General features: G+C 44.2%; 1 protein-coding gene and 1 long non-coding RNA gene across 2 annotated transcripts; one reads left to right on the forward strand and one right to left on the reverse strand.

The window, feature by feature from the left end:
- Positions 1–15,561: 15,561 nt before the first annotated feature.
- Positions 15,562–22,068, reverse strand: LOC147242048 (uncharacterized). Its single transcript, XR_015110925.1, has 3 exons — positions 21,980–22,068; positions 16,880–17,064; positions 15,562–16,663 (listed from the first exon to the last, which is right to left on the reverse strand). It is a non-coding gene; the product is annotated as an uncharacterized LOC147242048 (long non-coding RNA).
- A 7,004-nt stretch (positions 22,069–29,072) lies between these two features.
- Positions 29,073–52,431, forward strand: LOC147242049 (uncharacterized). Its single transcript, XM_086191392.1, is given in 15 exon segments — positions 29,073–29,203; positions 29,300–29,327; positions 29,420–29,532; positions 29,616–29,758; positions 29,842–29,903; positions 30,001–30,109; positions 30,207–30,648; positions 30,815–31,142; positions 31,248–31,475; positions 31,600–32,150; positions 32,236–32,454; positions 32,561–32,943; positions 49,294–50,132; positions 50,135–51,891; positions 51,893–52,431. Coding segments are annotated over 15 exon segments (5,394 nt in total). The 3' UTR covers positions 51,954–52,431.
- Positions 52,432–72,089: the final 19,658 nt, after the last annotated feature.

The following is a 72,089-nucleotide window of genomic DNA, read 5'->3' on the forward strand; positions in this document are numbered from 1 at the left end:
GATCTGATGAGTGCAGGCGCAGCCTTCTATGAGCTGTTGTGGTCATCCCTCATGAAGGTTTCCTTGACACCTGCGCTCTATTTGCTCCAGAGGGAAGTTTCTTCCTCTAATCAGCATCACGCTGTGTGATCAGGGCTTGGCTCAGACGGAAGAAGACTACATGACTCACACGATGAGCTGTTGTCATGGTCTTGCAACCAGAAATTTAAGATGATGATTTCACGGTGTGGCGACTGCTACAGCCTGTTAACTAACCAACGAGTACAAATCAGCACGAAATGACGCACTGCTCATCTCGACCACACTGGTGTGCTAACGTCACTTGCCTCAAACTGTCTCAGTAAAATCAGCAACCTGGATAGCGTCTTTTCTCTCACAACTGTGCCCAAGTGGTTTTATTCTTCCTTTTTTTGTGTTGCATGCCCACGCCTATCATCACTGTGGCAGCCGGACAAATGCTGGCGATGCGAATGATGATGCTGCTGCTTGATGACTCGCCTCGTACCCTCCAAGGTGCGTGAGCACACGGTACATGCATCAGAAGGTCCTATCCAAGATTAGAAGATCTGTGCGTCAGTGTGGGTAGCAATAAGAGACTGCAGCAATGACATTGTGTAATTACAGGGCTACACCCAGACTCATGGATTGATTAGGAGGGAAGTTTTTCTAATTGGCTGAACAACACCAGAGGTCAGTCCCACAGGCTGCCTGAGCCAGGCTGGCGTCTGTTGTGAGACCAGTGGCTGCAGCCTGGGCGACAGACAGAGCCAAATCATTACCCATCAGTGCCTGGAGACCAGAAGAGGACATGACATGTGATCCACGCCTCTGTTTACACACCAACACTGATAAAACTGAGGAAAACTGCTCCATCTGTTGAGGAAATGAGATGAGAGAAGTCAAGCAGTCACAGAAAAGATGCATTTACTGCTTATTTGAATATCAACAATATTTTGTTTTGTAGGAATGTCCTCAGCACACAAAAACCTAAAAGGCTCTTAAACCTTGGTATCTCAAAACAAAGCACACCATTTAACACTGACAGACACCGTATTGGAGTTCAATGAAGGTGTACTTCTCTCCTCCCTCCATGTTTGGCAGGTTCATGCTAGCAGCCGTAACAGTGACACACACTTGTGCCCTCATCTGTCAGGGACTTCAAGGATAAGAAAACTTCTCTTTTTACTGTGTAAATTGGATTGGATTGGATTAGCAACTATGATTTAATTACTGTTTGGATATTACAATGCCTTAAAGTACTCTGTGCTCATTACAGTGGTGCACGACTCTGTACTGCAGTAAAAAAAAAAAAGAAGACGTTTTTATAGGGAGTAGAAAGAAAAAAAGAAAGTGAGCTAAAGGAACTGCTTGGGGTTTGGAGGGGAAAAACTGAAGTCACTGAAATATAGCAAATGACTTTCTCAGTCATAACACGTGAAGATGTCGTGGGCGTCTTCAGGCTGCTGGTGCTGCGCCACTGTGTGGGATAAAGAGAAGTGACCGTTCTGTTTACCTCCGAGTTCAAGTCATGACCACAGTTACAAAACCAAGCATCACTTCCTACTTGAGGTCCCAACAAAAGAACTGCACCAGTTCTTCATCAATAGGAGTGCGGAGTGTATTTCTCTACAGGTAAACAAAACAATGACGAGTCAGGAGGGTTAATGATACTTGTGGATGACGCTCCGTGTTTGCCACTCAGGTTGAGTTGGACAAAGCATGAAAGAGTGGCAGGCAGAAAGTACCAGAGGGGAGATGCTCAGTGACAGTGATCCATTTTGAATATAATCAAGCACTGGTGCTTTAGCGATTAAAAACGAATTAAGCAAAAGCACAATTAGAAGGCATTATCATGCAAATGCTGAGAGATCTATTGTTCTCCAGCAGAACACATGTTAAATCTAATTAAAGTGAACTCTGGGTTGTCTGCTTCATTGTTTTTAGAGGGAAAGATGACAACACAGGGGATGCACAAGATATTACCAAGCCAGGATGAACGAAATCAAATAAAACCCTTGTGTCACTCTTCTTTAACAATTTAAGTAAATGATATTAATTATGCAGATAAGACAAATCATTATTTGTGAGTGAGGGTCAGAGTCAACAAATGTTTTGACTCTAAGGAGATAAATATACCGCCTTAGCTTAGCTGCAGCGAACAGATACGTCCAGGCAAAATAGTGGTTTTTAACTCCTGGTTTGCATAACTATGAAACCTTGAGTTTTGATCTTTGTGTTATTCAATGTTTTCTTTAATTGAACATTTAACTAATATTTTGATCTCCAGGCGGCACGGTGGTGCAGTGGTTAGCACTGTTGCCTTACAGCAAGAAGGTTCTGGGTTTGAGTCCCGGCTCGGGCACGGGGTCTTTCTGTGTGGAGTCTGTATGTTCTTCCTGTGCCTGTGTGGGTTCTCTCCTGTACTCCGGCTTCCTCCCACCGTCCAAAGACATGCAATTGGGGACGAGGCTGATAAGAAACTATGAATGTGAGAGCCAATGGTTGTCTGTCTCTATGTGTTGGCCCTGCCATGGACTGGTGACCTGTCCAGGGTGAACGCTGCCTCTTGCCCAAAAGCCGCTGGGATCCAGGCTGGATCATCCAGCCCCCCCGTGACCCTTAACAGGAATAAGTGGAAGAAAATGGATGGATGGATGGATTTTGATCTCCTCCAAGTTTATGAAAAAGAATCTGCTTGAACTGTTAATATTTTACCAAAAGAAATGAGTCACTGTGAACACAACAGATTTATGTGTGTGTGTGTGTGTGTGTGTGTGTTCATATGATGAATATGATTGAGTTAATGGAACAGGAGACACATCAGAGGTAGGGTACAGATGTACAGTAGTGGGGTTGTCTGAGGTAGCCGCAGTGCCTGATCACTGTCACTACACTTCTCCCCTCTCGTAGCGCCGCACCGCCGTGAATGTGGTCAGCATGGACACGTGTAATTTGGTCATTTTAATGAATCCCCACCTCAGATGTTACACCACAGATAAGCAGCATAGCAGAATTCCTGTTTTATTCCATCCAGAATAAATTAATTGGTATATGACATGGGACTGCCTAGTTACTCAGCACTGACGAGTTCAAATGCTTTTCCTTTTATTATGCTTTGTTTTCTGGTTGACCGCAGTTCTGTCCCCAGTGGACATATTTGCAGCAGGTCCTCTGACACGCAGACAGACAGTTCAGGTACCTGGACCTTAATCTAACACCTTCTCCCTAAAGTAGGGCAGTAAACAGCAGAAACAGGAGCAGGAGCCTGAACAATGGCTGCAGGTTAGGCTACAGAAATAGAGTGTGTGATAAGATATTTATAGATGGAAGTGGAACATTTATCTAATTCAACATTAGCTATAAAACTTAAAGTTGCATTTCTAAGTTTAAGTTTAATGAAGCATGCAAACAAATAATGCCTTTAATTGAAGTGCTGTGTGTAGCAAATGATTTATGGTGATTTCAGGAAAACAACAGTAGCATGACCTTCACGAATATCTTCTGGACTTTGATCATCCAGACATTTCTGACAACAAATCTTGTTTCAGATGAACTCAGTCAGAAATACAAGAAGCGCATCCAAAGGACCGATGTCCCCCCAAAAAATCTGTTTCTGTTTATGAGTAAACAACGATTGCCAAATAACTCACCCTTCACTCCCTCCCTCCTCTCTCTCTCTCTCCCCCTCTCTTGACACAGAAGCTTTGCACACAGGCAGCAGCAGAGACATCAAAGTGAAGTCAGCCCGTGTGACTTGTGCCGGGGCAGGGAGCGCTTGTCTGACACTGCTCTTTTTAGCATCCTCCGTGTGGAGCAGATATTATTCGCACAGTTTGGACTTGCCAGACTGCAGCACAGACAGCATGCTACTGTGAACTAATGCAATGTGTTTGCTTGAGCTAATTGGATTCCGAAGTTAGTATTGTTTACTCAAGTGCAAGTAATGAATTCTCTACCAGTGCTGTTACAGTGTAATCCCAACATACAACCTAATTTGAAAATGACAAGCAAGCGGCAGGTTTTCCAGACTCTACACAAACTTCAAATTAGTTATTACTTGTATTTTAATGACACAGCGTTTTACATATATTTATATATAGGTTCAAATGTGATGTCAACATGTAGAACTCCTCTGGAACAGAGCCTTGCTGGTTAAACCCACTGAAATAAGTTGTGACAGGCTGATTCATGCTCACCTGTCCTGGGGAAGAGAGATGATCCGTTTTTGTTGGTTTTATGAGGAAGGAGGTGAAGTAGTTCATTATACCCGCTTCTTTTTACAGAGTGTTTTGGATTCACGCTTTAATTATATTCTGTTGTGGATTCTAATTCATTCAGACAAGCACTGTATAATTGTGAAAATAAAAAGACAGTTGTTGGAAATGAATTTCTGTCTGTTTCTCGCTTTTGAGAGTGTGTGTGTGTGTGTGTGTGTGTGTGTGTGTGTGTGTGTGTGCCTATGTGTGTGGGTGCAGGCAAGTGCTGCAGGTGGGGGGTTGAATAGTTCCCAGTAAATATTGAATAGAATTTCTGCTTGAAATATCTGTTCCTATTTTTTCCACCACTGCATCACTTCTGTATGACTTCAGAATGCGGAGAGAGCCAGCCGCGTCCATCTACTCACCCTCATGTCAATGAAAGGTCAAATGATGTTTTTTTTAGTCCACAAAATCCTGCTGGAGTTTGACAGGGAAAGGTATTTCAGTCATATCCCAGACAACTGAAGTGAATGGCGGCCAACATTCTAACCTCAACCTAAAAATTAAATCATGCAAAGCTGACTAAAACACTCTCATCAACCTGCGATGGCTGAATTTTATTTTTGGGTAACCAAACAAAATCATCCATTTTACTTGAAGCTAAAGGCTTCAAGCGACATTTAAAGCTTTAAAAAAAAAACATGAGCTTGATCATCTTTCCTTTTTTTTCTTTTTTTTAGCCTTTCGATTTGTGGCTTTCTCCCTGTTCCTGCGTGGGTTCTCTCTGGTACTCCAGCTTCTTCCACAGTCCAAAGACATCAAGAGGGGACCAGGTTAATCCAGACTCTAAATTGACCGTAGGCGTGGCTGGGAGAGCCAATGGTTGTCTGTCTCTATGTGTTGGCCCTGCCATGGACTGGTGACCCGTCCAGGGTGAACCCCGCCTCTCAACTGAAGGCTGCTGGGATAGGTTCCACCCCCCACCACCCTTAACAGGATAAGAGGTAGAGAGTGGATGGATGGATGGTTTGTTGCTCTTTCATTGTAGCGCCACGTGTGACCAGCTAGCGCATTCAGTTGAATCATCTTGCTAAGACTCATCTGCGGTTGTTCATAGAAGCAAACAAGACTCCAAACGTCATCACGCAGAAAGCAAAAGCACGGAGATATTCTTTGTGATATTAAGTCACTTGTACTCGGCGTGGTTTGTTTTTAGCATAACTTTAGCTTTGTTCTTCTAACGATGTCATTTATACTGCCCAAATCATCAAACTGGTGTTCATTTGTGGAGATTATCTTGCAAAATTACACTCGAAGGTGGCGTGTCGCTCACGAAATTGGTGAGTAGACAGGAATTATCTATCGCCTCTCTTTTGAAACTGTCAGTTGTTGATGGACATGATAAATGAATTTTGGCATTTGGGCTTTTTTTTTAGGAGTATAAATAGCAAACTGAAGTGTGTAGTAGTGAGTTTTACGGGCCCACAAATCACACATGTAGATTACTGATGTGTTTATGTTTAGATAGCCGTCTTTTTATCTCAACACGGTTCTCACTTCTCTGTAACCGGTTGAGACAAATTAATCTTGTATGACACTGTGTGTGTGAGTGAGTGTGTGTGTGTGTGTGTGTGTGTGTGTGTGTGTGTGTGTGTGTGTGTGTGTGTGTGTGTGTGCCTAAGGCCAGACTGAGGATGAAGAGACAGCATCAGAGAGAGAAGGAGACAGGAATTAAAAGTGAATGATGGTACTGAGTTTGAATGATTGATGAGTTGTGTCGGAATTAATCTTATGATTTGTAATGAGCATTAATGAATGCAGAGCGACTAGTTGGCTACATTCCCCAGCGGCAATCACTGCACATAATACACTTGCTAATGTTTGTTTGTTTGTTTTTTCTCGTACTTTTAGGTTCCTACAATGTGTCCAGCTGAAGGCAGAAAGTGAAAAAATGAAAGCACTTTAAAGAAGTCATTGGAGAAAAAGAAAAGACTGATGGGACAGCCACACAGTGGAATGAGCAGGAATGAAGAGGTCAGAAAAGAGCCCCTGATGATGAGACCAAAATGCTACTGCGCTGCATGAGTGAAGTCCTCCAAGCAAAGGTACGGTAAAACTGGAGCAGCACACAGGGAGACCCCCATGTTCCTGGGATGTACTATATGTACAAGGTACAGCATCCAGTCAATACATCTAGACTTCATCAGCCTGAGGTCAGTGAGCGAGCAGGTGAGGGAAATTTTTTCAGGAGCTGGAACTTGTAGCTTCTTGCTACTGACTTTGTGATGATTTGGACGTCGTCTCTTGGTTTACGTGTAGCGGGGTGTCGCGCTGCACCTGGGACGCGCTGCAGCACCTCTGGTGGACACTCAAACACTGTGAGAATAGCTGTAGTTAGCTTCAGCTGTTGCAGTGCAGCCAGATGCGGGGTCTGAGTAGTAGAGCCACTGACAGCGTCCTGCTTGAGAAACCTTTTAACAGAGACGCTGCAAGACCGTGCCTCTGTTAGCACTCCTCCCAGTGTTTTAGACTCATTCTGCCTAGAGTACAAACAATCTGCTGTTTTTCATTTCATGGTTGTTTGCTATATGTGTCTGTGAGGGTGAACATCCAGAAGTGGGCGTATGTTCAGGTCCAGTCAGCCCCTGTGCATCCCTGCTCATGTCTGCCAGAGGAGAAACAACAAAGATCCTGTGCAGTTCAGCCACACAGTTGTTTACCCAGTAGTTGTTGCATATCGTAGTAGCAGTACCCTGTCTCTGCCATATACTGGGTGATGATTCAGGCATTCTATCTTGGGCAGGAATTGACTTCAGTTGAATATCAGGAGACGTTATTATACTTACAGGTAGATTTGGCGTGCAGCTAAACAGAGAGGAGCATGTATTTTGACAAACATGAATGAAACACTGACAGAAAACAGAAGCAACAAAAACATGACAAAAAGCACAGCGTCTTTAGAGGATCGGTGCCGTTTCAAATATATAAAAAAAATCTGTGAAATGTTTTTTGTTGCATCGTTCAAATACAATTGATATGCAGAAAAGCAGAAAAAAGCGACATCTTTTATAAGTTTGTCAAAGTAACCAAGGCACTCCTGATGTGAGAACCCTTTTTTGAAAGCCTGTTTTAGTTTGGTGAATGCATGGCAAAGATAAATAAATAAATAAAAAGGCACCTGCAGCTGTCTTATTGTCCCCCAGAGGCATTCCATTCTACTGTTGGAAATACAGACAGAAGTTCCACATGGAGCAGTCAGAATAGCTGCAAGAGCAGTGAAGTAATTAGGAGTAAATCACACCAGAAGAAAGCAAAACATGTCACCGTCACTGATTGTGCATGACATTTCCACATACAAGCTTCTACCTCCAGCAGCTCTCACGGTGAACATCATCAGGCCAGTGTTGACATTTTCAACATCCTGGTTTATTGTCTCGACGACTCAGCAGTAAATACCCAGTTTGGTGTAATTAGCATGTATGCATCGGTGTAATGCCACCTACTGGCCACAATAGAAGTGGATTTATTGATGCAGGAGCTGGAACACGCTCAACTTTTTCAAATATTCAAAAAAATAATCATTTGCTCTGTTGAATTGAACATGTTTTTATGTGTGTATGTTCATGAGTACATGTGTTTGTGTATCACAGCGAATACGGGCCAACATTCCCACATACATTGGTTGTGCATGTCCAGTGCGCATGGCCAACATGCACTGAAGTCAAAAGTCTCTCTGCAAGATGTTGACTTCCATTCTTAAACTACCACACAACCCTCCACAGATGCTACTGTTAGCACTTGAGCTGACAGGATATGGCTTGTTAGTGTTGTGGCCCATCAGAGAACATAAGTAGTTTTTATCACAGTATGTCAAAGTCTGCTCTTCTCCTTCCTCGCTGCCTGTCAGCCACGCCCACCTCATCCACTCATCTCTCTCACCTGGACTTTCAACCTCAACTCACCTGCAATCAAGCCGGTATCTCTTACAGATAGAGACAACTATAAAGATAAGTCAACTATATCATTGGTGGGGCAACATCAATAAACTGGTCATAGTTTTTTCCTCCTTGAGCTGCCACCTCATCATGGTGGAGGAGTTTGTGTGTCCCAATGATCCTAAGGGCTAAATTGTCAAGGGCTTTTATGCCCCTGGTAGGGTCACCCAAAACAAACAGATCCTAGGGAAGGGACCAGACAAAGAGTAGCTCCAAAGACCCCAATGAAGACACACAACTTGGGTCCAAGTTTTCCCAACCCCGGATACGGGTCACCAGGGCCCCAAGGCCTTGGGGGCGGTGCTCAGTGGTGAGCACTTGCTAGCTGAGTCTGCACCCATGGAGCCCAGCTGGGCACAGCCTGAAGAGGCAACGTGGGTCCACCCTCCAATTAGCGTACCACCGATATAGGGGTCAGGTGCTATGTGAGGTGGGTGGCAGCCCAGAGCGGAGACCTTGGCGGTCTGATCCTCGGCTGCAGAAGCTCTGGGTACGTGGAATGAAAACAACTCATCGCAGGCTAAAAGAATCAGTGTAGCATTGCTTTGTGAGGAAACTTTTGATTTACTCTCCAAATCCTGAGGTTTAATTTCTTGTAGAGTAACAGCAAGTCTGAGTTTGTTGCCTGGATGCTCTCTCGGCAGGATGCCCATCAAAAGCCTGGACACCGACAGGGTTGACCAGCACGCGGTGGTCATATCAGGCAGATTCACCACTACTGGTATCGCCAACTGATCCTCAGCCTCAAAACCACACCGACTCACACTTACATGCCCTTTGGCTAGGTGTGAGACCTCAAAAACACTGGCTTAATGGAGGCTACAGCTTCAAAATCCACAGATAGACTGACATTGAATTTATTGTTAGTAAAACTAACAATAATGTCACAATAGCGGACAATTTCTGTGGCTGTTCAAAACACAAACTAACTGTTCAAGCCGAGAAACTACTTTCACCCAATGGTTACTTTACCACAGACCCGGATATCCCAGACTTTACAAACCTGGCTCACAGTTTGCAACTAAAGAGTCAACACAAACTTTCCAGGGTAACAAGATCATCTATTTATCTCACAATCATCCAAAATGTAAAGATTCAGTGTTCACATCCGTAGTGAGGAGCAGGAATGTTTATGAACTAAAAGAGAGCTGAAGTCAAACTTCACCCATTTGTGTGCCATGTGCTCATCAGCTGTTCAGTCACCAGAGAGAAAGAGGGCAGGTGATAAAGTGTGACCACACCCTCAGGTGTTTCCAGGCATCTCAAACGTCCCGCCTCTCCAGACACAGGGAAGGGAGAGAGCTGCAAGTAGACAACCGTGAATTAGCAGGGCCGTCACAATGTGTAAAGACTACAATTAATTCCAACTCAATTTTCACACTTCGGAGACACGTTCTGCTCTGGTGAGACAAAACCTGACACATTCAAAAACTGAAGCAGATCAGGGACAATAGCTGCATATGAGATGATTCACTCATGGAGCTGGTAAATACTTGGCTCACAAGGCCATGGATTGTCTCCAGCAGAGACAAATGCTGCTGGAATTTTCTCTAATTGATTGGCTGTAAGTCTGTAAGAAGCCAGAGATATTATAATACTCAAAAAGAACAAAACCATGACTACAACTCTATTATTCCTCAGTTCCCTTGAAGAAAAAACACAATATCAGGATTAAGATGCTGTTTGATAACACTACAACTTTAAAGTTAACATATTTTTTGTCATTTGACATGAACAGTATCGTTCATCTCGCTTCAGTGTGCTTATGATAGCGCTGGAGTCCCTGAGTGCTGACATTCTGCAACTGGAACGTGATCCTTGGCGATCACGTTCTGCTGTGGTGCTGTGAGAGCTGTTAGGTGCGTCAGCAAAGAGATGAGAGATCTGCTACAGTAGACACTTCCTGATGGATTTTGTTGAACCATTTTCTGTGAACAAGTATAAAATAATATAAAACTCCATTTGTATAGTTGGCCAAGATAATACTTTACCAGGAAGCATTCCAAATTGCATGAGATTTTCACACAAGACAGTCTGAGTGAATGCAAAGTCCTCTGATGCATATTCAGTGTTTGAATACTGTGACAGATGTGGCCATGCATTATGGGAACAAAACTCTATCTGATCCTACAGAGGCAGCATTTTTTTATCATCAGAAACAGTGAAGCGAGAAAATTTGGGCAACATCAGACTGAATTATGTTTATAGATGTGTCTTTGGTGGCACGCAACACGCATTCTGAAGTCCTAATTCTTCTTCCAGTGAAAACTTGTGGCTCACCAGAGACTGCCTCCTTGGAAACGATTCAATTTTTAACAGGCTAGAAAGCCTCAAACCCAACAGAATAACCCCACCGAGGCAGAGAGACGGGAAATTAAGGCACGGAGCTGAAAGAGAGTCAGTCTGAGAGAAAACTGAATAGAGTAAACTCCAATATTAAATATCAGACCTCTTTGAACCTGGCAGCATTATACATTTAAAATACATCTCAGACCATACGCAGGAAGTGTCTTTGAATAAAAGCTGCTCAGACACAGCTGGAGCCCCTTGGGTTGCTATGAGGAGGGGCAGGATTGATAGAACACACACATTTAGTCATAGATCTTCATATAGACAGAAATATGCATGTACATTATTGGGTGATCAGACTAAAAAAGACATGCATACACATGCATATTTTTTTGCTTCTATTTTTACAAGACATTTACAAAAAGCCACAAATGGAGCTTTTTTGTTCAAGTTTTTCAAACCGAACTGAACTGAATTAATTCGCGCTTGAGAGGTAAACAAAACCCTCGGTGTGACAAGTTATACTCACGCATCTAACCAAAACTACAAGGAATCTCTGTGTAGCAGGATACGTGTGTCTGCCTGGGGCTCGATTAAGTCAACAACTTTTCATTTCAAACTTGGCGTGTGCATTACTGGTGCCTGGAGGAAGTGCAGTGCCAGGTTTGACGTTGGGGATCTGAGGGTCTAGCGTCTGAGGTGTCAGACAGACGGCTTAAGGGGTGAGCTGCTGTGTGTAGGAGACACGGCATGATCTTAAGGGAGTGCGTTTTTGTCTGGTTTTCATCAGTCTGTGAGGTCCCAGAAACATCCCTTTCCTACCTCTTGATCATGTGTTTCACCTTCTGTAGAGTTTATACAGAAGCAGCCACCTGAGATGTCCAGGGAAACCATGACAACGCCTTGGCTGATCCTTGCAATGATCCCACCTGAGATGTGCTGAATACGGGGCGGCGGTGCCGTATGTGTGAACTCAGTTGCAGTCAGCTGAGGTGAATGTGGACCGACTGGATGAGGGAGAGTGATTCCGATTGAGCAGATTATTATTACATCACCAGATTATTTCGACAGAAATATTCTTTGTGTTTGGTTCATGAGAAGTAGAGCAGTGTGACTGGAGATGGAATGGTGTCTCACACTCTCTCTAGTGGTGCAGTACAAACATCCATCCATTGTCTTCCACTTATTCCTGTTAAGGCTCGCGGGGGGGCTGGAGCCTATCCCTGCATCTACGGGCGAGAGGCGGGGTTCACCCTGTACAGGTCACCAGTCCATCACAGGGCCAACACACAGAGACAGACAACCATTCACACCTACAGTCAATTTAGAGTATCAATCAGCCCAGTCCCCAATTGCATGTCTTTGGAAGGTGGGAAGAAGCCGGAGTACACGGAGAGAACCCACGCAGGCACGGGGAGAACATGCAAACTCCACACAGAAAGATCCCGTGCCCGAGCCGGGACTTGAACCCTGAACCTTCTTGCTGTAAGGCGACAGCGCTAACCACTGCACCACCGTGCAGCCGCAGTCCAAACAATCAGAGCCAAAATAGTTTATTGTTGATGTTACTAATTGTTTCATCAGATATGGAGCCGGTAGACTGCTGCTCGACCACCTGCCAAGTGTCCTCCTCTGTTTGCATTTATGGAGAGGACAGGAAGCTTTTTTTGAACCACAGGGAAAAGGTCTTTTCAAAGCCACTGTTAAACATCAGCACATATGAACTGAAGAAGAATATTTTGTTACATTGAGAAATGTAACATTTTGGAAAATATTGCATTTATGATATAAAAATATATTTGATAAAAAAATAAAGAAAATGTGACACAACATTAGTGATGCACAGATTGCAACTGTATACACACAGATCCTGTATACTGTATCCACGCCATGGGCGGGGATCATAAAATATTTAATCAGACGATATAATCATTGATTTTATTTGTTTATTTATAGTTATTTTAATATGTAGCTTTATAATGGCAAATGTTGGCACCATCACCAAAATAGTTACCCAGTAATGAACTCAGAATATAAAAACAATCTTAGTATGCAGACTGCAACTAAGGTCACACTCTCAAAAATAGATGAATGTAAACACTTTGGCAGAATTACTAACGAGTAAAATCCAGTATCTTGTTGATTAAGTGACTCTGCATGACCCCAGTGGTGCTGCTGTGGTTCACACAGCTGAGTGTGACGCTCCACCCTGCTGGTTGGAGTCATTGACCATCGGCACCACTCATTAATGTTAGAAAGTAGGAGTTGTTTGAAACAAAAAAATCTACTCATTATCCCCTTCTGTGAGGGTGTCCCAGCCAAAATATTATATATATATATATATATATATATATATATATATATATATATATAGAATATATATATATAGAATATATAGATATATAGAATATATAGATATATAGAATATAGATATATAGAATATATATATATAGAATATATAGATATATAGAATATATATATATAGATATATATAGAATATATATATAGATATAGATATATAGAATATAGATATATAGATATATAGAATATATATAAATATATATATATATAGATATATAGAATATAGATATATAGATATATAGAATATATATATAAATATATAGATATATAGATATATAGAATATATATCTATATAGATATATAGAATATATATATATAGATATATAGAATATATATATATATAGAATATATATATAGATATATAGAATATATATAGATATATAGAATAGATATATAGAATATATATAGATATATAGATATATAGAATATATATATAGATATATAGATATATAGAATATATATATAGATATATAGATATATAGAATATATATATAGATATATAGATATATAGAATATATATATAGATATATAGATATATAGAATATATATATAGATATATAGATATATAGAATATATATAGATATATAGAATATATATAGATATATAGAATATATATAGATATATAGAATATATATAGATATATAGAATATATATAGATTTATAGAATATATATCTATATATTCTATATATCTATATCTATATATATATATAGAATATATATATATATAGAAAATATATATTCTATATATATATAGAAAATATATATATATATATATATATATATAGAAAATATATATATATATATATAGAAAATATATATATATAGAATATATAAATCTATATATAGAATCTATATAGAATATATAGAATATATATATCTATATATATATTCTCTATATATAGAATATATATATATATAGAATATATATAGAATATATATAGAATATATATAGAATATATAGAATATATATAGATTATATATATATAGAATATATATAGATTATATATATAGAATATATATAGAATATATATAGAGAATATATATATAGAATATATATAGATTATATATATAGAATATATATATATAGAATATATATATATAGAATATATATATATATATATTCTCTATATATAGAATATATATATATATAGAATATATATATATATATAGAATATATATATATATATAGAATATATATATATAGAATATATATATATATATATAGAATATATATATATATATAGAATATATATATATAGAATATATATATATAGAATATATATATATAGAATATATATATATAGAATATATATATAGAATATATAGATATATATAGAATATATATATAGAATATATAGATATATATAGAATATATATATAGAATATATATATAGAATATATATATAGAATATATATATATAGAATATATATAGAATATATATATATAGAATATATATATATATATAGAATATATATATATAGAGAATATATATATATATATATAGAATATATATATATATATAGAATATATATATATATTCTATATATATATATATAGAATATATATATAGAATATATAGAATATATATATAGAATATATAGAGAATATATATATATAGAGAGAGAGAATATATATATAGATATATATAGAGAATATATATAGAGAATATATAGAATATATATATAGAATATATAGAGAATATATATATATATATTCTATATATATATAGATTATATATATAGAGAATATATATATATATAGAATATATATATATATATATATATATATAGAATATATATATAGAATATATATATATAGAATATATATATATATATAGAATATATATATATATAGAATATATATATATATATATAGAATATATATATATATATATAGAATATATATATATATATATAGAATATATATATATATATATAGAATATATATATATATATATATAGAATATATATATATATAGAATATATATATATATAGAATATATATATATATAGAATATATATATATATATAGAATATATATATATAGAATATATATATATATTCTATATATATATATAGAATATATATATATATATATATTCTATATATATATATAGAATATATATATATATATTCTATATATATATATAGAATATATATATATATATAGAATATATATAGAATATATATAGAAAATATATAGAATATATATAGAATATATATATAGAATATATAGAATATATATATAGAATATATACAGAATATATAGATATATAGATATATATAGAGATATAGAGATATATAGATATATACACACATATATAACATATTATAGAAAAGAAATAATTTTTTGAAGTATACATTGAAAACGGGTCCGACAGACCTGAACCTCTTTCGAGGGTTAATACTAAAGAAATTGTACTTTTGATAATGTCTGGTGTTTGAGTGGAGAGAGAGAGAGAGAGGGACTGAGAGTGGGAGAGTAAGAGAGAGAAAGAGAGAGAGATCACCTGATGGTCGAGAGACATTCTATTTCAGTGAGAGTCAGAGCAGCACTGCAGTGCACCCTGGTATGGTGGCCTGACAAGATCCAGGCTGGTTCGTTCAATGACGCTCTTAATTAAAAGGGGCAAAGACACTTTTTGGATGGTTTGCAAGTTTCCTAATTATCCTTTGAAGCAGGCAAAGCACAAAAGCCCAGCCACCAGAAGCATTTTAATGGAGTCTCACATGGGTTCAGAAGAGATAAGCAATGCAGGAATACTGATCATCCACGTTCCTCACAGTATAAATGTGAGATAATTACACAATATGTCTTTGTGTCAGGGAGATATATAATAAAAATATAATAGCATCATTTCTGATGGGAAGATGACGGTTCATTAAACAGGAGTCAATGGCATCAGGCTCTCTAGAGGTCACTTCTCTGTCGTCAAACAAGAAGAGAGGATGAAGATGATGGCACTTAAGATGGCAAAAAATAGGCAAATTGATTGAGTTGTATAAAAAGAGAGGGAGCCTAATTACGTCTCCCTTGTTCTCTGAGTTCACAAGGAAGCTCATTAGTCTCAACACACATGAAGTTTACACCTCACTCACTGCCGATGGAAACACCCACTGAAGCCCACTTTCATCCAACTTTTGTCTTGACTGGAAAAGACAAATGACATTCATGCCTGAGTCAAATGATTCTGCAGCAGTCACGAGTATTTGTAATGGAGTGCCTTGAACACTTGAAGATTATATGTCAAATGCTGAATGTTTATTTCAAATGTTGTCTTTTTATTCTTTTTTAGACTATTCCTGCCTGTTTTTGCACTCTGCCTTTTGTGCACCGTGGGTCTGAGAGGACTGAATCTTCATCTATGATGTATGTCATACACGTATAATATTCTTGACAATAAAGTTAACTTTGACTTAAATGGAAACATGACACCAACACGCAATCTTTTGCTATGTGATGGCACGTTTTGCATACACAAAACACACTAAACACTGGCAACGTTCCTCAGCAATGTTCAGCTGCTGCACACAAAAGTTTTTGGTTCACCGCGACAGCGTTCGGTAAACGGTGCTCTTTCACTGTACAATGATGAACAAATAGGGAGGAATTCAAAAGGAAGTTGAGTGAGGATCCAGCTTGAGGCTGCACCTGTTGGAGGACGCCATGCTTCTGTCCATCATAAATCCAGACACCCTTGCTCAGAGTGGGCCCCACTCAGGAGGGCAGGCATGTGTGAAAGTCTGAACACACACAGACGCTGTGCCACTGACGGGAGGGCCATCAGACGGGGAGGGATGAGGGACACAGTGGATGACTGTAAGCAGGTGATGTGACAGTTAGCTAGGCACCTGACAGCTATTCTGGTGTGTTCTCGACACTGAACATGACACGAGCTTGTTTACTGCCAATGAAAAATAGTCTAATCACCAGTTTTAACTGGTTTAAAAATAATTCTGCAGTTTAGGTGTAAAAGTCTATTAAAAATCAACTCATCCTCTTCACTGAAGTAGAATTATTTCATCATTTTTACCTTTTCTCGACTTCTGGATATACGTCACCAGTCCTGGAGGTGTTTGCAGTTTGGATGTCCTCCCACAGATGTTGGTGTGTGCGAGAATTGACTGTGACTGGAGTGTGACTTGGGGCCTAGTTACCGAAGCCGAGGAAGGCCTACTGACAGAGCGTTCAGTTGGTGGGGTGAGGCTCTGCGACAGCCTGAACAGAGACATGAAACAGAGTCGATCGAATTAAGACACAAAGATTTTTATGGATGAATAAAATGTGGAAAGGGAAGACAATCCCTGATTGAGGTGTTAATGCTTCTCCTGCGTGTATTCTTCTCTTCATGTCTGCATGATTGTAGACGGCTGCAGTGGTAGATGAAGTCAAGGTGGTCCTGCCTGACTGGTGTGTTGGTGCTGTTGAATAACTGACTGACTGGAGAAGGCGAGGCAGGAATGGAGGAGCAGCTACGTCATCCTGCTCTTTTTCAAACGGGACATATTTATTTCAGTGGCTATAAGAAACATAATGAGTGAGGGTGCTTCCATAAACAATAGAAGGATCAGTTAAGTTTTTTTTTTTTTTTAATGAGTATGAAAATGATCATGTCATGGCCGTCAAACTTCAACCCAATTAAACACCTGGGGGGGATTCTCCACCACCATCATCAAAGGGGGGAATTCCACAGATGTGGAACATCTATTTCAAGGCCCAGAGAAGCTGCTCTCCCCAGAGACGCTATCATGACCGCTTTGTATTAATGGGCCTCTTTGAGGAGGAGCTCCAGTAAAATATGTCCAATTAAAATGCATCACATTGAAACATCGGTCCTGTTATATTGATGCTATTTCTTTATGTTTCAGGGTAATGTTGATCATTTAAAGAATTTCCTTCCACCTTTGATTTGAAACTATTTTCATACTTCATGATGGATTATCTCATAAAAGACAGACTCTTTACCTGCGTGGTTTCGCAAGAAGCAAACGAAACCCCCCAAAAAACTTTTTTTTTCAGATTAAGAAGACCTCTGCTACAGTTTTTATGTAAACAACCAGTGAACTGAAACCAAATTCGACGAGGATATCCTGACACTTACAGAGCGCAGTACTCAAAGAAGTGCCAGCACCAGAGATGAGAAATTCTGTGTCACATGCACCATCAGAAATTCTCACTAGCCATCCACTTTTAAGTGAAATTTAAAAAGCATGTGTTTGCATTCAAAAAGGTAGAGCATCAGCATTCCTCAACTGCTGTTAAGACACAACTGCCACTGGTGAAACGACATGTACACTGTTTCTCATACAACAGTGGACCTGCGCAACCCATTCAGAGTCTTCTCAAGCACCACCACAGGGAAGCAATGCTGTGACCTTCCCCGGGGATGTGCACCATGTTGCCAACCCTCAGAAATTAGACATTTTTATCATCCAGTCACAAAATCACTGTTTAACGAACCAAAATCACCTTGAAACAGTTCCAGTTTTTACCTACTTTAAAACCGTTTGCTCAGTCTCATAAATTTGAATTATATGTCTAAATATTGGGGATTATTTTATAAAATATGTTTACATTTCATACATGTTTAGATCAAAATAAACAGAGGATGCTCAAAATTCTTTCCTTTTCTTTTCATACTGTGTTCGAAGGTTTTATACAGTGGAGTTCGGATTGAATTGGATTTTATTCCTCCACAATGCAGAAAATGACAGACATTAATGAAGTCTTTTTTTCAATATAAAATATTTCATAAATATTGTTATGAACAAACCCACTGTAAAACCTTCAGAATACAGATATGAAGCAAACAGAAGTGGAGATATTTGCCCTGCAGATGAATAATTAAATTACACAGTATGTATGACCTTAACATAAATATCTGGTTTCTGCTTCTCCCATTATTTGATTTAAGGTAAATTGTGGGGGTCTATAGCTCATCTAGACATTGATTTTGAGAAGAATAAGGCATTGAACTTTGACGTCCTGAGATCATTTACAGGTCTGAGGTTTGGGCTTTTACCGTTTTTTAAAATTTTATTTCCACCTCTGGGCAACTCATGTACAAACACTTTTCAAAAAGGGAAATAGAATAGCTGTGTTTCCATTATAGTTTCTCAAAATAAAAGCGATATTTCTAAAATGTTGACAAAGTACAGTTGCAATTTGCAGCTGTTTCCGTTGAATGGTGTTAAGCGCATAAGCCATACTTCTCGTAAAATCTCATCCCGCAAGACTCCACTTTGAGGATGGAGGTATAAAACATTTTGCATTTTGAAGCACCTATTTCGGTTGCCCCTACTGCTGTTGCCACTGTTCTCATCACAAGACCAAGGCAAGCGAGTCATAGTTCAAGGGCGAAATCCGTATGTATGGGAGCAGATACAAATAAGGGATTAAAAAGTGTTAACGGAACTCCCTATGTCACGTCCAGTGAAAAAGTGATTCCATTGCACATTAGCTATATTCTTCTATATCAACATGTCTGAAAAGCCACCTCATGAGTGTAAAACGTTTTAGCAATATTTAAGAGGTTTTTTTTAAATTTATGTTTCCATTACCAGTTTTTTTATTGTGATATTTAGGTTCTAATGGAAACGCAGCAAATGAGAACGACCGTACACTATTTGCCTCAGTGATAAATGGATTTGATTTTAGGTACTTCCTGCTCATACGCCATTGGCATTATACACTATCATAACCAGGGAGCACATAAAGTCTTCCCTAAACAGACCTCTTCAAGCAGGTAGAAGCAGATCCAAGGTGGAAGCTCGAGTGGAGGAGGCTGAGAGACAGTTAGCACAGGAGGGCAGAGGAAAAGTAAAAGAAGCCACTGCAGTTTTTTAAAGCCAGATGGAGCACAATTATGTGTGTATATTTAGATGATTGCTACTGTAAGTGCCCCAATGGGCTGCTACCACTGATGCAGCCATGTCTTACACACTAAGACAGCACATAATCGGTGAAAAACATGGCTAGTTGGCAGCAGAGGAGCTGCTTCAGACTCAGCTGCCACTGTGTTTTCAAACTGACCAGTGCAAGAAGAGAGTGGGAGCTACTTTGGAAGGCTGTTGCCTGCCTCCCAATCGGCTAGAAACTGTACTGGGTATATTCTATTCTAATTTTACTCAGGCTCCTGATGCCATCACCTGTTCAAAGCTTTCAGGTGGAAACATGGCTGTTGCCAAAACTTTGCCGATCAGTTTGAATTCCTGAGTCCCAAATTGCCATACAATTGACATGCAGCTTCATTTGTAATCATATTTTCATCCATATGTCAGTGGTCATCACAATCGTATCCACCTCATTAAAAATGTAATTCAGCTGCTGGTGACTCCGTTTAGCTACAGATGTGGGGTCAGGCGGCGTGTCCCGGGCCAACACAGGCCCACATGCACCAGTGTTAATGAGATCATGTCAACAGCCTCTCCTGCAATGGCAGTGCTCCATTCATGGTTTGGTGTTTGAGTGTGAGTTGGTGCAACTGCTATCAATGAGGTCACAGTAGTCCATCCAGCTGCTATGTAATAGGTTAAATACGTACAGCACGGCCTCACTTGGGGACGTGATGATATTTCTCTATGTTGCATTTTCTCTTGCCTCTTAGGAGAAAAATCTGCCTCTATTTAAGTAATTACCCAATATGGTGATAATTCGCTCATGTTTCAGTTTGATTGTGCACTTGAGATGTGAGTCTTGAAGTTGTTACCTTCAGTGATATTGAACATAAATGAAGAAAGACAAATATGTAGTGTGGCGCAACTGAACATCAACTGTAGTATTCATCAGTCAGAGGAGGAAGTGAGAAGCATGCAGTCTGCTGTAGATGTTTCAAAGAGGTTGTGAGACACGCACGCGCACACACACACACAGAATCTGCGAGAAACAGCTGCAAACAAACAATATTCACTACCCTGTGATTAAATATCCTGAATATGTTTTGCCCGTAGCTTGTTTCATAAACTGCCAGCTAGTCATATTGTTGGAATCCACGGTTATGAGTGTGCGCAATTCCTTTTCACTTCTCAGTTCTCAAAGTTCTCCATTAGAGGGCCTCCTAGAGGGTGGGCAGTGCAAACCTGTAGCTCATCAAGTCTCATCAGACTGAGGTCAAGAGGAGCCTGTTGCCAACCCTTCAGCGTCAGAGTGTTAACCTACAGTGGTTACCTCTACCAGTGTTCTGGGCCTAATCGTGCACCCTCCCGGCTTCTTGTGATCAACTGCGGACTCTCTGTGAGGATTGGGGTTCCTCTACCCACGGCTGGCTCCACTAGGCTCTTCCTTCCTCACCCTCAGCCACAGCATAACCTATCCGCCCTCCAACAAACTCCATGTGCCAACTCTTCTTGAGTTAAGGATTCAACTGTCTCCTTTCACTCAACACTCCTCTGAGCTACCTCCACATGGACTCATTCTCCCAGATTCCATTCATCCCTTCCTGGCAGATCTTCATCAACTCCACAGAAAGACCTATTATCTCCTTATCATCTCCATGTCCATAAATCTACGTCTCACACTGTATCCAGATTTCCTGAGACTCCAGCTATTCCAGAAATAACCTGGACCAAGCACAATCATCCATTCATTTCTTTGTAATAAACTCCATAAACACCTTAGCTCCTCAGAGTGTTTTGCATGTGGGTCAGGTACTTGTATTCTGTCCTCGCGGTCATGTAGCTGGACAACAGCTTGACAGATTGCCAACAACAAACTCTAGCAAACAGTTTTCTTCCAAAGAGTATGGCTTTACTGACAGTTCTGTAAAACTGAAAAATACAGCACAATATAAAGTGTGTGTCAATACACTACATACATGAACAAATGAAATCACAACATTGTAAATAGTTACATCTTAAAACAACATGAAATAAACTACAGCCAGGAGCTACTGAATATGACATAAATGTCCACGAATTATAATCATCTTTTTTTACAGGTGATAAAACAGGCAAACCTTAACATAGGCAATGCACAGGTTGCATTCTAGCTTAGCACATGCCTTCATGTTAGAGGTGTAACCAAATCACATGTGTCGACTGCATTCATCAAACAAATTGCAATAACGTTTTTCTTCTACAAAGCAATCTTTACATATAAACTCTCAAAATCAACAATAGTTTGCATATCTACTTACTGACATATCAACTTCAAGGCTTATGCAGGAGAAAACGTCTTGACATGTACACTGCTTGGTGCCCACTGCACTAATGAGCACAAGGTGTGTAGAACTAATTGAACACTACTGAAAGAAATGAGTGGAAAAGTACTGGCAGAAAAGAAACAACACTAGAAACGTCCACTAGGGGTCAGTAAGAATTAAACTGAACAGGTAACAACTGAACAGGTGACAGGACAGCTTGCAAAAAAAAACCATGACAGAACACTCCAGCCGTTCTGACCCAGCAGTCACTCTCAAGAGAACCCTACCCTATCTGAACAGAACTGAGTTCTCTAATCCACTCATGATACAGTTCTTAGGTGTCTCAGGAAACAACAAAATATCACAAACCAGTGTTTGAATCAGCTCATTCAGCTTCTACTGAGTCTTCAATCTAATCCATCTCCTCCTCCAGCAGAGGTCTACACTGCTCCACCAGTCTCCCAGGCCCTTTCACCTCCCGAGATGTTAGCTCACCCATTACGGAGAAATTCACAGGAGATGTAGGCCGTTGTGGGGGTTTTCTTTTACAGTGCACCCTGGTCTTCGATCGTTCACCACATTGCTTCCCCCATGATGACACCAAGATTTCATTCATCCTTGTACTCCTCTCCGACAAAGCCCTAAGATGGTCGGAGGCCCGGTTCCAGGATCATTCCAACTTTGGTTGCACCTCGAAGAAATTCATTCAAGAATTCAAACAAACCTTCAGTGAGGATTCCGATCACACTGCGGAACCAGAGCCTATGCAGGTCAGTCGGACCCACCTGTCCCAAGAGGAATGTCAGAGGCAAGTAGAATCTAACCAATGTATCTACTGCGGATCCCCTGGTCACTTCATAGCCTCCTGTCCTGTTTAGCCAAAAGAGAGGGTCTGTCAGTAGATGCGGGGAGACTGGCGGACCGTCTCAGAACCAATACCTCACCCCTATTCATGCTCCCTGCCACACTTATTTTCAACAATGACTCTCAGCCTCACTACACTCATAGATTCTAGTTGCGAGCAAAACTTGATCGACCACTCTGTAGTCCAACAATCCAACATTAAAACCATACCTCTGTCCACTCCATTAAATGTCTCTGTAGGGGCTTGGTTTTGTGGGTGATCTGGGGAATGCTCTACTGTCCAGTGCAGTTAATAATTTATGGAAACCACCACGAACAAATCTCTTTCTATGTCTTTCCCACATCTCACTTATCCATTGTCCTTGGTTTTGACTGGCTCTAACAGCACAATCCGCATCTTAACTGGTCAGAACTCAGAATCGAATCCTGATCGTTTTAACTGCCTTTCTCGCTGCTTAAAAGAGTTCCGTCCCTCTAGGCCCGTCTCCAGCAAACCCCAAAGATGCTGACCCCACTGATCTGTCTCTCATTCCTGAAGAATATCATGATTTCAGCCAAGTCTTGAGAAGGCACAAAGCTCTTTCTCTACCACCTCATCGTCCCTATGATTGTGCAATAGATCTTCTCCCTGGTGCACCACTACCCTCCAGTAGGCTCTTTAATATTTCCCATCCGAAAAGGGAAGCCATGGAGAAATACATTCACGAATCACTCTCTGCGGGTATAATTCACCATTTATCATCTCCCCTAGGGGCGGGCTTCTTCTTTGTCAGCAAGAAAGATGGCTCTCTCCAACCTTGCATCGACTACAGAGGACAAAACCAAATCACTATCAAAAATAAATATCCCTTACCTCTCATTACTTCAGCCTTCAAATCTGTTCAAGGAGCCACCATTTTTTCCAAACTCAACCTCAACAACGCCTACTATCTTGTCCGGATCCACCAAGGACATGAGTGGAAAACAGCCTTAAAAACCCTCATTGGACATTTTGAATTCTTAGTCATGCCTTTCGGTTTCTGCAATGCCCCAGCTGTGTTTCAAGCCCTGGTTAACAATGTACTCCGTGACTTCCTGAGCATCTTTGTATTTGTTTATGTGGATGACATTTACTCCAAGACCCTGGATGACCATCAGAAACATGTCCACCTGGTCCTCCAACTACTCTTGGAAAATCGTCTCAACATCAAAGCTGAGAAATGTGAGTTCTGCAAGATATATGTCTCATTCCTCGATACATCCTAGAGGGCAGACAACTTCGTACAGATCCAGAGAAAATGAAAGTAGTCCTGGATTGGCCAGTTCCACAAGCATGCAGACAGTTCCAAAGGTTCTTAGGTTTTGCAAACCTCTACTGCTGTTTCATAAGAAATTACAGTCAGACTGCTTCCCCACTGACCACTCTCACCTCCACCAAAACCACTTTCTCATGGACCCCTTAAGCCAACTCAGCCTTCCTAGACCTAAAGAAAAGGTTCCCCCAAGCACTTGTCCTCATCCAGCCCAACCCCCACAAACAGTTTGTTTTTGAGTTTGACGCCTCTGAAACAGGGGTCATGCAGTCCTATCACAATGCTCAGACTCTGATGGACCTTCACCCTTCTGCCTTTTCTCCCATAGATTGTCCTCTGCCAAGAGAAACTATGATGTAGGGAATTGGGCGGTGGCATTGGTTGGAGGGCGCTGAACATCCTATGCTGGTTTGGACAAATCATAAAAACCTGTCTTACTTACTGTCAGCCAAACATTTTAACTCATGCCAATCCCGTTGGTCTCTTTTCTTTTCCCGATTTAATCTCTCCATCTTGTATCACCCAGGTGCCAAAAACACTAAGCCAGATGCCCTTTCCCACCAGTTGTCCTTGGACGACACCAACACTGCACCGTTGGGACTCTTTCCTGGGACATTGAAGATGTCATCAACCAAGCTCTCCAGACTGAACCAGACCCCAGCACTGGTCCACCAGACAGAATATACATCCCATCCTCGGTTCTCTGCCCATCCTGGTATCAGCCGAACCATTGCCCTCATTAACCGCTGCTTCTGGTGGCCATCCATCCACAAAGATGTTAAAGACTACATCCTTGCTTCTCCTGTTTGTACATGCAACAAATCCTCCCATCGACCACCCACTGGAGTCCTTCAACCCTTGACCACTCCAAAGAGACCCTGGACAAATATTGCATAATTTGTCACTGGACTTCCCCCTCTAAAGGTATGACCACCATTCTCACCATCATAGACTGTTTTTCTAAAGCATGTCATTTTACCCCCCTCCGCTTTTCAAACCGCTAAACTGCTTGTCTAACATATCTTCCATCTCCAAGGCATCCCCCTGGAGATTCTGTCTGACTGTGGACCTCAATTCACCTCCCAGGTGTGGAAACAGTTCTGTCTCACAGTCAACACCAAAGTCTCTCTCACCTAAGGTTATCATCCCCAGTCCAATGGTCAGGCGGAATGGATGAATCCGGAACTTGAGGCCACCCTCAGATGCCTTACGTCCACCAACCCTTCTCAGTGAAGCCAGTTCCTCCCCTGGGTTGAATATGCTCACAATTCACACATTTCCACTGCCACTGGCCTGTCTCCCTTTGACATCTCCCTGGGTTACCAACCACCACTGTTCTCCGCAGATGAGAAGGATATTGCAGTCACTTCAGTCCGCCATCACATCTGTCGGATTGGCCGGTGGTGGCTTGAAGTTTTTTTTAAGAATGAGGCCTGAGATGGAAGTAAAATTGCAGACACCAAGGTGCCATTTATTTTCCTCTGCATGAGACACCAACACTCAACGCCCATTAAAAAGCCCTGGCTGCCTTTTATACCCTCCCGGCTGCAGGAAATTAGACAAACCAGCCCACCATGTGTAGGTGAGACCACAACCATATTCCTCCATAAATATTTACATAAAACCCACCATCTCAACAGAATAACTTGAATAAATATTTACATTAATATAAATTACTATGTTGACTCAATAATACATCCACATGCATAACCTTCTACATGAACATTGCCCGTGCTTGTACCCCCCCCCCCCCCATCTAGGAGTAATAGTTTGCTCCTAGGGCTCTTAAGGAGCTTCCTTGAGCCAGTCTCACCCTTTTGCCTCCGCCCCCTGCTGATGAGACAACCAGGAAAAGGTGAGTATTGCCATTGCTTACTGAAATTGCTACACACAAATTAAATGACTTGATACACACAGATGAAACAAACACAAAATACTGTACCATGCCTTGCACAGTGACTACCACTGACTGACACTGGGTTTTATTTTTACACAGGCAGGATGGCCAGTCCCCCTGTGCTTCCCAGGCCCCCCCTCTGGAACTTCCACATGGCACAGAAAATGTTTGAAATGTTTGTTACTTCAATAAACGTCATCACCAACATGTGTGCCTATCATTCCATGTACTGTTTTTATCAACACAAATACAACATTCAATTACTCATTTAGGTAATGGAACCCCTGGTCTCCATAAAAACATCCGTCACTGCAAATGTATCTGGTGCGATGCCCTGGCTGCACTACAATGCACCTCCCACCTCCCAACAGAACCGCTGCTTTGCTGACCGGAAATGGATTCCTGCTCCTGTCTATTCACCTGGACAGAAAGTTTGGCTCTCGTCCCACAACATCCATTCGAAGTCCTTCTCCAGGAAGTTAGCCCCTAGATACATCAGTCCATTTGAAATTGACTCTGTAATCAGTCCCACTGCGGATCGTCTCTGTCTACCTACTAGCCTCTGCGTTCACCCGGCCTTCCATGTGTCCCAGGTCAAACTTGTCCTTGCCAGCACCGACAAACATGACGTACCATTTTACCTCATGAGTTGTAGGTCTGGTATGAAGTGAATCTATCCTTCTCAGAGTCTTGATATTCCAGCTTGGCACTTCAGTGGCCTCACACAATTAATCCATCATGATATTGGTTGTTGTCTGGGATTTAAACCTAAATCTGTTCTCCTTACCGTCACAAATCTTCATCCTAACTACCGTTTCTAACAAAGTAGAGCCAACATGGACCCAGAAGACAAACCACCTCAGCAACAGCCTCCCCTCCACTGCTGGATAATGATGTATAGCATGCCAATATTACTTTGATTTTGCTTAAAAAATCAGCTTTGCACCAGAAATGACTCACAAATGTATAAATGGACTTCTAAGACTGAGAAAGGTGAAAAAGAAACACTGCATATCTCCTGAATTGACCCTGTAGTCAAAGATTTTAGATGAAGCATGCACTTTCATTGATATGACATTACATAAACATTATAGCTGTGGAAAAAAAAATCATCATTTCTGGTATGGCTGCATGGTGGTGCAATGGTCAGCACTGTGACCTCACAGCAAGAAGGTTCTGGGTTTGAGCCTTGGCTCGGGCACAGCATCTTTCTGTGTGAGTCTGCATGTTCTCCCTGTGCCTGCGTGGGTTCTCTCCGGTAGTCCGGCTTCCTCCCACAGTCCAAAGACATCAAGAGGGGACGTGATTAATCCAGACTCTAAATTGACAATAGGCGTGGCTCTGAGAGCCAGTGGTTGTCTGTCGAGTGCTGCGTACGAATTGCCAAGTGGCAACCTACGTCCTACTGCTACGACCTACCGCTGCAGCCTACTCCTACAACCTAAACACAGCAGCACCATTCAGTCACTCTAGAAGATTGGTGGTGAAGCACGACCTCTGCTGGCAGAGCACAGATACTGCAAATAGGTACACAGCACCAACGTAAGCCCCCACCTGCTTGCCTGGGTGTTGTACTGCACACCACTCTGAACGTACCTTTCACTCATTCTCTATTACTAAGCACATTAACGCACCTGTAAAGGTGTGTTCACACCTTTAGTCATCAACAATGACTATAAATGTTCGTGTTGCATAAGAATGGGAGACTGTTGGTGGCGCAAACTTTGCTTGCGTGTCCACAATATTTTAGGGGACAAAGAAGAAGTCCGCGGTGCATTGTGGGCCATAGGTAGCTCTGTAGGATGCACCTGAACCGACCTACAATGTGGGCATGTTTAGGCTGGAATTTAGGGTTGTGAAGTAGGTCGCTACTCATGCCAGTTGTGGTTTCGGACAGCCTACGACCTACTCTGCGACCTACGATCCGACGTACTTGGCAATTCAGATGCAGCATATACATCTTGGCCCTGCCATGGACTGGTGACCTGTCCAAGGTGAACAGCACCACTTGCCTGAAGGCTGCTGGGATAGGCTCCAAACCCCCCTGCGACCCTTAACAAGATAAGCCATAGAAAATCGATGGATGATTATTGTTTCATTTTAATTATGTAACATTCATTCGTGTATTAAGAGTTAAACAGTTACAAAAAAAACTACTCACCAAACATACTATGAACATGCATACTAAGACTGGATGTGTTTCAATAACTTCTTGCTACTGTAATTATTCCAGTCACATGGATCTGAATTTCCCTGCAGGTATCATCATCTCATGTTTAACACTTCACTCCAGGTCTGATAATGTCACTTGAAATTAATTGCTGCTTCTTTCCCATGAACATGCTCAAGGATTAGGATTAATTTGCAAAGCCAATCAACATCCAGCTTTGTAATACATGTCATCTTAAAAGAAGATTCTGTGGAAAAGGGTCTTTCATTAATTACAGTCATTTCTTTAATCGGTGGGCCAGTTCTACTCTTGACTTGTTATATATAAGCCTTACAAGTCAAGCAAACTAACTTAACATCTGTTGTTGGTTTTATTGTTCATCTGTTGTGAGTTGATGTTTACAGATGAACATAATTAGTGTCACTGCATTGGCTCTTGAAGGGCTGAATATGAGACTTCTGGACAGAATTGAAAATAATTTGCAGAGAAAAGCATCAGATTGGAACATCACAATTGCTGCCGTGTCCTTTCTAAGCCCATCATGTCTGAAAGCTCCAAAAACCAACTTTAATAACTCATGTCATGACCGGCTCAAAAGCCACGACAAAAGAAGGAGAGACGCGGACCAAGTAACGAAGTAACAATATTTATTCCTTCAGACAGGGAGAGCAAGCCTGCCACGGCTAGTTTTTAAAGACTCAGGAAGACTGGCCAGGTGCTTTCTGATTAAGGTCCCGCCCACTGTACCTGCAAACACAAGGAACAAAAGCAAGACCCACCACAGCAGGGGGCTGTCACACCCCCCTCCATAAAAGGTGGCCCAACCCCAGGGCCCCAAACTAATCTAACAATCAAAACGCCGCCATGGCTGCCACCATCGAGAGGCGCAGGATGTGCGAGGGGCACTCCTCGGTGTGCGGCATGGACGGGGCAGTCGTGGGTTTCGGGGTTCACTCCGTAGTGACCCTGCGAGACCTTTATGACTCCACGCCTCGGCGATAGGAGATCGTAAGTGTTGCTCTCCTGAGATGCGTCCGGTTAAAATGACAGGATTACCAGGCCTTGACTGTTTGTTGTCTCGCTGTCTGCAGTTACGTGGAGTGGGTGAAGAGGCAGAAGGTGAGGCCTGGGTCAGGCATGTACATGCTCCAGACGTACATACTGGGCAGGGATGTGGAAGCGGCGGTGATGGCGTCTTCCTCCTCCCACAGCAGGGGACTGTCACACCCCCCTCCATAAAAGGTGGCCCAACCCCAGGGCCCCAAACTAATCTAACAATCAAAACGCCCTTCCCGGAAATGGCTGCCACCATTGATAGGGGATCGTAAGTGTTGCTCTCCTGAGGTGCGTCCGGTTAAAGTGACGGGATGACCAGGCCTTGACTGTTTGTTGTCTCGCTGTCTGCAGTTACGTGGAGTGGGTGAAGAGGCAGAAGGTGAGGCCTGGGTGGGGCATGTACATGCTCCAGACGTACATACTGGGCAGGGATGTGGAAGCGGTGGTGATGGCGTCTTCCTCCTCCCACCAGCCAGCACAGCATCCCTCATCCAGTAAGTCCCTCCTGTTTCTACACGTTTCGCACGTGTGAGCACACTCGACTTGTGCACTTATCCTTTTCCGCGTGCGATTACAGGCGCCGCATCCGTCGACACTTCTGAGCCTTCAGACACAGATCTCCTCAATGCCCCCATGGAAGTGGAGTCTCGTAAGTGAATATTGACTCGTGGTGTGTGTGTGTGTGTGTGTACATGTTCTGGTGTGTGACTCTTGTGTGTTTGTGTGTCATATACAGAGATTGGTGACACCGAGCCAGCTGTCCCTCCACCCAAACCCTCCCTCTTCCAGACCCCCACTCCCGCTGGCGAGCCCGTGGGGGATGAAGGAGGACAGCCAGTGCACAGGTACAGATTTATCTCATGCATGTCAAAGAGCTGAAACCTAAAAGCTAGAGATGGGTGTCTCGACGTAACCGCTGACTGATCAATGTGACGCTTGCAGCTGCTGCCCAAGGGCTGGAGGCAGACACTGCCAGAGGAGAATCAGGAATGCCTGGGCTGGGCCCTCTTGACGTGCGATGTCGGAGGGAGATCGGTCCTCACCCCGGACCTACGCATGTGGTGGCACCCCCCTGGGCCCCGTCCGCTGTACGCACAGCCCCCGCCTTTCACCACGCCTTCTGCCAGAGCCGCTTCTTCCTTTGGCTGCCCTACAAACTGTGGGCATACAAGCTGGTGTGCCCCGACTGCGGCCACCGACTGTTTGGAGCTGGGCTGTTCAGGACGGTGCAGAGGGTCCTGGACGCCACCATCTGGTACTTCATGGGCACCGAGTACCTTGAGTGTGGCTCGTGCAAGCGGAAGTACGTAGCCTGGGCCACTTGCGTCGTGGAGCAGCTGGCCCAGCCCCACCAGGAAATGTTCCCGGCCGTCCTCACCTACAAGTAAGCGGCAGCGGCACGACAGCACACTTGGGACATGTGAAAATGCATAAAACGCAGGCCTGAATACTGACAGTGTTTTACTCTCATAACACTTGCTGTCGTTAGTGTTGGGGTGCCATGTGATAAAGCCTGTTTGACATTCAATTCCTCCATCCTCCTTTGACAGGCTGTCCTGTGACAAAGCAGTCATCAGGCAGCTCAAGGAGCGCACCCTGGGCAACTTGGCATCCCGCCTCCATGCCTACCTGGAGGAGCAGCATTGCAGGGACTGGATGACCAGGTCCATGTTGTACCTGTCGATGCTGCGCAAGCTCGGGGTACCGGGTTTTGAACAACAGCCTGGGCGCGTGTCGCTCCTACCCTTGCACACGGTACCCAACGTCCACTGGCTCCTCTCTGTCTACGTACGAGAAGCCCTCCCTCATCTGACAGAGACCAAAGCCAGAGTCATGTCCATCCTTAGGGACATCTTAAAGATGGACTCCACCAAAAAGGCAAGCTGTCACATTTTTGGTCAAGCGTGGACCGACTGGCGCTGACGGGTGACTGGGAGGGGAAAAAAACAGGAGGGAATTATTCATATTTCTCCTCCATTGCAGATGACCAAGAAGCTTGCGGGGGAAGGCGCAGGGACGGCCGAGTGGGTGACCAATGTGGGCAACGAGTACGGGCAGGTGCTCATCTCTGTCCTCACCGCCGCCGAGGGGGACGGGCTCATGCCCATGGTGGACGGACTGGTACGGCGGTACAGGGAGGCTGGATGGGACCCTCCCCGGATCCTGTACGTGGACCGGGACTGCTGCACCACGGCCAGCGCACGTTGCAAAGTAAGGGGTGCAAGTGTGTGTGTGTGAGAGAGAGAGAGAGAGAGAGAGAGAGAGAGAGAGTGTTGGTGCTTGTGTACACGTGTCAAGTTTTCCTCCTCCAATGCATCTTCCTCTCCTTCTGCAGGTGGCTGCCATGTTCGGGGGCTGGGAGCAGCTGGTGGTGCGCCTGGATGTGTGGCACCTCACGCGTCGCTTCGCTAGAGGCCTCACCACCGACAGCTGCAGCCACCAGGTGTACCCCACCTTCATGGTCCGCTTGTCCTTGGCCGTGTTTGAGTGGGACGGCGGGGATGTGGCCCGCCTGGTGGAGGCCAAGCGGTCCCAGCAGGGGAGGGACGCCAGGGTGACACCCACGCCCAAGGAGCTGGCCCGCCACTGCCACCGTCAGACCAGGGGAGCCCGAGAGACGGAGAGGCTCATCCAGGTACTGCTGGACTCCTTCTGGGACCTCACAGACACCATGGGGGTCCCGCTAATCAACCGCGCCAGGATGGAGGAGATCTGGAGGACGCAGCGTCACCACCTGGCTTGCATCCAGGATCCAGAGGGGGTGAGCCTGTACGCGAAAGTGGGGGAAGTCACCAGAGCGGGGGTCAGGCCCTCCCGTCTTTCGCTGCGCCAGAGGCCCCAGCTCCTTGGAGTCGTTCCACCTCCACCAGTGCCGTTTCATCCCAGGTGACACGCGTCATGAGATGTGTCCTTCGACTCTCGTACTCTTTGCGTCTGTCCTCCTCTAACTTCTTTCCTCCCTCCCTCGCAGGCACGAGGGAGGGAGGCAGCGCCCTCCACTTCCACATTTACCTGCTGGAGGGACTGGTGAGGTGGAACGAGGAGCGAGGCAGGGCCTCGGTGCAACCCGGACGACGCTGCGCTGCTACAGCGCCGCCTTTCAGCACGGCTTCAACCAGCTGACGCAGGAGTGCCTGGGTCTGACACTGGTTGAAAACTACACCCACCCCGGGAAGTACACAGGTATGCTGTCAGGGAGGAGCACTCACTCACATTCGCTCGTTCACTCACTCACTCACTCTCACGCACGCGCTCATTTAACATTTGAGGTCATGGTCTGTCTTTTCTCCCTTCAGGGGAACTCATCGGGGTGGAGTTCCTGTGCTCGCGCTGTGGCCAGCCGAAAAAACTAAAGAGTACGGCCACAGCCGCTACGGAGGAGAGCCCTTCCCTTCACCTCCTGGCGTCAGGAAGCAGGTCGCCGTGGAGGTGGAGGATGGGCGAGTCCCTGCCCGTAACACTCACAAGCTGCACAAGATCCACATCTGCCAGCTCTGTGGCCTGCCGCTGAGGAAAGACTACGGCCACAGTACTTTCAGAGGCCTTGCGAGCGGCCTTGCAAGCGGCCTTGTGAGCGGCGGCGGCAAAAGCACTGAAAACTTCTGTGCCATGTCGCAGGGACTGCACCCCGAACTCTGGCTGGCCAGGAAAAGAGCCAGCCAGAGAGAGAACATTGAAGGTTTTTAAAAAATAAAATATATCGGTATTGCAAAGCCCTGGTGTTGTGTTTTTTCTTGCTTGTCACACTTTGATAGTTCCTTTTTATTCATGTATTTATTTATAACAAGCATTCATTCAACGTAAATCTGAATCTATATATCTATTACGCGTGTGGATGGATGGATGGACGGTTGTTGATAAAGCGCGACAAACAGCACCTCCCTCGGGCTCTCCGCCACAGATAACTGCGCCTCCGAGTCCTTACCGAGCCGGCGTGTGGCTAATTTGCATAGCAGCACTCCCGTTGGTCTCCCGCCGCTGGGGCGGGCGGCCAATGGGGAAGCCGGCCGGGGTGTATCGTTATGCGCCCGCCCACCCCGCCGACCGAGAAGAACAGGCCCCATCTTCAAACCAGTGTACAACCCAATCAGTTCTGTCAAATCCTTTTGTTTGGACTCTGACATATGTCCCAGCAACACATGCAATTTACACAAGGACTCTTGAGTTTTCAGCCGTCCCTGCAACACTGTGGGATCCAAATCTGGCAGGCCATCCTCCATCTCAGCTGGCACACACTGGGGGGCATGGACAGTAGACACTCTCCCAGCTAAACAAGCTGGGCGTGCACTCCCTGGAGCACCTGGAGCTTCAACAGCCTGAAGCTCAGAGGAGACACAACCATAATAAGGTTTCAACAAATTCACATGACACATCTGAGTCTTTTTCCTGCGCTCAGGGGTGGAGATTATGTTGTTCAGCTCAGACACCTGCTTTCACTACCTCATAAGGACCCGAGAACCTAGCTTGCAAAGGAGAAGTGACTATTGCCAACACAGCTAACACTCGGTCCCCCACACTGAAGACTCGACGCTCAGCACGCCGATCAAAGATTTTCTTCATCCTACCCTGCGCGGATGACAACTTTTGGTTTGCCAATACCCCAGCTGCATACAACCTGTGTCGGAAACTGTTCACATAATCAATTGAGTTGCTTCACAAAGCAAAAATAACAGCCCCCGCACTGTGTGTCCAAACACTAAATCATAAACACAGTAGTCTCCTGTGTAGCCCCCAGAGCAGCCAGCAACAACCAGGGCAAGCCCTCCTCCCAGCCTCGTTCCATCTCAGTGCAATACGCACGCAACAGGGACTTCAACGTCTGGTGGAATCATTCGTGGGGCCCCTGACTCTGCGGATGGTATGCAGAGGCTTTAATGTGTTTGACGTGCAACTGCTTTAACACCTGGGAGAACAGATGGGAGGAAAAATATTATCCCTGATCTGACTGAATCATTTTTTGAAATCCCAAAAACCGAAATAAACTGACTGAGTGCTCGTACAACAGACCGCGCCGTTATCGTGCGCAACGGTTATGCAGCCGGATAGCGTGTAGTCTGACACATTATAGTGAGGAGGTACACAGCACCAGACCTGGAAGGAGGCAGCGGACCCACGCAGTCAATAATCAAATGCTCAAAAGGCTGACTGATCGCTGGGATTGGAAACAGTGCTATTCCCTGATTTGGTTTACCTGTGAGTTGGCATGTATGACAGGTCGTAATGTACATAGCAACATCCCGCTTCAAACGCGGCCAAAAGAAATGCTTTAACACTCGATCATAAGTCTTCCTGACCCCCCAGTGTCCAGCATCACCATGTGCCAACTTCAGCACACCATCCCGAAATTTAACTGGCACTGCAACCTGAAAGACTGGGTCGCCAACAAAACTGTCACCATGGGGAACCCACCTTCTCAAAAGAACATCATTTTGAACAACATGAGCTCTCATCCACGTCCTCTGTCGGAAGCACCTGTTCAAATAGAACCGCTAAAGATGTGTAACGGGCTGTTTAGTCTTAGCTTTTAAAGCATAACAGTCAGCTTTCCAGTGACCCCTCTTATGGCAGAAGTTACAAACCTTCTCTGCCTCCCTCACACCAGCCCTAGGTGGATAAGGAGGAGAATACACGACACCCTCAGTAGGACCAGGGCCTCGAGCGTGCCTGTCTCCAAATGCACGCTTGTGCGTCAGAACATAATCAGCTGCTATAGCAGCCGCCTCCATGGCAGTCCTTACCTTCTGGTCGCTAATATGGGTGGCAATATTCTCAGGAATCTAATTTTTAAATTGCTCCAAAACTATCAGATCACATAAACTTTCAAAAGAGTCCACTTTCAATGCAGCACACCAGCGCGTAAAATGAACTGACAAGTCACGGGTGAACTCCAGGTGAGATTGCTTATCTGCCTTCCTCCATGTCCAAAAATGCTGAAGGTACGCTTCAGGGACCAGTTCTTAAGCCTTAAGAACAGTGGATTTTACCACAGAATAATTCTGACTCTCAACAGCGGATAAAGACGAATAGGCCTCCTGCGCTCTGCTGGTTAAAACACACTGCAACATTAACGTGCGCACAGACTCCGGCCACTTTCTCGAGTCGGTGACGTGCTCAAACAAAGAAAAAAATTAGTCTGGATCTTTTTCATTAAACTTCGGCAGCAGTCGCAAGTTGCCCAGCACATCAAAACAATCGCCCATGTTCTCAAAAAGAGCCGATGAACCTACCAGTTCCCCAGAAGTGCCAGCAACAGACTTTCCATCCTTCATCAAATCCAACCTACACCGTTCTAAAGACAACCACAACCACTCTTTCATTTGCTCCGTTTGATGATGGAGCCTTTCCACCGCCAACAGTTTCTCCAGCTCAGCCGTTTTTATCATTTTATCATGTTCCAACTGTAACAATAACAATTCCTTTTGCTGTTCAAATGTCAGATTACTGGGCACACCAACTGCACCCACTGATGGAGTCAATCCCTTCGTTTTAGCAGAGTTGGCAGATTGTGCACCCACTGCCAGCAGAACCCCCATCTCAGTTAGGCTAGCCCGCAAAATATTTTTAACAGAATCTTACAACCGTTTGTCAGAAATCTCAACCTCATAATGGTCTGCTATCTTTAAAAGCTGCTCTTTCGTGCACCGATCCAAGAACTCCTCTGACGAGCCTTTACGAATTCATCCACCTCAGCCATGGCATACAAACCAGAGACAAGCCCACTACACCTCTCAAAAAAGAAAAGAAAAAGAGAAACAAGGCTAGTGACAGCAATGTGCTCACAAGGCCTGCCAGGACCCCAGCAGGAGCACACAATCCCCTCTACCTAAACTGCCTAACCGAGACTAACTACACTTACTCACCCAAGTCACTCTAGGCTTTGCGGCGGGTACTTACGCACTTAAGCCTGCTGGCCTGAGAGAGCGACCATTTAATGGCAACCCACCCATCACCACGGCCATGCTCCCGAAACTAAGCTCTAACTGCAATCACCCCAGCACTATAGAAAAAAACAAACACAGCGAAGCCCAAAGGAGCAACACTGCTACAGCCTAACAGGGGAAAATGGCTCTGAAACAACGTGAACACCAGCTGACACTTACCTCACCTCCAGCTCAAAGAACTCAACATCCAACTTAACAGTTACTCACTGCGTATCCCCCAAATGAAAGACAAACCTCCACACCTAGCTAATCAAAGCTGCGAACATTCCCGGTCAACAAAAAGACGCTTTGTAGTAAAAACGCTGGCGTCACTCCATCATAAATTCACCGATCAAACACCACAAAACCCAAATGAACGAGCGGACGAGCCCCCACTTTGACACTCATTACCGGCTCAAAAGCCACGACAAAAGAGGGAGAGACGTAGACGAAGTAACAATATTTATTCAAATAAATACAGTAAATTATACTAACAACATGAGATGTGGAAGTGTGGATGTCAGTGTGTCTGTCGTTGGATGCGTGTAACAATGTGTGCGAAGGTGTTGTAAAATGCAGAAACGAAAAGAATGAGGCCGAAGCCAAACAATAGAACAGTGCTGGAGGGAACCAGGTCCTTCAGAGAGGGAGAGCAAGCCGGCCATGGCTAGTTTTTAAAGACTCAGGAAGCCTGGCCAGGTGCTTTCTGATTAAGGTCCCGCCCACTGTACCTGCAAACACAAGGAACACAAGCCAGACCCACCACAGCAAGGGGCTGTCACACTCAATAGCTTTTGTTTCATTCACTTCTACCTACACTTCTACCTTTACCACAATGACAGGTAGCAATATCCCCATCCTATTTCTAGAAGACTGTACTGGCGGATCCCACTCATGAGGGGTTGCCGTGGGATACAATTCCCTGAACAAACTGTATGCCAGAATTTATGGCTTGAGTGTATCAAACATTCAGTTGCTTGATATATACAGTGTAAGAATACTGACCTTAGTGCCCTCAATTGTATGAACATATGGCCCCAAGTTTAGTTTTAAGGCTGTTTCAGTTATACTCAATGTAGTAAATTCTCTCCAAAGTCTCCAAAAATGTCATCTATCAGGGCAGTACTAGATTTAAATATACTGCATCATATATTTTTCAAGCAGTACCTCCAAGAAGATACACTATGTTCATCATCTCATTTTAATTACTTTCAGGTGGATTTTGAATCCAGTGTTCATTGCTCGCCTACAGGAAATGTACTCTTTACTTTGGTTTCTCTTTCACATTAGCGTACTCTACCTATGTTACACCCAAAACTGTGTATTTCTGTGCCATTTTTTCTTGGCCATCTCAAACTCACAACCCATTGCCTTGTCCTTAACCTGATGGCTGCTATCTTCTCCTCTTTAGGTTTTTGGCAGTGCTGGGTCAAACTCCAGATCTCTTCTGTTGGGCTTTTTCTTCCCAAGCCTGTCCTGTTGCCAATTTCCAACACAGTGGTCAATGGACACCGCATGACAACATTGCTGACAATGCCCTAGTCAGCAGCTGCACCATAGGATGTTGTTATTTGAAATGGTGTCACTGACCTGGGATTTGATAGATGGATGCAATTATTACCAAGACACCCCCACCAGCACCCAGTCCCCACACTGACTCTCACTGCAGGTCAGATTGGGAAGACTCCAATGTGTTTCGTTGAGGCCAAGAGCCCATTACAACCTTGAAATAGTGCAATAAGGAGCCATCTGTCTAATGTTGCATTTTTTTTAAGTTTTGGGGATTTTCAGAGTTGAAGAATAATCACATGATAATGTTTTTTCAGCTGTGACTGGCTGTGTTTTAGGTAAATAGCTGGTATGTCTGGGTGCATTGTGAGAGGGTTGTGACGGATGGCTCAAACATCTAGTGTCTACTCAAAGTCTTACATAGTTGGTCCTTAGTGATTTACTGAGATCCAGAATTAGGATCCTCTCTTTGGGGCCACATGACATTAATTCAATTGTTGGCCCTATTCCACACCAGACAGCCCTTTGGTTAAGATATGACTTGCTTTAGAATATTCCGTTCATATTCCTTTTAGAGCTTGGTGCCGGCATGACTGCCGACACATTACACTGTGACATTCTACATTGACTTGAAACTATTTTTGTCATGTTGTGATCTCAGTATATTTTAGGTGTTTTCTTCTTATTATAGAAAACTGTACTTAGTAGGGATAGACTGCTTATCAGCCGGGCCGATTATTTGCTCTGATATTCAGTGTTTTGACGCATATTGGCATCGGCCCCTTTTTTTTTAATCCGACGGCTGAGAAGAGATAAATTTAAAACAGGGTTATCTTAGCCCTGATGCAGCTGCACCTCTCTGTCTGTAGTCACTACTCTGTCTCCAGCATTGTCCCACCAACAGCACCATCTGATTAGTTAAATGCAGTGGTGTGGCATGGGTAACAGCCAATCAGTAGTGAAAGCTGTGCACGCACAGTGCTCACACACACAGTGGAGAGGAGAAAAAGTTTTGCAGAGGGGAGAAGCTCTGGAGAGGAGATATATATTTCAAAGGTAAGTTAAGGCAGCAGACTCTTTTGAAATTGTGACAAACATCCCAGTCCTCTACAACTCACAACTGCTAGTAACGTTACTGTGAGCCCAGTAACATCACATAAACATAAGCAGCAGCTCTGCTTACTCGCAGTCCCTCCTGATGTGTCTGTTAATCACGCGAAACAAGGTTGCTGATAATGTCGATATGGAATATGCAATGAGTGTAGAAGTGTGTGTGTGTGTGTGTGTGTGTGTGTGTGTGTGTGTGTGTGTGTGTAACCGAGCGAGGATAAAGAGCAGATCTACGGTTCCACAGCCAGGATGAAAACCACACTGCTCCTCCTCGAGCTGAGATCGACGACTGATGTGACCCTTCTCTCCAGGACATTTCCAGGGAGGCTGAGGAGTGTGATCCCCCGATAGTTGGAACTCACTCTCTGGTCCCCTTTCCTAAAGATGGGGACCACCACCCTGGTCTACCACTCAAAGGCACCACCCCCGATGTCCATGCAATGTTGCAGAGATGTGTCAACCAAGACAGCCCTACAACATCCAGAGCCTTGAGATACCCAGGGCGGATCTCATCTCAAAAGGTTACAGAATGTATTGATAATTACTGAAATAGAAATTTCCTTTATTGCCAATTCTAAATCAATAAAGAAATGCAATAAACAGCAGGGTTATATACAGTATCTGACCTTCATTAGATTTGTGAGATGGGAAACAAATAACAACACGATGAAATTGAATTACAAAAGCACAATATAGTGCATCTCATGTGTAATTTATAAGAAACCAGTAGTAGCATTAATGTTGCAGCAGTAAAACCACGTGATTACGACATGTGGGAATATATGACAGGAAAATGTTGGGTTAGAGATTCTGCTCCACTGTGTATATGATATGTGTTGAAACAAAAACAAGAACATATGCATGTATGTATCTCCATCTTTCTCTCTCTCTCTCTCTATATATATATATACAGTATATAGAGGGAGAGAGAGAAAGAGAGATTTCTCTCTTTCTGTAAATGACCATGGCTGTACAACGAACTGCTCTCAGTAAATTATTTCTCTGTAATGCCGCATAAAGTTATGCTGCATGAAGAAATCAGCCTTTCCTCTAATTTAAATGACTGTTTTGACTTTCTTCTGTTGTAACATCATTAAAAATCTGTGTTGATAAAAAGATGATGTTGTACCTAGTATCCTGTTTGGTCTGTGCCTCACAACACATCAGCCCTAATTTCCACCAGACACGGCTGGAGCTGGTCACGGCCATCCTGAACGATACTTGTGATTTCACCAGCTTGACTTGGTGGCGAGTTAAATTTTGATGGAAGGCGCGTCAAGCAGCACAGAGCAGATGGAGCCAAACAGGAAGTCCCCACATGAATGACATAATGGTAAAACCATGTGCAGACTCCTGATCATAAAAAAACAGACAGAAAAGGGCATGATGTGAGCACACGCTCTACCTAAATGTGACAGAAGCACTTAAACCAAGACACAACAACCACACAAGCAAAATCGGAGCAGGTTGACAAAGCTGTGTGGGCAAAATGCAACACTTTTGAAATGCTGACGGCTGGGCTGGCAGCTGTGCAGAGGATAGATATAATCAGCCATATCTGGTGGAAATTAATGGTTAGGTACAGATGATCGTGCTGGTTCATGTTTTCTAACTCCTTCTGAGAATAGTGGTCTTACATTGGATGTCCATCAAAAACAGCAAAGCCCCTTGCTGCTGCAATCAGATCAGTTCCAGCCCAAAGTCCAGCATTTGTGGGACTCCTCAATCACCTAACGTTTCACCTTAGACAGACTTTCTCATAATATATTGGTGTTGTCTGATTCCCTACCTCCCTCTGGTCATAATTACTACAGCTGCTAGGGAGCATTAGTCACTGAAACCTCAGTTTAGGTCATATTCGCTGCTTGCATTTATAAACTCCTCTTGGAGAGACATTCTGGAAAAAACACTCAGTAATAAACAGTGTCAATGCTACGATGTACAGGACATCATGCATTTCTTTCCTGCCAACAAATCTGTTGCTCAAGCAAACCAAACTTTTGTTGATCAACTCCAGGTTGGACAAAAGACACATTAGTTAAAGCTGAATAGAAAATGTGAGTGTGTTTAGGCCCATTCTGGCCTTCACACACTGTTACTCTAGGTGGTACAATTGATTTCTAGGTCTGCTGCTTGTTTCAAGTCACAATCCTGTCTGACCCTTCTTACATTATTGACCTTCCTCCCTCCCTGCCTTCCACCCTCCCTGGCTGGAGTTTAATTGACCAGTTGTTGTTGACTGTCCCCTGGGCTAGACTGGAGAGCAGTAGAGCTCTCAGGGCTCAAAAGCTCTGCAGCAGCTTTCAGCAAGGAAATCAGGAAAGTGATCTGTCCTCAGAAACAAACTACAACAGCAATTTAACTGCAGGAAATCCTGTTTTGGATGTTCTGTAGTATAACCCACAATGATGCAGCGATATATTGTGAAATGGGGACATCCCTCGTGGGTATGATAACAGGTGTGACACATTTCTTAATGTTAAATGTCTTTATTTATCAATACATTCATGAACATTCAGAGACACTGTCCACATCGGGACCATTAACCATTGCTACATCGACGCTTCAGTGGTCAGTTATTCTACAAGAGCATGAAAAACTACGTTTTCATGATTCATAAATTCTATTTGTGTGGAATATTAAATTTTCAGGAGTGATTATTTGCATGATATGGATGTATATATCTATGGAATTAAATAGATAAGACAGAATTATGAACTTACTGTGGAAGAACATTGTCCCATTAGCCAGCTTCCATGTGGGGGTGGGACTCACCGGGGGATGGAGCCTGACCATTTTATTGATCCGTTGATTTGACCTTTAATAGCAATGTTTTTGTTTTATTGACTGAATCTTCTGGCTGATGGTTCTGGATTTCACTGTGTTCCCTGCAGACTACCATAATTTCAAGTCTCGCCCAAGACGTCAGCAAATTCTATGAACTTTGGTGAGTCATTTGCTGTTTTGAGAGGTTCAGATTTGGTTGACTGACAGGTGGTATCACCAACCAGGGAGAGATTTGAAAAAAAAAAGGGCCTCACCTTGAATTTCATCCCTCAATTTGTATATTAGCTTCATAAAATATGGCGGAGGTTGCAACAGTAAAGGCGTGTCCTCATCAGAGGACTGCTTATTAATTTAAAATATCTGACAGTAATTCCAGATACTAGCTAACAATTCTGGATATCTGGAGGTAGCAGTAGCAAGGAGCTCCACTGCCGCCAGTGGACATTATGATCTGTTGATCGTGCTGTTCTGAAGTCAGTTGGGACGGAGAACAGATGTGGACACATGAGAGAACTTGGGGCCTTTCCTGAAATGCTCTTATGCACTACTTTGTTCTAACATAATACAGTATTATTTTTAGGCCTCAGTTTAGGCTCATAAACAGGAAGCAAAGCCTGATGGCTGCAGTATTTGTTACCCCTTGCTGCTGACAGCTATTGTACACCTCCTGTTACATTAAAGTCTCCAAGCCTGGGTGATTGACAGTTACAAGAGCTACATAATAGATGTCAGAAGCAAGTGCATGCAGTTCAAATAGCCATCATGTCTGACATGTCTCACCAGAACACTGTGCTGTTCTTAGTTTGCATCGGCATAGCACACAGTTCAGAGTAGTAACATGCTGGGCTAAAGTAAACTTAGCATGCTAGCAACCATTCTGACTTCATTGATTTTGTTGTGTTGGGGATGTTTTCCGGAAAGTGCTGCATGTTACCCTCCGTGTATCCAGTAGACACATTTGTATTAAAATTGAGGTATTTTCTGGAAAGCTGTCTCGCATGGAGATATGAATTGGTGTTGCTGCTCCACAAAATTATTTTTTAAATGAGGTCTAACATGGATGTTTCAAGTTAAAAGCCACGCTCAGTCTCAGGTTTTTAGAGGAGCTGTTGGAATCTGAGCATATGAAGGCATGGGCGCATGTCTGTGTTGTTATTTTGACTCCCTTGACTATTTCAACAGAAAATCATGAATTCTATGGTGGTATTCATTTTTTCACTTGGGCTTGAGGAAATCAGGGGATCGGCATGTATTTTTTCATCCATGTGCTTAGCAGGTCACTGCAGAAAGAAACAAAGTTTCAGGTTTTAATTCATAAGAGGGGCAGTGTGTGTGTGCTTGACAGAATGATGTGCTTGAATGTGTATGTGGTGTGTGTGTGTGTGTGTGTGTGTGTGTGTGGGGGGGGGGGTGTCTGTGCATGGAGTATGGTGTGAAAAAGGCCCAACAATGTAATGTCTGGTTACATGACTATTGCATCATAAAATCAAACATTCTTCAAAATATTGGTTTTTACTATTTCCAGCTGATTGATCATTTTTTTCTCTCTCTGTGTCGAGATACACTGGAATCCACAAGGAGACAGAACAAAGTTTGTGTTCAAGATCAGAATAACTGCTCACTGTAAACCCTTCCTGAAGTAACACCAGCTGACTTTGATACCCGAGTTCATAAGCTCTTTACTTTCCCAGGAATGAAAAGTTTTTAATGAGTCATTAATTAATAAATGACAGATCACAGTAACATTTTGTTAAAAAAGGAAGAAAAAAAAAGAAAGGGTGGCGCCGTGGAGGTCATCACTGTGGCCCCCCCAGCAAGAAGGTTGTGGGTGGACCCCCAGCTGGAGACGGGGTCTTTCTTGGTGAGTCTCCATGTTCTCCCTGTTCCTGCTGGGTTCTCTCTGGTACTCCAGCTTCCTCCACAGTCCAAAGACATCAAGAGGGGACCAGGTTAATCCAGACTCTAAATTGACTGTAGGCGTGGCTGGGAGAGCCAATGGTTGTCAGTCTATATGTGTTGGCCCTGCCATGGACTGGTGACCCGTCCAGAGTGAACCCCGCCTCTTGCCTGAAGGCTGCTGGGATAGGCTCCACCCCCGACCCTTAACCAGTGGAAAATGGATGGGTGGATGAATGAACAGTTCCACTATTTGTGTGTGTGTTTCCCCCAAACTAGTCACGTCTTAATAGTGTCAGTTTCGGCTGATACGTTCCGACATCTCCTACTCTGTGATTGAGACGTTGAGGCCGGCGGAGGGCAAAGTTCACCAACACATCGCTGAATGATGGTCAGAGCTGCAAATCGCTGCAATCAAAAGGAAATGCAGAATACTGCAACATCCTCTTCTATTTCTTGTTATGTCCAGTATCTCATGATTGCTGTGATAGCACTGGAGACAGAAACCACTTTTTTGAACAAGCTCTGCCACTGATATTCCAAAAGTGTCTTCCTCTCTGGACACCAGCAACATAACTGATAATAGCTGTTATTTAATAACTATTGTATGCTTTCAAGACCTCTTTCTGTTTTTCATGTATAGACGGCTCTTCAGCTGGATCCCCCTGCAACAATGAGAGGACAAGGAGGATGCGGAGAAAAAGGAACCAAACATAAAGGAAACACTAGGAAAAGGCTCTGGTCACGACACTTTGCTGCCACTGCAGTTTTCATACATGATCACAAGTGGATTATCGTGGATTATATTTGCCAAAATACATTGCTATTGTTATGATGAAAATGCACTGCAGCTTCTCTACAAGGTGCCTCGTCCAGTCTAGTTAGAAGAAACACAACGGGTGTTAGAGAATTAGTCAAGCGTCACTATTGCCGTTGACATTTGCAGATTTGTGCAAATATCAAAGGGGACTTTTGGGGGTTATTTTCAGTTGTGGAGGTAAGATGCATTTTCACCCCAGAGGCAGGGATGCAGAAATAGAGTGCAGATGAATAGACAAGAGTGGACAACCGGGGGGAACAGTGATAAATGAGCTGACAAATGTTGTTTGTGTAAGATCATGATAGCCGTGAGAGAGGTATAATCCACACTGGCAAGCTGAGCCAGAGGGCCACATGTGCTCTAAGGAAAGTAGCAAGAAATCAGGTGTGTGTGTGTGTGTGTGTGTGTGTGTGTGTGTGTGTGTGTGTGTGTGTGTGTGCGCGTGCGTGCGTGTGTAAGATGGAAAGAGAGAAAGTTGGACACAGAGAAGGGGACAGCTAATCCATATCTCGGGCAGCCTGGCTAGAGGAATTCCTTTAGCCATGTTGAAACAAACGTCATCGCACATCTAAACTAAGACAAACAATCTAGTGAGAAGTGTTTTCCGCAGTGCTGGTGTGCTGCAGTTTGGTGCAACATGCCTCCTACTTTGACACTTTTTTGGGGATCTGTATCATATATTTCATTCATACGTTCAGCTAAGAAGCCAAACAGGAAGTGAATGATATCATCTCTTCTCAGGATGTTGTAGCTCAAGTTAAGTAAATGGGCCTCAGCCCCCCCACCTGCCATGATTGTTGAAGTATTTTCTTGCCTCCATCTCTGAGACAAGCTACAACTACAATTCCTCTTCAGCAAACAGTAATCATGTAGCAGGTCTTTCAAACTTTGAATTGGGCTTGTAACTTTGTCCTTCCTCCAAAGTCAAGACATAAACATGTTAGAAAAATCACATTTCAAGATGGGAACATCCGCTGTATGAAAGCCCAAATGCTCTTAACTGAACTAGAAGTTTGCAGCGAGGCAGGCCCAGACAAACCTGTATTTCAGCAGTGTTGTGATATGCTTGCTGGAGAGGAGCCACACCCACTGTCCATAATCTTGGTGTTAAGACTTTGCAAGACTGGCTTCCCTGTGCCAGACTTGATGGGGGACACTAGGGCCCCTAAGGCCCGAACCATGAGGCGTGGGGGTCCACAGCCAATCCTCTTCTGACAATGCATGTATTCTAGCTGTCTACAGAGACCAGTAATGGGCTTCTTGTTGAGTCTGTATTGTGACTGGTTCTTGTTTCTTTATAAAAAAGCAGCTTCCTCCGGCCTCGTTGGGGTGACATGTTAATTGTGAATAATGATCAGGAAATAAAAAAGAGCTCTTACTTATCACAATCCAAACCTAGGCTGAGGGGGAGCTCATCCCCCTAGTCAAACCACGGGATCACTACTTCCACTTCATCTGATGCATCTGATACGGAGCGTAGTACGAGACCCCCCAGCTAAACCAAACCAAACCAAAGCACAGGTTACATCTCAAATTTATTGTAAATAATTTTGATTATCCCTGCGATCTGAAGCAGCACTCAGTTCCAGAAGAATCAACAATACATTGACAGACATTGGGGCGACCCCCATTTGGGTCTGATTTGGGTTTGATCAATACAAATCTTCCACTTGATTTAAACTCTTATTAAACTGGCTCACCCAGGGATCAACAAAATGTGCTCAGGGAGTTCTGATAGCCCACACTTTTATGAATCTATGTAAATCCACAACCTGCTTTCTATGTCAGGAAATATCTCCAATGTACCTGAAATTTGTCATGAAAGTCCATGTAATGTTTCCCTGAGAAATCACTGAAAATGTAAAAAAAAAAAAAAAAAAAAAGAACCCTATGATGCAATGGTAAAGAAAGTGAAAAGAAAAATCATGGATGTGCCCCAAAATGTAATGGGTTCTTGCTTGGCCAGTGCTCCAGCAGACAGGCAGACAAAGTGAAATCAAAACCAAACCTTGGTGGAGATAATTGGGCTGCGGTAAACTGATCTTTTTTTTTTTTTAACCTTTTGCAATCCTTCAAAGGTTGGACTGACCTTAGAAAGCTAACTATTTGTGGAATGTTGGGATATGAGGAATGCTGATGTATGGGATGTTTTGTCTGTGTACGATGTCAGGAATCTATGATCACTATGCAACCTTTGCTGGAGATCCTTGGGTGCCATCATGGTATGTGTTTCCCACTTTCCTTCATGTATACAAGTTAATTCCTCCCTTGTGTCTCGTTGCCTCCGTCTATTCAACTTTTTCCCACCTGTATCATTAATAGGTTTTCGGTCCCCAATGAGCTGCCCCAACAGCCCGAATTAAGTATGATGCAGTGGCTCAAATCCTCACAGTTGATGATGTTTTTTGTTTTTTTTTAAACCCAGTTTTCTTGCTCCGATTCTGGTTGGTGACAGGTGTGGCGATCCTCGCAGTAACTTAAAATATGACATTTAAATAAGTGAATGGACTGATTATGTCTCTCATAGGTCTTCTAACTCTGTATTTGAACTCTGTGAGTATTTATGACCTCAGAAAGAGGTTGTGTTTGGGCAATGACTGTAGATAATGACACATCATCTGGATCTTAATTAGGTTTTCTAACAATTAAAGTTGGAATAAATCCTGATGGAAATGATTCACTTTGCTTGTTTGGTGTAAGACATTGGGACCAGGGGAAAGGAAGAGAGAGTCGTCTTTTTATTTTTACAGAAATGGTTCAAGGCAATCACAAACAGAAACACACACACACACACACACACACACACACACACACACACACACACACAGAGTGTTGTGTTTTCATCATTTCAGAGGACATTACATTGATATGCATTGATTTCCTGGAGAAGTGCCCAATCCGTGCTAAAACGTCTTCAATTTGAATTTGAATTATTTATATCACAAGACCAAAAAGAGGCGTGTCCCCAAACTGTGACTGTGTAATAGAATGTATGTCCCCACAACATGAGGAATGGTACACACACATAAATACTATGAAATCTTCATTTAGCATATTTTCCCAGCTCTCCACTTGAGCCTTATCTTCTTTGTCAGCCGAAAAGGTTTTAGCAGTTCAACCAATCAACTGCCTCTTTTAACTGTAAATTGCAAGCACTTGATAATCCCAAAGCCTTTGATCAAAGGTTTGGTTTCATAATACTGATAGATATTTTACTCTTCTGGACAGGCAAAGAGCTTGCTGCTATACAGGAGGCTAGTTAAGACACACAGCAGCAAGCACAGAAGAAAGCTTCTGTAGCAGCAGGGCAGCATGATTCCAAGAGAGGGCGGGTACTTATTTTGTTACGGTCGTGGTTGCAGTTTGAGGCTGAGCAGACTCAGAATGACCATAATACATCATGTCTGCCAGCTTCCCAGCAAGAGAGCTTTTGAACTGGTCAGTTTACATATTTCTAACATGGTTACTGGAGGTTGAATAATCATAATAATTATCATAACATGTATTGGACCATTACGTAGAAATAGTCAGCTTTTATTGTTTTCATGCATGTCTCGCTACTGCATGACTTAATACAAAAGGTTTTTTAGCTCTGTTTATCAAAATATGAAAATTTTATATCCAAATATGACAAAATTAACATTAACATGTCAAAATACTACACACTGGCACTGATTCACATGGCAATTATTACTTTTGCATATAAAACTGCCTCTCCGGACCTGAGCACTGGCCATGTCGGCCCCTGATTGAGCTCTGTACTGAAAATAACTTTCTGTCTGCACATGACTTATTTTTCTCCCTCTAAAAATGTTTCTGCAGCAAAAACTAAGATGGAAAAATACCAAAATTGGCAGGTGGGTTGAAAATTCCATCCATCACTCAAAGACAAAAAAAGGTAGTCAGTGACACAAAGGTGGGTAATCAATCACTGAGCTTGGCCCGGTCAGAATTATACTGCCATTGCAATTCTCTCAATTCATCTTCACCCCTGCTTCACTGGCCTGCTGCTGCTGCTGCTGCTGTTTTTTTTGTCATTTCATATTTTTTTTTCAGAAATCTTTTTTCAAAGACTTGTCCGCTGAGCCAGACATCCCAAAACTTGATTGTGTTCATCCCGACACTCCACTCATTTCACATTGTTAGAAACATGCTGGTGGCCCTTCTGACCCCCACATGTCCACAAACATCATCAAATTAAAAACCTAAAAATTTGTGGAATCCAAATACACCAAATGGAATAAATTGTTCAAATATCTACACATTCAATTTAATTCAATTGAATGAATCTTTTTTTATGACAAAATACAAGTTGCGTTCAAAGATTGTGCCACACTGGTGACCGTCTCTCCAGTGTCATGTGATGCGCAGCTCTCTAATGTTTCCTTTCGACCCAAATGTCGAGTTTGTATCTCCTCCCAGTCGAGGAAGCAGATGGCCAGAAAAGTTGCTGAAGAAATTGCTGAGCTAAATGGATTTCATTGATCCAAAAAAAACCCTCTCCACTGCTGCCCGTAAGACTACTACATAGTGTTGTGTGTTCTCAGTTCCTACTTTGTACCTGTAACCTTTGTCAGCATGCTGTGGATCTTCTCTTATGTCTGGCTTTGATCATGTTTGTTCTATTTTGATAAGAAGGAAAAGGATGTTGTCACCAGGGCGACACACTTCGAACTGCAAAGTGTTTAGCAGCAGCTGCAAAGCCTACACAGGCAGCGATGAATTAATCAGCTGACCCAAGAGAGGAGGACTTTTGGTTTTATGTGTCCACTGCAACTGCCTGAGGCTTGCTGGTTCTGTTTTGGTTGTACAACATTAGAAATAAGAATAGAATTAGCAATATGTGTGTGTGTGTGTATGTGTGTGTGTGTGTGTGAGAGAGAGAGAGAGAAAGTGTGTGTGCGTGTGAACTTTTCTCAATGGTAGAAAGTCTATTAGAATTGGACCTCCATCAACTGTCAAGTTCACAGTTGTGGACTATTATCAGTGACTCATGCCAACCCCTTTGGCTTCACAAAACAACTCCTCGGGGACAAGTGCAGTGGCCAGCTTCAGTGCTCCATAGAGCAGGTAAATCGCTTCCTTCAGGACACAGTGAGCGATCCTCAAAGAGAGCAAGAACTGGAACCCAACACAGCTCTCATCAGCCCCGCCCCACCAACAACAGAATTCAACTTGAAGGAGCCAGGCCTGAAGGAGGTTGAGGAGATCATCAAGACGGTCTGCTCAGCATCTTATCCAGGTCCCAGTGGCATTCCCTACCTGGTCTACAAGCGATGACTGGAGCTTCTACGGCACCTGTGGAAGATCCTGAAGGTAGTTTGGAGGAGCGGGAAAGTTGCAGACCAGTGGAGGTGTGCAGAGGGAGTATGGATCCCCAAAGAGGAGAACTTGAAAGACATCCACCAGTTTCGTACCATCTCACTCCTGAGTGTGGAAAGGAAGGTGTTTTTCAGCATCGTCTCACGAAGACTGACAGAGTTACTCCTCAAGAACAACTACATCAACCCATCAGTACAGAAGGGAGGGATCCCTGGAACACCTGGCTGCTTGGAGCATACCGGAGTCGTCACACAGCTAATCAGAGAGGCCCATGAGAACAGAGGTGACCTAGCTGTCTTGTGGTTGGACCTGGCCAATGCCTATGGGTCCAGACTGCATAAGCTGGTCAAGCTCGCTTTGCACCTCCATCCTGTTCCCAATAAGATCAAGGACCTCATACTGGATTACTACAATAATTTCAGCATGAGGGTCATTTCTGGGTCAGGAATATCAGACTGGCATCGTATTGGGAAGGGAATAATAGCAGGCTGCACCATCTCTGTTATTCTCTTGCCACTCTAGCCATGAACTTGGTGGTCAAGTCAGCTGAGGTGGAATGCATAGGGCCCCTGATCAAGTCAGGCGTACGACAGCCACCCATAAGAGCCTACATGGATGACCTGACCGTCACAACAACATCAGTTCCAGGGTGCAGGTGGATCCTACAAGGGCTTGAGCGACTCATGACCTGGGCAAGAATGAGTTTCAAACCATCTAAGTCAAGATCCATGGTGCTGAAGAAGGGGAAAGTGATTGACAAGTTCCGGTTTGCCATCTCGGGAACTACCATTCCAACAATCAAAGAACAACCCATCAAGAGTCTGGGGAAACTCTTTGACTCCAGCCTGAAAGACTTGGCCGCTATCCTCAAGTCCAGCACAGAACTTGGAACTTGGCTTACCAAGGTGGACAAGTCTGGCCTGCCTGGTAGATTTAAAGCCTGGATCTACCAGCACTCCATCCTGCCCCAAATCCTGTGGCTATTGCTAATCTACTCAGTCCCAATGACAGCAGTGGACTCCTTAGAGAGGAAGATCAGCGGCTACCTTTAGAAGTGGCTGGGCCTTCCACGCAGCCTCACCAGTGCTGCCCTGTATGGGACGAGCAACACACTGCAGCTCCCCTTCAGTGGCCTGACTGAAGAATTTATAGTGACACGCACCAGAGAAGCCCTACAGTACAGGGACTCCAGGGACTGCAAGGTGTCATCAGCTGGCATTGAGGTGAGGACAGGGAGAAAGTGGGAAACTGGGAAAGCAGTGGAGGTGGCAGAGTCACGCCTGAGACAAAAGGCACTGGTGGGCACCGTGGCGACAGGCAGAGCAGGCCTTGGATTCTTCCCAGAGACCCTGGTCAGCCAGACCCCCGGCAGGGAAAGACACCACCTGATCCAGGAAGAGGTCCGAGCAGGCGTGGAGGAAGAGCGCGTGAGCAGGGCAGTGGGACTTCAGCAGGGAGCGTGGACAAGGTGGGAGAGCGCACGACAGCACAAGATCTCCTGGTCAAATGTCCTCCAGGCAGACTTCCATTGGGTCCGTTTCCTCATTCAAGCGGTCTACCACGCCCTGCCAAGCCCAGCGAACCTCCATATCTGGGGAAAGAGTGAAACACCCTCCTGCCTTCTTTGCTCTGGAAGAGGCTCATTGGAACATCTACTCAGCTGCTGCCCAAACGCCCTGGCTGATGGTCGCTATCGTTGGCGCCATGACCAGGTGCTTAAGGCTATTGCAGAGAGCTTAGCCTCAGCCATCAGCTCCAGCAAGCACCATCATGCGCCAAAGAGGGTAGCCCCCTTCATCAAAGCTGGAGAGAAACCCCATGCATGCCAGCGTTTAACAACAGGCCTCCTCCACACGGCATCTGACTGGCAGCTGCAGGTTGACCTGGGAAAGCAGCTGAGTTTCCCCCAACACATTATAACAACATCTCTCCGTCCAAATATGGTCATTACCTCCGAGGTTTCAAAACACCTGATCATTCTGGAGCTAACAGTACCCTGGGAAGAGCAAATCAACGAAGCCAACGAGAAAAAGCGGGCCAAGTACCAGGAGCTGGTGGAGGAGTGTAGGGTGAGAGGCTGGAGGACCTTCTATGAGCCCATAGAAGTTGGCTGCAGGGGTTTTGCAGGACGATCACTTTGCAAAGTCCCGAGTCGCTTGGGAATTGTAGGAGTAGCAAAGAAGGAGGCAATTAGATCCGCTAGTGAGGCCACAGAAAAGGCCACCCAGTGGCTGTGGATGAAGAGGGCTGATCCGTGGACTGCTGCTGGGATGCAAGTTGGGGCTTTATCAACCCCGGCTGGGTCGCCTGGGCAAGGGTGTCTGATGTTGCGAGACCCGAAACACCTAGTGACCCCAGGATACATCACTGATGATGCATCCCAGCATTTCCTTGTATCACTTCAGTTTCCTTCATCATCAGTTTCATTTGCGTTTGTGTTTTTTTTTTTTTTTTGGAAAAAAAGTAACAACAGATACATTAGGCTCAGTTTTATTTTGTTTTTGAAGAAGCAGCATCTTCTGGTTACACCATCCCAAATAAAGGTATGACTCTATTAACCCTTCGGTTCACCTATTTTTTATTCTTTGAGTATCGCTGTCGTTGTCATTGTCCTCCGCTTATCCGGTTGGTTCCGGGTCGCGGGGGCAGCAGCCTCAGCAAGGCTGCCCAAACTGTCCTCTCCCAAGCTAGGTCCACCAGCTCTTCAGGGGCAATCCTGAGGTATTCCCAGGCCAGCAGATGGATATAGTCCCTCCAGCGTGTCCTGGGTCAGCCTCGAGGCCTCTTCCCGGTTGGGCATGTCTGGAACACGTTCTCAGGGAGGCCTCCAGGAGGCATCTTCACCAGATGCCCGAACCACCTCAACTGACTCCTCTCTACATGAAGGGGCAGCAGCTTTACTCTGGGCACCTCCCGAATGACTGAGCTTCTCACCCTGTCTCTAACTGTTGTGCGCTGAAGAGCGAATTGGTCAAAAATAATGATAATTGATAATTATGAATATAATTATCGATTAATAAATACATTACTAATTAATATTAAATATTAATTATACGGGGCACCACCCTGATGAGTTCAGGGAAACTATAATACGACCAAACTTGTAACAGTTATCAGTCTTAAACAGAGTTTATCTACTAAACACTCAATATTCTGTAACATTAACTACCTAGGGACAGCTCTGATGTTGAAGGATGAGATCCGAGCACTATTGCTTAGACACGTGACCACAAGTTCGTACACAAAAGATACTACGACTTCTCTCATATAATAAAAATATATTTATTAACACCGTGTATCAATCAATCAGCAACACGTTGGTACAACTGTTATCTAAACGAAAGACACAAGTGATAATATGTGTGTGTGCGCGTGTGTGTGTGTAAACGTGTGTGTGTGAGTGAGTGAGAAAGGGGAGGGGGAGTATGGTTGCCTAGCAACCAGTTAGCGTCGCAGCAGGGCTAAAAGCTAGGCTAGTTAGCCTCAGCACCATGGAGGTAGAACTTATGGAATGTTAATAACTAAGCGGAGCGCTTAGTGAGAGAGAGAGAGAGAGAAAGGAAGGGAAGAACAAAGATCAACCCAAAAATGTGTGTGTTAACACACTTGTGCAGTATTAATAACCGGTAACAACTTCTTGAGAGGTCACGGTTATTAATAACTAACATCAATAAATAACGTATAATTCTATGTAACTTCTGCTAATTACAGGACTTCTGTCATATAAACAGAGCATTCATAGACATTATAGAACACACTAAGCTATTTCTCTGCCCAGAAAATGCCTAGTTAAAGGAATCCTTACTTGACCCGGTGGAGCGGTAAGGGATTCAGTTTCCGTGTTCCGGAGCGCGGTTCGGCTCGACTCGGAAGGCAGCAGAGCGGCGGCGGGGCAGCCTGCAGGGTCTGCTGGAGTTACTGGTGGAAAGGATGAAGAAGCTGGGATGAGCTTTCTTTCACCTGGGACCAGTTCACGCGGGTTGCGTGGCTCGATGGTGGCTTCTCTGGACGAGTGAACAGGAGGGAGAGAGTTATCCTTGTAGAGTCTCTGTCGTCGCTGCACTGTACTCGAGGTCCGAGGTGGAGAACCGGATGGTGGGATCTTCTGAAGACTTGCAAACCACCCAAGGGAAGACAACCACCGAGAGAAGAAGATCACCGAGAGGCGAAAATCACAGAGAGAGAGAGAGTCTTCTTTGCGCTGAAGTTTTGTATGTGGAGGCCGATGATGTCACTTCCTGTGGGATGATACTGGCTCTCAGCCAATAGCATTTGACAGGTTCTTGGATGTGATGAGTGGCCAGAGTTCTCAGAGGGGGGCCAGTGGTCATAACCTTTTACGACCCTTTGTCTGAGAACATGTGGTCACTTGAATTCAGGCTTTGAAAATGGGTGTTAGGCCTCACAGGCCGAAAGCCTTTCTTCAGCTGGACTGATTGTCACATCTCTGAATTAATCTCTTGGTCTGGTTGAGTTGGCACAACACTAACGGAGAGCCCAGCCACCCTGAGGAGGAAAGTCATTTCAGCCACATGTATTCGCGATCTTGTTCTTTCAGTCATTACCCAGAGCTCATGTCCATGAGGTGGGGGTTGGAACGTTGATTGACCAGTAAATCGAGAGCCTCACCGGCTGAGGACCATGGCCTCAGACTTGGTGGTGCTGATTCTCATCCCAGCCGTGTGAACTGTCTCAGCAAGAGCCGGAGGTTGTGGCCTGATGGGGCTAAGAGGACCACGTCATCCGCAAAAAGAGGAGATGACATCCTCCCGCCACCAAACTCGACCCCTCCACCACACGTCTGCACCTATTCTGTCCATAAAAATTATGAACAGAACCGGTGACAAAGGGGAGCCTTGACAGGGTCCAACCCTCATCGGGAACAAGTCAGACTTACTGCCAGCAACACAAACCAGACTCTCACTCCTCCAGTAGAAAGACTGAACGGCCCTTTGTAAGGGGTCATCCACCCCATACTCCCAGAGTACCCCCCACAGGGTGCTCCTGGAAACACGGTCATAAGCCTTCTCCAGATCCACAAAACACATGTGGACTGGTTGGGCAAACTCCCATGCCCCCTCCAGCACCCTAGCGAGGGTGAAGAGCTGACCCATGGTTCCACGGCCGGGACAAAAACGAAACTGCTCCTCCTCAATCTGAGGTTCGACTATCATCCTGACCCTCCTCTCCAGTACTTTGAGTAAGTTCTACTTCAATATTGAACCAGTCAAAAAAAAAAACATTAATAACCAAGTTGTCCCTAGATTTCATTCAGAACACATCAGATCTGCATCAATAAATGGGTGATTGGTCCTGGATTAAGGTTTCAGAGAGCAGAGAACGAAGGTTAAAACAGCACTCGAAAAATCCTACTAAAGCACAACATCATGACCATTAATTTAACATCTGAATCCATCCTCACTAGTGAGGAGCAGTGGACAGTCACATTTGTGCTCGTAGAAGCCAACAGATGGAGAGATGGAGGCGGGAACTGCAGTGGTTCTCTTCACACTCTCAAGTTGTCCACTATTCCATTCACACCACACAGACATGAACACTTGCAAGATTCCCTAAAATCACAATTCTCCTTGATTTGACCAATTCTGGCCAATCTTAAAGCAGCTGCATCAGATACAGGTTCAGTTTGATCTGGAACAGCCTCAATAGGCAAAAGTTTGTAAAGTAACAGTATAGAACATTTTGAAGTCCTCAGACTTCACAATACAAGAAGGTTTTCAATGCCATCAGACACCAAAACTGGTCAAGTTTGAACCAAACAATTTTTTTTTTGCCAATCACATGGCAAATGTACTGCCAGTAACTCTCCTCCTGAGGACAGCTAATGTGTTTTTGTTGTTTTAACCATTTCAAACCTGTATGAGGGAAACAGACTTGTCAGAGCAAGAGGACTGAACTGTGTCACTCCACTGTGAAATGTTCAAGTATTTCAACCGAGGAGAGCAGAGTTCAGCACACAGTCCCACCCAATCAGTCAGGCCAAGCTAAACGCACACATACAGAGAAGATGATGATGCAGGATTGCTGAAACAGTGAGGATGAACTGGCTAAACGGAAGCAGGGGCACAGTCTGAATGCATGGGGGGGCTGTAATTGCTTACAGGTGAGGGTAATTATGGCAGTGAGGGTCTCAATAGAGGGACAGAAAAGGTCAGTGAGCAAAACAAAACAGGAGGTGAAACATGAAAACAAATTTGTGCACTAATGAGAGACAAGCAGATGAGTGAACTGAAGTTTAGTCAAATCATTTTTGATGTTACTGGCAATTTTTGTCTAAAAAAATCACAGCACAAAAATTACAAGTCAATACATTCAATTTACATACATATGTCCAATCTTTGACTCTCAGAAGTTGTTTCATAAGGACAACTTTTACTTTTGTGAATATTTAATATCATTCGATGTTCATGTCCTGATTGGCTGTGAATGTCCACCACCTGTTGACTCTTGGGCTGTTTCTGCTGCATCTCTGTAAATGTCTTCCTCTACTTTAATTCTTTTCTTTGAGTCTTGAATCAGTTGCATCCTTTGCTTTCTCCATATGTCTTAAGTTCGTGCAGTGTTTCTCTCCTCTCCTCACCCTATCATTTGGCTCCATTTGGCGTCTGGAGGCTTTTCTTTGTCTTACTTTGTGCCGTTAACTTTACCAGCAATCGTGGGTTCATGTCTGACGGAGTATAACTGTTGAATTTTCCTTATGCAGACCCACACAAGGGGTTGGGGGGGGGGGGGGTCAGTGGCGTTTAACCTCCACCACAGACCTGATGGAATAATGATTCTCTCTCAGCAACAAGACAACACCTCCAATACCTCAGAAAGCGTAATGCAGGATGCTGTTTCAAGGACAAGGGTTTATTCGGCTTCTCCATTGATTCCTCTTTGTCTTTTCACTTTGCCTTATGTTTAGCTTGCTTGTCACGTTAAAAATCCCAAGGCGTCCTGACGCCTTTCCTTAGGTTCCTTAGTCACATGACCATGAACACCAATACCCCTCTAGAGTTTCTCCCAAGCAGACACTCCTCTGGTCATATGTGTCATTTGACATAAGTTTCAGAGACCTTGAAGGTCTTGGGTGGATCTGCAAAGCACCACTGATATGAACGAGAAGACAGTATTGTTCCTGTGTGGTGTCACAGTGTGATCAGAATTACACTGAGGTCCATTACATCATTGGGACCAGTGTGTAACAGTGTCTAACAGTGTCACACTCCTGTTGGTGCCATATGCTTCTTATTGGTTGTATGAATGGCTATAAAATTCCTGATATTAATGTGTAATAACATTTTTTCTGCGACCAAATATAGCTCATTATTGAGTTGCTGAGGTGTTTACTACCTGTGACTGCCAGCTGGCAAAGATTTCCTCTTTTCAATAATGCACACGTCTGGACAGAGCGCACTAGATTAGCACAAGACACTGGAGGAGGCTTTAGCAGAGGATCCAGTTTGTCTCTCACCCTTTAATCAATGTGGTGTTTAGTTCCTCTTTCTCACTCACATGCCACATTTTCACCTGGATGAGTTAGTTAACGTTCGTCACTGCACACTGGCAGTATGAGTTACATAAAAACAGAATGAAAGTAGAGCTTCATAGCTTGGTGTTCCAGATTGGTAGGAATGCCTGGAGGGGTTGCCTTCAAATTAGACGCAAGTATCCACTGTGATTCAGGATGAACTGAAACGATGCTGGTGGTAGATATTCCTCTGATTTACCACAAACACCCACCGGGCACCAGGATGATCTGACAAGACTTTGGTGGTCAAAGTTCAGGCTCACTGTGACCTCACATTAACACTTAATGAATTTCTTCTGAATTGATAATACATCAAAGTGAGAAAAATTACTTTTTAAATGTAGTTCCTTTTGAATTGCTCCACCCCTGAGAGCAGAGGTGGAGGAGTACAGTAGGAGGTCGGGTTATGCTGACTGGACTGCAGTCATGAGCCGGATCATGTCGTGGGCAGGTTCTCAAAACCTCAGGGAGGTAAAAGATGCCAGCAACAGCCCGTCGACCCTGGCTGGACGTGTAGCCTCAACATGGAGAATAGATGCAGAAGATCAAAGTCACCGCAATACGTGAACAATATAAAAATAAAATCTTACCTAGATGCACAAAAAGTTTCTTAGAACAATTTAACAAGAGGATCAATTTCTCAATCCTTCAGAGTCAATCAGACCTTTACATGCTCTCCTGGATGTTTCCCTAGAAGGAGGAGGCAGCCTAAAAGCTTATTTGTGCCTAATACTTGTGTAGCTCTGGGAGCAGCAGCTATGGAACGTGGAGGTGTGTAAAGCCTGGGAGCACACAGAGAGAACGCCGCGGTAGACTAATCATCAGCACCGCCGAGTAGCGTCAGTCGCATCTGTTGTTGGCGGCATTGGGCACGTTACTTTGAAAAAGTAATTAGTTACTAGTTACCAGGGAAAGTAACTATTCCGTTATTCTTTTTTAATTTATTTACAAAATGTCTTTCTGCAGGGCAGAGTTGCTCCTCTCCTCTGTATTTTGCCTATGAGGGCTCTGAAGGAGTCTGAATCAACTCTTGACAACAGCAGCATGTTTTCAACAACATAACGGTCTATCAGTTTGTTAAGATCTGTCTGTGTCACAAGTTTTGTGGAGTGGGGCAGAAAACTCCAGCTTTGGCTGCTTGGACAGTGTGGCTCCGTGTCCTTCTTTGTTAGCGGAGCTCATTTTTGCAGCACCTGCTTGCTATCACCATTAGCCGTGTCAACGGTGTTTCTGGCCACTAGTTTTGTAACAGCGTGAGCCGTCGAGAGGTGCTTCTTTAAAGTGGGGTTGCTAACGTTGGACGTTGACAGCCTCTTTGCTGTCGCTCTGGAAGGACATAATGTACAGTCAACATGTATATTTTTACCTTTAACCTCCATGAAGTTAAAGTACTGCCTATACTTCCATCTTGAAAACATCGTCTTTCCCCCTGACTCTGGATTCGACATCTCTGATAGTTTGTGTGTGTGTGTGTGTGTGTGTGTGTGTGTGTGTGTGTGTGTGTGCTGCTGCGTGGTGGGTTTGTCTGTAAACACCCGCCCACCTGATGTCTCCAGTTGGCTCAACATGAACTCTTACTCTATCTTAGCCAATCATCATTACTTTGGCAGTTATCTCGCCCCTCCCCTCCCCTATCACCAAAGGAGAAAAACACACGCATTAGAGGCTCCTGTGTTTGTGTGAGCTGAGTCAGATGACAGCTTCGGTGGGTAGCTTCAGCAACACGTTGTAACGCCGTGTTGGTAACAGTACCAGCGTTGTAACGATAGAGAAGGGATTAGTAAGATTTACCCATGACTGAAAAAAGTAATGCCGTTAGTAACGGCGTTTATTTTAACACTGTTATCCCCATCACTGGTTGTTGGGTATTCAATTTCTTACACTAAGGTGATTGAACTTAAAATGCACGTCAAACTTTACTGACATATTAAAGTTTAATCAGATAGAGCCGAAAACAGTTTAATCTGAGTCAATGAGACACATGTAGTGACACTTGTTTGTGTCCCTCAGACAGACTGAGAGGTGGTTTTGTGTTCATTAGGAGAAGCTGGTAACTTCAGAAACGGAAACCTCACACGTCATATAATCGCAGGTAGCATCAATTCAGGCTTCTTTAAAGATGTTTAAGACATAAGAAACTACATTTATCACTCATTATTAAACATCCAGTTAGGAGAAAGAGAAACACAGACATGAAAAATGTTAATCTCCTTGTGCCCGCTGTTATAGGGCTGTAAATGATCTCGTTATGGGAGTCAAAGCTCAATACTCTTCAGATACTATAGTTTGAATTTTAACATGTTAACATGCACAGTTACCTTAGTAAAAAGAGAACATTCTTCTTTCCATGATTGATCATTGAGTACTAAAGACTTTGCATTTATTTCTTATGTATAAAAATACAAAATGGTATTTATGTGTTTGTGCAGGGAGCAGAACAGGAGCAGCAACTTCATTATTCTGGGGAGTAGTGCCTCAAAAAGGTTAGAACGTGCATGCACACACATACATGCACACACGTGCCCGCACACATATAGCGCACACACACAAACACATTCATCTGGACATCCCAGCTTTGCTTGCCTTTTTCTTGAGCTTGTAACAGTAACAGCACTGACTTCACACCCACCAATACTATCTGGTCCTATTCTGTCATTTTAGCAATACGTGGATGTCCATATATTAAATCTTGTCTGTAATACCTTATATTGCTTATAAATAGTAACTGGTATAAGCGAAACTCGTATTCAAATCTCTGGGTTATTCAGGTGGCAGGTAATGTTTCCATACTGTGCACTCACCTGCCAGTAGCTGGAGTGACATCCATTCAAACAAGCCCTACAGGGTACGCTTTTGTGTATGTGTGTGTGACAATGCTGTGTGTGGCATTTGGTGTCTTGACTTATCTGGCTGCGGAGAGAGCTATGAGAGCTCGCTGTGTAATTGAAATGTCATGCGTACAGGAGAGGAGTTTGACTGAACGGGGAGCCTTTAGCCATGCCCCAACGAGCCCGTGACAGATGAGCAACAGCTTCCCCAATGAAAAGTGGCATTCCCCAAACCTATTCCTCCTCTTCCCCTCCTCCTCCCTTTGCACTCATCCCATTGCTGCTTCGCTCCAGTCCCAGTTCCCATGATTCCTCGCTGCCTATCTGCAGCCTAACTGTGATGAACGACAGCAGCTAGTAGTTGCTGAAATATTAAAATAAATGGTTGGCGAAATCCAGGTCTGAAGGAATGCCAGTGCATTCATCATTTTTATCTGAGGTAAACTATTTTGTTATTGATGGCGGCAGGGGGCTAGCCACTCAACTGTACTAATGCAGGTGGCGAGGAAACACCCTCACTTTAATTGCTGCCAAACTGGGAGACAAAACAGTATTATTCATTTTCACATAATCCAGGGTGATTAATAGAACCCTACTGCATCAACTAGACTGCACACTTGCACCCACCCACTTGTCTTACAGGCTCTCCCCAAAGAATAAAGCGATGATGCCAAGTCATTCTAATCCTGCCTCAACTGGATAATAAACCTGGAGTGAGACAAACAGATAATCTTCCCTGTATCTTCCTGTTAAGATATAAGAAACATAAAGAAAACATAGCCTGAACCACAGTGCGAAACACCTGAAAAATCTGACTTAACTCACCATCAGCCCTGACCTTGCCATAGTGTGCTGTGAGTGTGTGTTATGTGTGTATGAATGGCAGACGCTGTGTGTCGAACATCCAGGCTGCTGCAGAGCCTTTTGGTGGTTGTCAGAGCTGAAAATTTGGCTCCACACAAGTATGTGATTGTCCGGAAGTAAAGGGATCACGTTTCCACTCTCTTCCATCCTCAGGTACTTCAAGGGGGGGGAAATGTTCCTCAAACCTTGCAGACAGTGTGTGTGTGTGTGTGGGGGGGGTTCACATCTGTGCCGCTAGGTGCATGTATGTGTACCTTTGTCCTCCTGCTTCCAACGGGGTGTCATGACCCTGAGCGCTGGTTGTACACGAACACCAACCCTGGCTGACAGAGCTGGTGACGGTTCCTGAAGTGAGATTACAAGTTAGTGCTCCTATAACAATGTTTACTACAATACTTATAACACCACAATAGCTTCAAGATGAAAAAAACTTACTTTGTGAAAGAATAAAGCAATATTTTTCTATCAAAAACTTGTAAGGCAGGGTTAATAGTGATTTATATTTCAGTCTTAGTGAAAACAAGCCAATGGTTGCCTGTCTACATGTGTTGGCCCAGCAATGGACAGGCGACCCGTCCAGGGTGAACCCCGCCTCTCACCTGAAGGCTGCTGGGATAGGCTCCACCCCCCACCCTTAACAGGATAAGAGGTAGAAAATGGATATATATATATATATATATATATATATATATATATATATATATACACACACACACTATATTGCCAAAAGTATTCGCTCACCTGCCTTGACTCACATATGAGCTTCAGTGACATCCCATTCCTAATCAATATGACGTGGGTCCACCCTTTGCAGCAAGAACAGCTTCAACTCTTCTGGGAAGGCTGTCCACAAGGTTTAGGAGTGTTTTTATGGGGATTTTTGACCATTCTTCCAGAAGCGCATTTGTGAGGTCACACACTGATGTTGGCCGAGAAGGCCTGGCTCTCAGTCTCCACTCTAATTCATCCCAAAGGTGTTCTATCGGGTTGTGGTCAGGACTCTGTGCAGGCCAGTCAAGTTCATCCACACCAGACTCTGCCATCCACGCCTTTATGGACCTAGCTTTGTGCACTGGTGCACAGTCATGTTGGAAGAGGAAGGGGCCGGCTCCAAACTGTTCCCACAAAGTTGGGAGCATGGAATAGTCCAAAATGTCTTGGTATGCTGAAGCATTCAGTGTTCCTTTCACTGGAACTAAGGGGCCAAGCCCAGCTCCTGAAAAGCAACCCCACACCATAATCCCCCCTCCACCAAACTTTACACTTGGCACAATGCAGTCAGACAAGTACCGTTCTCCTGGCAACCGCCAAACCCAGACTCTTCCATCAGATTGCCAGATGGAGAAGCATGATTCGTCACAGAACGTGCCTCCACTGCTCTAGAGTCCAGTGGCCGCGTGCTTTACACCACTGCATCCGACGCTTTGCATTGCACCTGGTGATGTATGGCGTGGATGCAGCTGCTGGACCATGGAAACCCATTCCATGAAGCTCTCTGCGCACTGTTGTTGAGCTAATCTGAAGGCCACATGAAGATTGGAGGTCTGTAGTGATTGACTCTGCAGAAAGTCGGGGACCTCTTCGCATTATGCGCTTCAGCATCCACTGACCCCACTCCGTCAGTTTACGTGGCCTACCACTTCGTGGCTGAGTTGCTGTCGTTCCCAAACACTTCCATTTCCTTATAATACAGCCGACAGTTGACTGTGGAATATTTAGGAGCGAGGAAATTTCACGACTGGATTTGTTGCACAGGTGGCATCCTATCACAGTTCCATGCTGGAATTCACTGAGCTCCTGAGAGTGGCCCATTCTTTCACAAATGTTTGTAAAGACAGTCTGCAGGCCTTGGTGCTTCATTTTATACACCTGTGGCCATGGAAATGATTGGAACACCTGATTCTGATCATTTGGATGGGTGAGCAAATACTTTTGGCAATATAGTATATATATGTGTGTGTAATGTATGTACATATGTTGCTAATAAAAGACGATTGTGTGAGTCTCAGTCTTTTGATGATAAATCAACAAAGCATAAATTAATGTTTTTCTGCATGTTTTGATGAAGCGGAAGAATCAGATTTCATTTACACATGCTGGATGTTTATTTTATGATTATGAATTATGAATTGTTCTCTTATTCTGAAGGTTTGAAGTAGATAATAAAGAGAATATTTTAAGAGTTAAAATGAGTAAAGGGTGAATGAAACCTCTCTCTGTCTCTCTCTCTCTCTCAGTGGCCACCCTCCATATATTTTACCGTTCCGTCTAGCAACCAAAAGGTTGCTAGTTCAATCCTCATTTCCCTCGGTGACCATGTCCAAGTGTCCCTGAGCAAGATACTGAACCCCTAATTGATCCTGATGGCCCTGGTGACCTGTGCAGGGTGAACCCCGCCTCTCACCCAATGTCAGCTGGGATAAGACCCCCCTCTCCCCCCGTGACCCTCGACAGATAAGCAGTATAGAAAATCAATGGATGGATGGATGGATGGATATTTTGCAGTTCATGTCATTCATCTTAAGTACGCATGTTTGATTTTCAGTGCGCTGCTGTGGTCAACATTGGCAGCCAAGGCCACATGTGACAGCGTGTGTGTTCGGTGTTGGTGGTGGAAGGACAGACAGGCTAGACAGCTAGTAGACCTCGTGACGACCCTAAGTGTTGCTGGGTCAAGTTAGATAAAAGAAGAGACCCTCCAAATATGTTTTGTTTCTGAAGAAAAGAATTTTCTTCAAGAGAAATACAAGTTGTCTGTGCTATCATCAAGACGCATTCCACTGCAGACAACTCTGATACTGTAACTAGATATTTCCCTCGACACAAAAACAATCCTGAGAACTGACACGGAATGAAATTAAGCTTTGCTAGTGAAACATCTTCCAAAAGGAGTAATATGTAGGATTTTTTTCATGTTTTTTTTCCTTAGTTAAGAAATCATCATGCCACCAGGAGGAAATGTAAGGCCCATCAACAAATGTGTGCGCTGGGTGTGAGAGGGGAACTGCTGAGTCAGGTGATGATTAACTTTCACTACCAGCGATACCTTGAACATTACACCTCATAGCTTCACACATTTGTATGTGTGTATATATATATATATATATATATATATATATATATATATATATATATATATATATACACACACACACACACACAAAACATATACATATACAGAGATATCATCTATCTATCTATATCTATCTATCTATGATATAAATATTAGAAATATGTATGTATATTCAACAAAAACACTCTTTTGATTGATTGTATATTCAGTGCACTGATGCATTTTGGATCTTCACAAATCTGCATGTGTTACAGCCATATACAGGGTAAACAACCCAAAAAAGTTTTAACTCATAACCCAGTATCACTCAATCGCTGCTCAACTGACAGAAAACATTTACAAGGTCGTTGAGGCTGTCCAGCTTCGCCAAACCACACAACTGAAGATACCTCAAACATGCAGATCCTGCTCCATCGCCGAGAACCCTGAAGGTCTGTGTTACAGGTCCCGGGTTGAGGACCCATAAACAGATAAGGTGATTCTGTTGAAACAGGAGAAAGAAATGAGACGCTCACAACACTCTTTCCCGTTAGCCTTCCAAAGCAGAGAATGAGGCATATTTATTGGATCACAGCCTAAACTATGTCTCTTTTGCCCTTCTTTTTTTCTATCAATCCAAAAGTAACAGAGTCACACTATTTTCTTTTCACATCACATTGCCATACATTTCAACTGGATTCACATTTTCAAAACAACGAAAATACAGGGAATGACCCTTTAAAAATTGTTATAGACCGTAGTGCAATCATTAAGTGGAAATATCTAGCACGTCGCTACAAATATTACATACTGAGCAGGCTACTCGGCAGGTCTGCTAGCACTGTCTGACAGAGTTTGAGTACTGGCTTTGGAAACATATTTTTTATTAACATGCTTGGAGTGCATAAGAACGTATAAAACCACACAAATACAGACTATAGACTACACAAATACTGGCGCCTATCTCAAGAATGAACTGGAGCCCAAAACTGCAGCGTGCCCTTAGCACGGAGAAGGGCGGAGAACCACCATCTTATGCACAACACCCAGAACGAAACAAACAATTCGGAGCTGGTCACACAGCCACTGACATACACACATTAGCGTCACGAAAATCAATCGCGGAAGGGAATAAAACAAACTTAAGCAGCAACTACATGTAGTTTAGGACACTTGGGTGATGTACAGACCTGTTGAAACAGGAGAAAGAAATGACACGCTCACAACACTCTTTCCCGTTAGCCTTCCACAGCAGAATGATGAAGTGATGTCAGCCCATTCGACAGGTGGGTCCCCGAGAGCGTCGCGAATCGCCCCACTGCCATCTAGTAGTGGCAACACTAGAAATGTCTCGCTGTGTAGAACGAATAATTGTCTCTGCTGCTTCACACAGAAATAAATTATTTCAATAGAAATGTCTTAAAAATAAAACAAATGATTATACAAACAACAAAAATGTGACCATACATTTTGGGTGCGTCACATGCTCCCTGACAAAAGAAAAATGGCTCCAGACATTCAACTCTTAAACTATTGCATCCAAAATATCAAATGTCATACCAAAAGGTAAGTGCAAGGTCAGTACCAAAACAAACAAACAACAAAAAAACAATCAAAGGTAAGTAGATGTTTGCATGTAAATGCGTGTATGTGTGTGCGTTCCCCCTCATAGGTTCAAGGTAAGTAGTGAATGTAGGTGGGTATGGTTGTGTAAGTACGGATGTTGCGGTTTGTGTTTGCCCATCAGTAAACAAAGTGTAGTGCATTGCATGACATGGTCGAGGGGCAAGGAAGCATACGGTATGGTATGGGGTATATCAGGGTATTGAAAGGGGTGTGATATGTCATTGGAGGTGGCCCCATCTCCAAGAATGGCATAGATGGTGTTTCATAAGCACCCACTGTGCTGACCATGGATCGGGGTTGATAAGAGGGCTGGCCCAGTGAGCCGTAGTAAACATCTGGGTAGGTCTTCTGTCACGAGTGGACCTCCATGGTTGTGGGCTACTGGGTTGTTCACAGGTGGATTGCACAGGGATTGTCTGAAGGTTTTCTGGTCCTTCTCTTTGCGGGTGCACATCTTCCTGTTCGATATCTGATGGTATTGTTTCAGCAGGTAATTGCTCCTCTTCCCTGTTCTCTCCCACAGGCGCTTCCACTCTCCTCTGGATATGACATTCTCTGCCTCTGGTGTCTCTTTCAGGTACGCTTGGTCTGGTTTGTTCAGTGTCCACTACACAATCAGTGTGTCTCTGAGGTTCACAACGGGGCTGTGCTTGCGAATTCTCAGGTTCTCTCATCATTGGCGCCCTGAACCAGTATGTTGGTCCCTCATCGTCTGAATCTGAGGACGCGCTGCTCAGTCTTCCATCACCCTGTCTTCTCGGATTTGACTGTCGGTTCCTTGTTCTCAGCCTGGTTTGGGGTTCAGGTAAGCCTCTTGGTGGGTCTTTCTTCCTTACAGGTTGTGGCTGCACAGGTAAGTCTGAAGGCAAGTCATTGACCACGTGGAGTAGGTTCCGATGCAGTGTTCGAACCCTGTTTCCACCCGTTTCTGGCGTAACCCTGTAAACAGGTCCATCCGCAATTCTCTCCTTCACAACATGGACTGTGTTTTCCCAGTACGCCCTCAGTTTACCGGGTCCCCCTCTCTCACTCAAATTCCGTACTAGGACACGGTCGCCTGGCTCAAGGACCACGCCCTTCATGTGGCGGTCGTAGTATTTCTTCCCTCGAGAACTTGATTGTCGACTACTCTCAGGGGCCAGTCGGTAAGCTTCCCTCATCCTCTGAGCCCACTTCTCAGCGTAGCCTCTTGGAGAAGCAGCTTCCTCTTTATTTGTCAGGCCAAAGATCATGTCCACGGGCAGGCGCGGATGGCGTCCAAACATTAAATAGAAAGGCGAAAATCCTGTTGCCTCATGCCTGGTACAATTATAGGCGTGTACGACTTACTGTAGGTGGTCTCTCCAACTCTCCTTCTCCTTTTCCCCAAGGGTCCTGAGCATTTGGAGCAGGGTTCTGTTGAATCTTTCTGCCAGATTACCCTGAGGATGGTAGGGCGTGGTCCTGGAATGACCAACTCCGCTGAGTTGTTGCAGGGTCTTGAAGATTTCATTTTCGAACTCGCGACCAAGGTCATGGTGCAGTTTGAACGGGTATGAGAATCGTGGAATGAAATCCTCAAAGAGTCTCTCCGCCGCAGTCCTCCCAGATTTATTTCGGGTGGCGTAGGCTTGGGCGTACCGTGTAAAATGGTCCACGACAACCAGAATGTATTCAAAGCCCCCCTTGCTTGGCTCCAAGTGAAGGTAGTCGATAGAAACTAACTCCAGAGGTGTGGTGGAGGTAATCGATTGCATGGGCGCCCTGATGTGGGAAACCGGCTTCTTCTGCTTGATGCAGGGACACTTCCTTGTTACATAAGCTTCAACATCTTGCTTCATGTACGGCCAGCAGAACCAGTCCCTCGCTAGGCCCAAGACCCTTTCTGTCCCAATGTGGGCCATGTCATCGTGGAGGTGTTGCAACACTACAGGTCAGTACTGGCCAGGCGAAACGAGCTGTCTCCTCCGGCTCGTTCGCCGACACAGCAGATCATCTTCTAGATGGAGTTTCTCCCATTGGTGTAGTAACTTTCTTGCAAGACCACTGACTCCTTTCCTCATTTCACTGGTCAGTGCGTTGTTGGTCTCTTTCAGCCTGATGACTTGACCGATGGCAGGGTCATCTCGTTGTGATCTAACAAGCTCATCATGGGGGATGGTTGGAAACAACTCTGGCAGCTTTGGGATTGAGCTCTCTTGTGACAGGTTCAGGACAGCGTCATAAGCAACATCCTTCTGCTTAGCAGCTTGACTACCTTCCCATGTTGCCAGAACAGTGTCTCTGGACAGCTCCTCTGTGCATGAGTCAACGTAGCTGTCGATGTCCAAAGGCAGCCTAGACAAGGTGTCGGCATCCACGTTAACCTTCCCCGGACGGTACTTGACTTCAAAAAGTCAAAAGAAAGTCCGCCAGCTCACCGACCCACCTGTGGCCAACCGCGTTGAGCTTAGCAGTACTTAATACATAGGTCAACGGGTTTTTATCCGTGTAGACCACGAAGTGGGACGCATAGAAGAGGTAGTCTCTGAACATTTCGCATATGGCCCACTTTAAAGCCAGGAATTCAAGTTTGCCTGAATGGAGGTTGTAGTTCCGCTCTGCAGGCGTCAACGTTCTGGAACCATATGCAATGACTCTGAGCTGTCCTCCCTGGCGCTGGTAGAGAACTGCACCAAGACCTTGTTGTGACGCGTCTGTATGCAGCACATTAGGGAGCTCAAAATCAGGGTACGCTAGTACTGGCGGATTGGACAGAATTTGGATGAGTCGGTCAAGGGTTCTTTGGTGCTCTTCAGTCCACTGAACCGGAGTTCTGGATGACAGCTGGGCACCTTTTCCCTTCTTTTGTCTGGGCTGTGGCTGGCTGTTGACAGGGTTTTTGGACTGCAAGAGGTCATACATCGGCTTAGCGATTCTAGAGAAATCTTGAATGTAAGTCCGGTAGTAGCTTAAGAACCCTAACAGCTTGCGGACCTCTCCGACAGTGTTGGGAATTTTACTCCTCAGGGCCTGGATGGCCTCCAGATCCTTGGGGTCTAGCTGCACTCCATCAGCCGAGACCAGCTTTCGGACATACCGGACCTCTTTTCTGAAGAGCTCACACTTGGTTGGCCTTTCCACCGTGGCATTGGAGGGCCTTCAGCACCCGTCACAGTGACTCTACGTGATCATCAAATGTCTTACTGTAACATAAGACGTTGTCCAAGTACGGAATGCAACATTCGTCTCGCAGGGAGTCCAGCATTTCTTCCATGCTTCTTTGAAAAGCAGCGGGAGCCTTCGAAAGCCCAAAGGGGATGCGCACCCACTCATACAAGCCCCACGGAGTGATAAAGGCTGTCATATTGCGTTACCCCTCGGCGATGAAGCCTTGATGATAAGCCTTTCCCTGATCCAAAATCGAGAACAGGTTGTACCCACCCAGCGTGTCAATGAGATCTTGAATACGGGGAAGTGGGTGTCTATCTGGGACTGTCTTTTGGTTGAGGAGCCTGTAATCAATGCATAGCCGCAAGCTTCCGTCCTTCTTACGGACACAAACCACTGGGGCAGAGTATGGAGACTTGGACTTTACAATCCACTTCTTCGCCAGCAAGTCTTGGATGTACTCCTTAACTTCTTTATACAGGGGTTTGGGGACTGCCGCATAAGTTCTCTAGATTGGGATGTCATCCTTCAGGGTGATGCCCATTTGGAGGCTTGGGATGCATCCCATGTTGTTTTCATCACAAGCAAATGCACGTGACTCCTCAAAGAGCATTTGTTTTGCGACCGCTTGCTGCTCATCGCTTAGATGGCTCAGATCGACGGGGGGAGACCACAGCGGGGATGGTTTCTCTTTTTGGTCACTGTTGTCCTCACCGACAGGGACAGGCGAGTCAACATTATTGACTTCGATGTTATCCATCTGGTCGGTCTCCACTATCTTGTCGGTCTCCTGGATACTGCCCAACGTCGTGAAATTGTTCAATGACACATCGTGTTGGGTATGGTTACCCACAGGGATCTCAACGTAGGGCTGTTTGACTTTGTGGACTTCAACCAAGCCATCACCAATATCCAGCTCCTCCAATCTCAGGTCTGGATAGTTGACCTCGAACAGAGCCACAGAGGGGGTGAAATCAGCAGGCACTTGGCATCTGATACGTGTAACTCGGCCTGGGCGAACCACAATGTCCCGGCAACCAACCCCCACCATCGCATGGTGCCGGTTGGACTCTCTGGTCTGGATCAGGTTCACCATTGTCTCTGCTTTGTCATCTTCCAGCTGCATGGCCTCCCTCAGCAACTTGCCAATAATGGCAACGACTTCAATGTCACCCTCCTGTCCTAGGATGAGCTCTTGAATAACATTGAAGCCCAATATTGGCCTCACCAGACCCACACGGCTGACCAGGAAGGGTACTCTGATGCCGAGATTCGGATCCTCGTTGCCAGGTAGGTTAAAGGTGAGTTCCACCCATCCATCATATGGGATCTGTCCCCCATTGGCTGCCGTGAGATCCAACCCTCTGCTTCCTATGAGTTCACTGAGGGGGTGCACTTGCTGTTGAGGTAGGTACTTGTGTTTCCATTACTGGTCAATAATGATAACTTGGGCCCCAGAGTCTAGAAGGACAGTCACAGCATAGCCACTCAGATTGCATTTCAGCAAGCATTTTTTTCCTATCAGCTGAGCTACTCGCTGTGACGGGGACTTATCAGTACATGAGCGGGAAGGGGTAGCAAGGTGGTGATTGACTTGTACCGGTACGAGTTTCGTACTGCCTGCATGGGACTGAAGGTTTGTGCCGGTCACAGGTGGCCCCTCTGCTGTGACCGGAGGGAGTTTCCCGACTGCCTTGGTCTCTTCAGGCACCCGACAGCACGGTGTTCCTCTTCGCCACAGGCGAAACAGTGTTTGCAGTCAGGGTGGCCATTTGCAACACACTTAGGGCAGCCATATGACCTCTCTCTCCTTGCTTGTCCACGCTGTGTAGTGGGGCACGCGCACGTGGACCGGGGCTCAGGTTCAGGTGGAGACATTTTAACGTCAGCTTTTGACTGTAGAGCAGTTACGGCTCCAGTCAGAGCCTGTACTTGGGCGCTTAGCTGCTGGATGAGCTCATCTTTTGCTTTTGTGTCAGATGCAGGCTTGGTTTTGTCTGCCTCACTAGTGGTGACTTCACCACTATGGGCTTGAGCTGTCTTGGGGCGAGCGTTGCGTCCCAGGCGTTGCTTCCTCTCACTTTCTTCACTTGTGGTCTTGATGACTTGTCTTAGGAGCCCATCATCTGTGACTGCAGGATCAGACAGGAGGGGTTTTAACTCACGTCTGACGTTGTCATGCTTCTCATTCAGGCCCTGATAGACTGTACGAAGAAACACATTCTGCGCAGTTTGCGCTTCGTACTTAATGTCAGAGTCTGTCTGTTTTGACATGAAGATGACTTTCTGTTTGAGCCCCATCATCCTGTAGAGGAACTGTTGCGGCGTTTCATGTTCATGCTGTTTGGCGCTTATCAGTTCCTGGAACAGCTCAGTACTGCTTTTCTCTCCTAAGTGAGATCTTAGGAAGCTCTTCAGCTCAGCTATGGTCATGTCGTCCTTACTGGAGAGCATATCTTTGAAGTTCCCAGGCTTTATAATGCGAAACACTGCCCGTATGACTTCACCCTCAGTGTGCATTTCTCTCAGTCCTTGATCAATTTGTTTGCTGATGTTGCTGTAGGTTACATCGGATGCGTTAGCGCCAACCTGCCCACCATGTACCTTGAATTCCTTCTTCTGGAGGAAAGGGAGGTCTTTGAGGGCAATCATGCTTTCAGCGCCATGAGTGGGATGTTGTTCAGGGTTGGGATAGGGGAATGGCATGGCAGGTGAATTGTGGGAGTAGAGAGGGTGGTGTGTATCAGTCGGAGTGTGTAAACTGCGTGACTGGTGAGAATCAGTAGGTTGAGTCGTGGAAGTGATGTATGGACGGGTGTGTGCAGACTGGCGTGAATCTGTAGGGTGAGTGTGGGTGATGGTGTGTGGAGCAAGTGAAGCCCCACCCTGTCTAACCTTTTGGCGCAACTCATCATAAGTGGACATCAGCTTACTAATTTGCAATTCCAGAGCCTCAGTCTGAGCAACTAAATCAACTGTGGCGGTGTCAGAGTGTGGCTCGGTAGCATGTGAGGTGACGTGCGTGTTGGTGTGACCACTCTCAAGTAAATGCAATGAAACATCAGATACGACAGGTACATCGACATCAACCGTTGCAGCATCACTCTTACTACGTTGAGCAATAATTTCAGTACTAATCTTAATCAAATCATGTAACTTTGACACGCCAAAATCGTCTGACTCGAGCAGATCGGCACTCTCCATATATGAACACAAGTAATCAATACAACCCTCTTCATCTCGTTCGACCAACTTAGCTTGAGCAGGCTCTGGTGAGATGATCGTGGCAAGCTGGAGCAGTTCACCTGAAGAAAGGTTGAACAGCCTCTTCTTTACGACCCAAGTTAACTTCTTCCTCTCGTCTGCCATCGTGAACATCAATCAGACACCCTCAGCTCGTGAAGCCCTCGCTCTGGCAACAGTCAGACGCC

This window comes from Aulostomus chinensis, chromosome 21, assembly GCF_037954235.1.
Source record: "Aulostomus chinensis isolate RoL2024-O1b breed Wild chromosome 21, RoL_Achi_v1.0, whole genome shotgun sequence".
NCBI classification, from domain to species: domain Eukaryota; kingdom Metazoa; phylum Chordata; class Actinopteri; order Syngnathiformes; family Aulostomidae; genus Aulostomus; species Aulostomus chinensis.